Source organism: Phyllobates terribilis, unplaced genomic scaffold (assembly GCF_046119375.1).
Source record: "Phyllobates terribilis strain yellow unplaced genomic scaffold, ASM4611937v1 Scaffold_9__5_contigs__length_417890890, whole genome shotgun sequence".
NCBI classification, from domain to species: Eukaryota; Metazoa; Chordata; class Amphibia; order Anura; family Dendrobatidae; genus Phyllobates; species Phyllobates terribilis.
In genome coordinates, this window is record NW_027362769.1 from 183,926,344 (window position 1) to 183,998,432 (window position 72,089).

The window sequence follows — 72,089 nt, forward strand, 5'->3', positions numbered from 1 at the left end:
ACCAGAATCTCCTCAGCAGCCTCCCCTCACCACCAGAATCTCCTCAGCTGCCTCCCCTCACCACCAGAATCTCCTCAACAGCCTCCCCTCACCACCAGAATCTCCTCAGCAGCCTCCCCTCACCACCAGAATCTCCTCAGCAGCCTCCCCTCACTACCAGAATCTCCTCAGCAGCCTCCCCTCACCGCCAGAATCTCCTTAGCTGCCTCCCCTCACCACCAGAATCTCCTCAGCTGCCTCCCCTCACCACCAGAATCTCCTCAGCAGCCTCCCCTCACTACCAGAATCTCCTCAGCAGCCTACCCTCACTACCAGAATCTCCTCAGCAGCCTCCCCTCACCACCAGAATCTCCTCAGCTGCCTCCCCTCACCACCAGAATCTCCTCAACAGCCTCCCCTCACCACCAGAATCTCCTCAGCAGCCTCCCCTCACCACCAGAATCTCCTCAGCAGCCTCCCCTCACCACCAGAATCTCCTCAGCAGCCTCCCCTCACCACCAGAATCTCCTCAGCAGCCTCCCCTCACCACCAGAATCTCCTCAGCAGCCTCCCTCACCAGAAATTCCTCAGCAGCCTCCCCTCACCACCAGAATCTCCTCAGCAACCTCCCCTCACCACCAGAATCTCCTCAGCTGCCTCCCCTCACCGCCAGAATCTCCTCAGCAGCCTCCCCTCACCACCAGAATCTCCTCAACAGCCTCCCATCACCAGAATCTCCTCAGCAGCCTCCCCTCACCACCAGAATCTCCTCAGCAGCCTCCCCTCACCACCAGAATCTCCTCAGCAGCCTCCCCTCACCACCAGAAACCCCTCAACAGCCTCCCCTCACCGCCAGAATCTCCTCAACAGCCTCCCCTCACCACCAGAATCTCCTCAACAGCCTCCCCTCACCGCCAGAATCTCCTCAACAGCCTCCCCTCATCGCCAGAATCTCCTCAGCAGCGTCCCCTCACCACCAGAATCTCCTCAGCAGCCTCCCCTCACCACCAGAATCTCCTCAGCAGCCTCCCCTCACCGCCAGAATCTCCTCAGCAGCCTCCCCTCACCACCAGAATCTCCTCAGCAGCCTCCCCTCACCATCAGAATCTCCTCAGCAGCCTCCCCCCACCACCAGAATCTCCTCAACAGCCTCCCCTCACCACCAGAATCTCCTCAGCAGCCTCCCCTCACCAGAATCTCCTCAGCAGCCTCCCCTCACTACCAGAATCTCCTCAGCAGCCTCCCCTCACCAGAAATCCCTCAGCAGCCTCCCCTCACCACCAGAATCTCCTCAGCAGCCTCCCCTCACCACCAGAAACCCCTCAGCAGCCTCTCCTCACCAGAATCTCCTCAGCAGCCTCCCCTCACCACCAGAATCTCCTCAGCAGCCTCCCCTCACCAGAAATCCCTCAGCAGCCTCACCTCACCACCAGAATCTCCTCAGCAGCTTCCCCTCACCACCAGAAATCCCTCAGCAGCCTCCCCTCACCACCAGAATCTCTTCAGCAGCCTCCCCTCACCACCAGAAACCCCTCAGCAGCCTCCCCTCACCGCCAGAATCTCCTCAGCAGCCTCCCTTCACCACCAGAATCTCCTCAGCAGCCTCCCCTCATCACCAGAATCTCCTCAGCAGCCTCCCCTCACCACCAGAATCTCCTCAACAGCCTCCCCTCACCACCAGAATCTCCTCAGCAGCCTCCCCTCACCACCAGAAACCCCTCAGCAGCCTCCCCTCACCACCAGAATCTTCTCAGCAGCCTCCCCTCACCAGAATCTCCTCAGCAGCCTCCCCTCACCACCAGAATCTCCTCAGCAGCTTCCCCTCACCACCAGAATCTCCTCAGCAGCCTCCCCTCACCACCAGAATCTCCTCAGCAGCCTCCCCTCACCACCAGAATCTCCTCAACAGCCTCCCCTCACCGCCAGAATCTCCTCAACAGCCTCCCCTCATCGCCAGAATCTCCTCAGCAGCCTCCCCTCAACACCAGAATCTCCTCAGCAGCCTCCCCTCACCACCAGAATCTCCTCAGCAGCCTCCCCTCACTGCCAGAATCTCCTCAGCAGCCTCCCCTCACCACCAGAATCTCCTCAGCAGCCTCCCCTCACCACCAGAATCTCCTCAGCTGCCTCCCCTCACCACCAGAATCTCAACAGCCTCCCCTCACCACCAGAATCTCCTCAGCAGCCTCCCCTCACCACCAGAATCTCCTCAGCAGCCTCCCCTCACTACCAGAATCTCCTCAGCAGCCTCCCCTCACCGCCAGAATCTCCTTAGCTGCCTCCCCTCACCACCAGAATCTCCTCAGCTGCCTCCCCTCACCACCAGAATCTCCTCAGCAGCCTCCCCTCACTACCAGAATCTCCTCAGCAGCCTCCCCTCACTACCAGAATCTCCTCAGCAGCCTCCCCTCACCACCAGAATCTCCTCAGCTGCCTCCCCTCACCACCAGAATCTCCTCAACAGCCTCCCCTCACCACCAGAATCTCCTCAGCAGCCTCCCCTCACCACCAGAATCTCCTCAGCAGCCTCCCCTCACCACCAGAATCTCCTCAGCAGCCTCCCCTCACCACCAGAATCTCCTCAGCAGCCTCCCCTCACCACCAGAATCTCCTCAGCAGCCTCCCCTCACCAGAAATTCCTCAGCAGCCTCCCCTCACCACCAGAATCTCCTCAGCAACCTCCCCTCACCACCAGAATCTCCTCAGCTGCCTCCCCTCACCGCCAGAATCTCCTCAGCAGCCTCCCCTCACCACCAGAATCTCCTCAGCAGCCTCCCCTCACTACCAGAATCTCCTCAGCAGCCTCCCCTCACCACCAGAACTCCTCAGCAGCCTCCCCTCACCACCAGAATCTCCTCAGCAGCCTCCCCTCACCAGAAATTCCTCAGCAGCCTCCCCTCACCACCAGAATCTCCTCAGCAGCCTCCCCTCACCACCAGAAACCCCTCAGCTGCCTCCCCCCACCACCAGAATCTCTTCAGCAGCCTCCCCTCACCACCAGAAACCTCTCAGCAGCCTCCCCTCACCGCCAGGATCTCCTCAGCAGCCTCCCCTCACCACCAGAATCTCCTCAGCAGCCTCCCCTCACCACCAGAATCTCCTCAGCAGCCTCCCCTCACTACCAGAAACTCCTCAGCAGCCTCCCCTCACCACCAGAATCTCCTCAGCTGCCTCCCCTCACCACCAGAATCTCCTCAGCTGCCTCCCCTCACCACCAGAATCTCCTCAGCTGCCTCCCCTCACCACCAGAATCTCCTCAACAGCCTCCCCTCACCACCAGAAACCCCTCAGCAGCCTCCCCTCACCACCAGAATCTCCTCAGCAGCCTCCCCTCACCACCAGAATCTCCTCAGCAGCCTCCCCTCACCACCAGAATCTCCTCAGCTGCCTCCCCTCACCACCAGAATCTCCTCAACAGCCTCCCCTCACCACCAGAAACCCCTCAGCAGCCTCCCCTCACCACCAGAATCTCCTCAGCAGCCTCCCCTCACCACCAGAATCTCCTCAGCAGCCTCCCCTCACCACCAGAATCTCCTCAGCAGCCTCCCCTCACCAGAAATTCCTCAGCAGCCTCCCCTCACCACCAGAATCTCCTCAGCAGCCTCCCCTCACCACCAGAATCTCCTCAGCTGCCTCCCCTCACCACCAGAATCTCCTCAGCAGCCTCCCCTCACCACCAGAATCTCCTCAGCAGCCTCCCCTCACTACCAGAATCTCCTCAGCAGCCTCCCCTCACCACCAGAATCTCCTCAGCAGCCTCCCCTCACCACCAGAATCTCCTCAGCAGCCTCCCCTCATCAGAAATTCCTCAGCAGCCTCCCCTCACCACCAGAATCTCCTCAGCAGCCTCCCCTCACCACCAGAAACCCCTCAGCTGCCTCCCCCCACCACCAGAATCTCTTCAGCAGCCTCCCCTCACCGCCAGAATCACCTCAGCAGCCTCCCCTCACCGCCAGAATCTCCTCAGCAGCCTCCCCTCACCACCAGAAACCCCTCAGCTGCCTCCCCCCACCACCAGAATCTCTTCAGCAGCCTCCCCTCACCACCAGAAACCCCTCAGCAGCCTCCCCTCACCGCCAGAATCTCCTCAGCAGCCTCCCCTCACCACCAGAATCGCCTCAGCAGCCTCCCCTCACCAGAAATCCCTCAGCAGCCTCTCCTCACCACCAGAATCTCCTCAGCAGCCTCCCCTCACCACCAGAATCTCCTCAGCAGCCTCCCCTCATCGCCAGAATCTCCTCAGCAGCCTCCCCTCACCACCAGAAACCCCTCAGCAGCCTCCCCTCACCACCAGAATCTTCTCAGCAGCCTCCCCTCACCACCAGAATCTTCTCAGCAGCCTCCCCTCACCACTAGAATCTCCTCAGCAGCCTCCTCTCACCACCAGAAACCGCTCAGCAGCCTCCCCTCACCACCAGAAACCCCTCAGCAGCCTCCCCTCACAACCAGAAACCCCTCAGCAGCCTCCTCTCACCACCAGAAACCCCTCAGCAGCCTCCCCTGCCCTCACCAAAAACCCCTCAGCCTAGTCCCCCGTTCCTCATACACTGCCCGCTACCGCTGCCTCCTCCTCACTGTGTAACACACACACACTGCCTGCTGCTGCCTAAGCCTGACTGTCCAGTCCCGGGTCCCAATCCACGTGTGGCACGCACGCTGTTCTGCTCTGGAATCAAAATGAGCACGTAGCGCGTTAAGTGACTGGAGTCAGCACCACGATGCACCCGGCCACGGTTTAAAGGTATAGCGCTCATTTCTGGCCCCGGGTGCATTATGTTCCTAAATGTTGCCCCTGACTCCCTTAGGCCCGGTGAGTAGAAGCAGAGAGGGGGGCCCAGGATGGACGGGGATATGGGGCCCCGGACTGGTTGGGTCCCCCCTTTTTGCTTCTGTTCACCGGGCCCCATGCAGTAGTAAGGGCAGTAATGCCCTGATGGCGGCCCTGCAGTAGGCTGGTGCTGGGTGGGGAATTTGGAGTGAAGACCGGAGAGATGGAAGTGCTTTGTCACGACCCAAAGCACTTGCAACTCATTTTCAGATAACTTCATCATCAGATTTCTCAGCGATGGCAGAGCAGACTTCTACACCAAAAGCATCAATTTACTGAGTGTGAGAGCAACTATACAGCAGTAGCTTAAGGTAGAAATTCCTCCCGAGAGGTTCCCGTTAAATACACCGAACAGGAGGGAGGTGTCTCTACCGGCATCTTAGACGCTTCACAATCGGAGGGAGGTGTCTCTACCAGTCTACTGAGACCACGAGATGCGGTCACAGGGTGTGTGTATGAGGCATATGGGGCCCCACCTTACATCTATCACAAAGATGAAATACAAATATTGCACATACAAATAATGTTTTCATATACAGTACAATGAAATATTTCCATATATTGGCTATATAAATATATAACTACCAGCAGGTGATGTACCAACAATGAACCATATACAGTGGTGTGAAAAAGTGTTCGCCCCCTTCCTGATTTCTTATTCTTTTGCATGTTTGTCACTTAAATGTTTCAGATCACAAAACAAAGATAACACAAGTAACCACAAAATGCAGGTTTTAAATAAAGGCCTTTATTATTAAGGGACAAAGAAATCCAAACCTTCAGGGCCCTGTGTGATAGTGATTGCCCCCTAAACCTAATATCTGGTTGGTTCCTTAGCAGCAACAACTGCAATCCAGCGTTTGCTATAAATGGCAATGAGTCTTTACAACGCTAGGGAGGAATTTTAGCCGCTCATCTTTGCAAAATTGTTGTAATTCAGTTTGAGAACTGTTTGTGCGGGGCGAGGACTCGCCGTCTGAACGGGGCAAGAACTCGCTGTCTGTGCAGGACGAGGACTTGCTATCTGTGCGGGGCGAGAACTTGCTGTCTGTGCGGAGTGAGGACTCGCTGTCTGTGCGGGGCGAGAACTTGCTGTCTGTGCGGAGTGAGGTCTTGCTATCTGTGCGGGGCGAGAACTTGCTGTCTGTGCGGAGTGAGGACTCGCTGTCTGTGCGGGGCGAGAACTTGCTGTCTGTGCGGAGTGAGGTCTTGCTGTGTGTGCTGGGCGAGGACTCGCTGTGTGTGCTGGGTGAGGACTCGGTATTTGTGCGGGGCGAGGACTCGCTGTCTGTACTGGGCGAGAACTTGATGTCTGTACGGGGCGAGGACTCGCTGTCGGTGCGGGGCGAGGACTCGCTATCGGTGCGAGGACTCGCTGTCGGTGCGGGGCTAGGGCTTGCTGTCTGTGCGGAGTGAGGACTCGCTGGCTGTGTGGGACGAGGACTCGCTGTCAGTGCTTGGCGAGGACTCACTGTCTGTGTGGGGCGAGGACTTGCTAGCTGTGTTGGGTGAGGGCTTGCTGTGTGTGCGGAGTGAGGACTCGCTGGCTGTGCGGGGTGAGGACTCGATGTCAGTGCTGGGTGAGGACTCGCTGTCAGTGCTGGGCGAGGAGTCGCTGGCTGTGCGGGGCGAGGACTCGCTGTCAGTGCTGGGCGAGGACTTGCTAGCTATGCGGGGTGAGGGCTTGCTGTCTGTGTGGGGCGAGGGCTTGCTGTCTGTGCGGAGTGAGGACTCGCTGGCTGTGCGGGGCGAGGACTCGATGTCAGTGCTGGATGAGGACTCGCTGTCAGTGCTGGGCGAGGAGTCGCTGGCTGTGCGGGGCGAGGACTCGCTGTCAGTGCTGGGCGAGGACTTGCTAGCTATGCGGGGTGAGGGTTTGCTGTCTGTGTGGGGCGAGGGCTTGCTGTGTTCATCGCTTTTTCTTTTTTTAGGATGATGCGGTGACCAAAAAATGGCAATTTTGACCGGACGATCGGTTTTATTTTGTAAAAAGCGGCGCATTCTACTTTGTAAGACATTTTTTCTTCTAATCTTTACCCTTTTACAGCCACCCCTCGGTTCTTCACCGGGCAAATGTTTAGTGTTTCCACGGACCAGTGTGACACGTACCGGTGCCTGGGAATCAGCCCGAGCAGGGGACAATGGTGAGAGTTGTATTCTGCCCCCGCTGTCTACATAGAGTGGAAAAATAAGAATAAAATAAAAAACACATTACACTCACCTAACACCTAATCCCCTGAAGCCATTGTCCCCTGTAAACAACCCTAAAATAAAAAACCACAATATCCCTCACCTGTCCGAAGATAAAATTATCCAGTGTCCCACGCCGTGATCCATCTGACAGACATTTGCTCATCACCATGAGTGGTGGCTTGAGACAACCGAAGCTGCTGAGCTCACTGAGTGATAGGACACAGCTCAGTGAGTTCAGCGCAGGTCAGGGATCCGCTCGCTGAAGTCTCCTCTGCTCCTCAGCGGGTGCGGTCGTCTCAAGCCACCACTGATGGTGATGAGCAGATGTCGGTCAGATGGATCACGGCGTGGGACACTGGATAATTTCATCTTCGGACAGGTGAGGGATATTGTGCTTTTTTGATTCTTATTTTTACACTTGATGTATTCAGTGGGGGCAAGGACAATTATGAGGGAAGGGGACGATGATGAGGGAAGGGGACGATGATGAGGGAAGGGGACGATGATGAGGGAAGGGGACGATGATGAGGGAAGGGGACAATGATGAGGGAAGGGGACGATGAGGGAAGAGGACAATGATGAGGGAAGGGGACGATGATGAGGGAAGGGGACGATGATGAGGGAAGGGGACGATGATGAGGGAAGGGGACGATGATGAGGGAAAGGGACAATGATGAGGGAAGGGGACGATGAGGGAAGAGGACAATGATGAGGGAAGGGGACGATGATGAGGGAAGGGGACGATGATGAGGGAAGGGGACGATGATGAGGGAAGGGGACGATGATGAGGGAAGGGGACGATGACGAGGGAAGGGGACGATGACGAGGGAAAGGGACGATGACGAGGGAAGGGGACGATGATGAGGGAAGGGGACGATGACGAGGGAAGGGGACGATGATGAGGGAAAGGGACGATGACGAGGGAAGGGGACGATGGTGAGGGAAGGGGACAATGATGAGGGAAGGGGACGATGATGAGGGAAGGGGACGATGATGAGGGAAGGAGACGATGATGAGGGAAGGGGACGATGATGAGGGAAGGGGACGATGATGAGGGAAGGGGACGATGACGAGGGAAGGGGACGATGATGAGGGAAGGGGACGATGATGAGGGAAGGAGACGATGATGAGGGAAGGGGACGATGATGAGGGAAGGGGACGATGATGAGGGAAGGGGACGATGATGAGGGAAGGGGACGATGATGAGGGAAGGGGACGATGATGAGGGCAGTGTTCAGCACCCTGCGCCTGGGAGCAGCGAGTACTGCACACGGGCGGCACATGGACACGGACATCTCCGGTTCTGGTTCTTCCGGTACTGGAGATATCAGGACGCCTAATGCTGGTGTGAGGTCAGCGGCCGAAAGTCATTTAACCCTTTCAATCAGGCCCTTCACTGCCCACTTTGATGCCCATTTTTGTGCCAGTTTTCTGCCTTTTGTAGCTGCTTTTCAGGGTATTCCCATCAGGGTTCCTCTCTCCAGTGTATTTTATCATTGTGATTTTTTTTTATTTTTGTCGTTAAACCTGTAAAAAACATAAAAAAAGAAATTGTCGAATAAGAAACCAACTTCAGCATCGTCAGAACATGCGCCAAATGTGTCACTGCGCCAGCAAAAGACCAACATCGGCGGTATAAAGGCGCAGAGGAGCCGCCTCCCCCGAGATCCCGGAGCTGCTCGATGAGCTCCCAGCAGCAAAATTCGCATCAGCCTCTGCTGTCTCACTGCGCATGTGCGCGCAGCACCGCGTTCAGGCGACAGATGAGTTTTGTCCCATTAGACGCTCCGTAGCTACGACTTGTGCAGAAGTGTCCCATCCGGGGAACTGTAGCGGCTGCAGGAAGCGGAGCCGCGCCCGGAGAGCAGGAGACTGAGGGACCGGGGAGCGGCGGAGCAGACACCGGAGGTGAGAGCCGGACCCCGAGATAACACGGATCTACCCCGACACGTCCTGTGTACCGGCCCCCTCCATCATCCCCGGCGTCTGTACCGGCCCCTTCCAGCATCCCCGGCGTCTGTACCGGCCCCCTCCATCATCCCCGGCGTCTGTACCGGCCCCCTCCATCATCCCCGGCGTCTGTACCGGCCCCCTCCATCATCCCCGGCGTCTGTACCGGCCTCCTCCATCATCCCCGGCGTCTGTACCGGCCTCCTCCATCATCCCCGGCGTCTGTACCGGCCTCCTCCATCATCCCCGGCGTCTGTACCGGCCTCCTCCATCATCCCCAGTCCTCTGTACCGGCCTCCTCCATCATCCCCAGTCCTCTGTACCGGCCTCCTCCATCATCCCCAGTCCTCTGTACCGGCCTCCTCCATCATCCCCAGTCCTCTGTACCGGCCCCCTCCATCATCCCCAGTCCTCTGTACCGGCCCCCTCCATCATCCCCAGTCCTCTGTACCGGCCCCCTCCATCATCCCCAGTCCTCTGTACCGGCCCCCTCCATCATCCCCAGTCCTCTGTACCGGCCCCCTCCATCATCCCCAGTCCTCTGTACCGGCCCCCTCCATCATCCCCAGTCCTCTGTACCGGCCCCCTCCATCATCCCCAGTCCTCTGTACCGGCCCCCTCCATCATCCCCAGTCCTCTGTACCGGCCCCCTCCATCATCCCCAGTCCTCTGTACCGGCCCCCTCCATCATCCCCAGTCCTCTGTACCGGCCCCCTCCATCATCCCCAGTCCTCTGTACCGGCCTCCTCCATCATCCCCAGTCCTCTGTACCGGCCTCCTCCATCATCCCCAGTCCTCTGTACCGGCCTCCTCCATCATCCCCAGTCCTCTGTACCGGCCTCCTCCATCATCCCCAGTCCTCTGTACCGGCCTCCTCCATCATCCCCAGTCCTCTGTACCGGCCTCCTCCATCATCCCCAGTCCTCTGTACCGGCCTCCTCCATCATCCCCAGTCCTCTGTACCGGCCTCCTCCATCATCCCCAGTCCTCTGTACCGGCCTCCTCCATCATCCCCAGTCCTCTGTACCGGCCTCCTCCATCATCCCCAGTCCTCTGTACCGGCCTCCTCCATCATCCCCAGTCCTCTGTACCGGCCTCCTCCATCATCCCCAGTCCTCTGTACCGGCCTCCTCCATCATCCCCAGTCCTCTGTACCGGCCTCCTCCATCATCCCCAGTCCTCTGTACCGGCCTCCGCCATCATCCCCAGTCCTCTGTACCGGCCTCCGCCATCATCCCCAGTCCTCTGTACCGGCCTCCGCCATCATCCCCAGTCCTCTGTACCGGCCTCCGCCATCATCCCCAGTCCTCTGTACCGGCCTCCGCCATCATCCCCAGTCCTCTGTACCGGCCTCCGCCATCATCCCCAGTCCTCTGCACCGGCCTCCGCCATCATCCCCAGTCCTCTGCACCGGCCTCCGCCATCATCCCCAGTCCTCTGCACCGGCCTCCGCCATCATCCCCAGTCCTCTGCACCGGCCTCCGCCATCATCCCCAGTCCTCTGCACCGGCCTCCGCCATCATCCCCAGTCCTCTGCACCGGCCTCCGCCATCATCCCCAGTCCTCTGCACCGGCCTCCGCCATCATCCCCAGTCCTCTGCACCGGCCTCCGCCATCATCCCCAGTCCTCTGCACCGGCCTCCGCCATCATCCCCAGTCCTCTGCACCGGCCTCCGCCATCATCCCCAGTCCTCTGCACCGGCCTCCGCCATCATCCCCAGTCCTCTGCACCGGCCTCCGCCATCATCCCCAGTCCTCTGCACCGGCCTCCGCCATCATCCCCAGTCCTCTGCACCGGCCTCCGCCATCATCCCCAGTCCTCTGCACCGGCCTCCGCCATCATCCCCAGTCCTCTGCACCGGCCTCCGCCATCATCCCCAGTCCTCTGCACCGGCCTCCGCCATCATCCCCAGTCCTCTGCACCGGCCTCCGCCATCATCCCCAGTCCTCTGCACCGGCCTCCGCCATCATCCCCAGTCCTCTGCACCGGCCTCCGCCATCATCCCCAGTCCTCTGCACCGGCCTCCGCCATCATCCCCAGTCCTCTGCACCGGCCTCCGCCATCATCCCCAGTCCTCTGCACCGGCCTCCGCCATCATCCCCAGTCCTCTGCACCGGCCTCCGCCATCATCCCCAGTCCTCTGCACCGGCCTCCGCCATCATCCCCAGTCCTCTGCACCGGCCTCCGCCATCATCCCCAGTCCTCTGCACCGGCCTCCGCCATCATCCCCAGTCCTCTGCACCGGCCTCCGCCATCATCCCCAGTCCTCTGCACCGGCCTCCGCCATCATCCCCAGTCCTCTGCACCGGCCTCCGCCATCATCCCCAGTCCTCTGCACCGGCCTCCGCCATCATCCCCAGTCCTCTGCACCGGCCTCCGCCATCATCCCCAGTCCTCTGCACCGGCCTCCGCCATCATCCCCAGTCCTCTGCACCGGCCTCCGCCATCATCCCCAGTCCTCTGCACCGGCCTCCGCCATCATCCCCAGTCCTCTGCACCGGCCTCCGCCATCATCCCCAGTCCTCTGCACCGGCCTCCGCCATCATCCCCAGTCCTCTGCACCGGCCTCCGCCATCATCCCCAGTCCTCTGCACCGGCCTCCGCCATCATCCCCAGTCCTCTGCACCGGCCTCCGCCATCATCCCCAGTCCTCTGCACCGGCCTCCGCCATCATCCCCAGTCCTCTGCACCGGCCTCCGCCATCATCCCCAGTCCTCTGCACCGGCCTCCGCCATCATCCCCAGTCCTCTGCACCGGCCTCCGCCATCATCCCCAGTCCTCTGCACCGGCCTCCGCCATCATCCCCAGTCCTCTGCACCGGCCTCCGCCATCATCCCCAGTCCTCTGCACCGGCCTCCGCCATCATCCCCAGTCCTCTGCACCGGCCTCCGCCATCATCCCCAGTCCTCTGCACCGGCCTCCGCCATCATCCCCAGTCCTCTGCACCGGCCTCCGCCATCATCCCCAGTCCTCTGCACCGGCCTCCGCCATCATCCCCAGTCCTCTGCACCGGCCTCCGCCATCATCCCCAGTCCTCTGCACCGGCCTCCGCCATCATCCCCAGTCCTCTGCACCGGCCTCCGCCATCATCCCCAGTCCTCTGCACCGGCCTCCGCCATCATCCCCAGTCCTCTGCACCGGCCTCCGCCATCATCCCCAGTCCTCTGCACCGGCCTCCGCCATCATCCCCAGTCCTCTGCACCGGCCTCCGCCATCATCCCCAGTCCTCTGCACCGGCCTCCGCCATCATCCCCAGTCCTCTGCACCGGCCTCCGCCATCATCCCCAGTCCTCTGCACCGGCCTCCGCCATCATCCCCAGTCCTCTGCACCGGCCTCCGCCATCATCCCCAGTCCTCTGCACCGGCCTCCGCCATCATCCCCAGTCCTCTGCACCGGCCTCCGCCATCATCCCCAGTCCTCTGCACCGGCCTCCGCCATCATCCCCAGTCCTCTGCACCGGCCTCCGCCATCATCCCCAGTCCTCTGCACCGGCCTCCGCCATCATCCCAGTCCTCTGCACCGGCCTCCGCCATCATCCCCAGTCCTCTGCACCGGCCTCCGCCATCATCCCCAGTCCTCTGCACCGGCCTCCGCCATCATCCCCAGTCCTCTGCACCGGCCTCCGCCATCATCCCCAGTCCTCTGCACCGGCCTCCGCCATCATCCCAGTCCTCTGCACCGGCCTCCGCCATCATCCCCAGTCCTCTGCACCGGCCTCCGCCATCATCCCCAGTCCCTCTGCACCGGCCTCCGCCATCATCCCCAGTCCTCTGCACCGGCCTCCGCCATCATCCCCAGTCCTCTGCACCGGCCTCCGCCATCATCCCCAGTCCTCTGCACCGGCCTCCGCCATCATCCCCAGTCCTCTGCACCGGCCTCCGCATCATCCCCAGTCCTCTGCACCGGCCTCCGCCATCATCCCCAGTCCTCTGCACCGGCCTCCGCCATCATCCCCAGTCCTCTGCACCGGCCTCCGCCATCATCCCCAGTCCTCTGCACCGGCCTCCGCCATCATCCCCAGTCCTCTGCACCGGCCTCCGCCATCATCCCCAGTCCTCTGCACCGGCCTCCGCCATCATCCCCAGTCCTCTGCACCGGCCTCCGCCATCATCCCCAGTCCTCTGCACCGGCCTCCGCCATCATCCCCAGTCCTCTGCACCGGCCTCCCGCCATCATCCCCAGTCCTCTGCACCGGCCTCCGCTGCACCGGCCTCCGCCATCATCCCCAGTCCTCTGCACCGGCCTCCGCCATCATCCCCAGTCCTCTGCACCGGCCTCCGCCATCATCCCCAGTCCTCTGCACCGGCCTCCGCCATCATCCCCAGTCCTCTGCACCGGCCTCCGCCATCATCCCCAGTCCTCTGCACCGGCCTCCGCCATCATCCCCAGTCTCTGCACCGCCTCCGCCATCATCCCCAGTCCTCTGCACCGGCCTCCGCCATCATCCCCAGTCCTCTGCACCGGCCTCCGCCATCATCCCCAGTCCTCTGCACGGCCTCCGCCATCATCCCCAGTCCTCTGCACCGGCCTCCGCCATCATCCCCAGTCCTCTGCACCGGCCTCCGCCATCATCCCCAGTCCTCTGCACCGGCCTCCGCCATCATCCCCAGTCCTCTGCACCGGCCTCCGCCATCATCCCCAGTCCTCTGCACCGGCCTCCGCCATCATCCCCAGTCCTCTGCACCGGCCTCCGCATCATCCCAGCCTCTGCACCGGCCTCCGCCATCATCCCCAGTCCTCTGCACCGGCCTCCGCCATCATCCCCAGTCCTCTGCACCGGCCTCCGCCATCATCCCCAGTCCTCTGCACCGGCCTCCGCCATCATCCGTCCTCTGCACCGGCCTCCGCCATCATCCCCAGTCCTCTGCACCGGCCTCCGCCATCATCCCCAGTCCTCTGCACCGGCCTCCGCCATCATCCCCAGTCCTCTGCACCGGCCTCCGCCATCATCCCCAGTCCTCTGCACCGGGCCTCCGCCATCATCCCAGTCCTCTGCACCGGCCTCCGCCATCATCCCCAGTCCTCTGCACCGGCCTCCGCCATCATCCCCAGTCCTCTGCACCGGCCTCCGCCATCATCCCCAGTCCTCTGCACCGGCCTCCGCCATCATCCCCAGTCCTCTGCACCGGCCTCCGCCATCATCCCAGTCCTCTGCACCCGGCCTCCGCCATCATCCCCAGTCCTCTGCACCCGGCCTCCGCCATCATCCCCAGTCCTCTGCACCGGCCTCCGCCATCATCCCCAGTCCTCTGCACCGGCCTCCGCCATCATCCCCAGTCCTCTGCACCGGCCTCCGCCATCATCCCCAGTCCTCTGCACCGGCCTCCGCCATCATCCCCAGTCCTCTGCACCGGCCTCCGCCATCATCCCCAGTCCTCTGCACCGGCCTCCGCCATCATCCCCAGCTCCTCTGCACCGGCCTCCGCCATCATCCCCAGTCCTCTGCACCGGCCTCCGCCATCATCCCCAGTCCTCTGCACCGGCCTCCGCCATCATCCCCAGTCCTCTGCACCGGCCTCCGCCATCATCCCCAGTCCTCTGCACCGGCCTCCGCCATCATCCCCAGTCCTCTGCACCGGCCTCCGCCATCATCCCCAGTCCTCTGCACCGGCCTCCGCCATCATCCCCAGTCCTCTGCACCGGCCTCCGCCATCATCCCCAGTCCTCTGCACCGGCCTCCGCCATCAGCACCGCCTCCGCCATCATCCCCAGTCCTCTGCACCGGGCCTCCGCCATCATCCCAGTCCTCTGCCACCGGCCTCCGCCATCATCCCCAGTCCTCTGCACCGGCCTCCGCCATCATCCCCAGTCCTCTGCACCGGCCTCCGCCATCATCCCCAGTCCTCTGCACCGGCCTCCGCCATCATCCCCAGTCCTCTGCACCGGCCTCCGCCATCATCCCCAGTCCTCTGCACCGGCCTCCGCCATCATCCCCAGTCCTCTGCACCGGCCTCCGCCATCATCCCCAGTCCTCTGCACCGGCCTCCGCCATCATCCCCAGTCCTCTGCACCGGCCTCCGCCATCATCCCCAGTCCTCTGCACCGGCCTCCGCCATCATCCCCAGTCCTCTGCACCGGCCTCGCCATCATCCCCAGTCCTCTGCACCGGCCTCCGCCATCATCCCCAGTCCTCTGCACCGGCCTCCGCCATCATCCCCAGTCCTCTGCACCGGCCTCCGCCATCATCCCCAGTCCTCTGCACCGGCCTCCGCCATCATCCCCAGTCTCTGCACCGGCCTCCGCCATCATCCCCAGTCCTCTGCACCGGCCTCCGCCATCATCCCCAGTCCTCTGCACCGGCCTCCGCCATCATCCCCAGTCCTCTGCACCGCCTCCGCCATCATCCCCAGTCCTCTGCACCGGCCTCCGCCATCATCCCCAGTCCTCTGCACGGCCTCCGCCATCATCCCCAGTCTCTGCACCGGCCTCCGCCATCATCCCAGTCCTCTGCACGGCCTCCGCCATCATCCCCAGTCCTCTGCACCGGCCTCCGCCATCATCCCCAGTCCTCTGCACCGGCCTCCGCCATCATCCCCAGTCCTCTGCACCGGCCTCCGCCATCATCCCCAGTCCTCTGCACCGGCCTCCGCCATCATCCCCAGTCCTCTGCACCGGCCTCCGCCATCATCCCCAGTCCTCTGCACCGGCCTCCGCCATCATCCCCAGTCCTCTGCACCGGCCTCCGCCATCATCCCCAGTCCTCTGCACCGGCCTCCGCATCATCCCCAGTCCTCTGCACCGGCCTCCGCCATCATCCCCAGTCCTCTGCACCGGCCTCCGCCATCATCCCCAGTCCTCTGCACCGGCCTCCGCCATCATCCCCAGTCTCTGCACCGGCCTCCGCCATCATCCCCAGTCCTCTGCACCGGCCTCCGCCATCATCCCCAGTCCTCTGCACCGGCCTCCGCCATCATCCCAGTCCTCTGCACCGGCCTCCGCCATCATCCCCAGTCCTCTGCACCGGCCTCCGCCATCATCCCCAGTCCTCTGCACCGGCCTCGCCATCATCCCCAGTCCTCTGCACCGGCCTCCGCCATCATCCCCAGTCCTCTGCACCGGCCTCCGCCATCATCCCCAGTCCTCTGCACCGGCCTCCGCCATCATCCCCAGTCTCTGCACCGGCCTCCGCCATCATCCCCAGTCTCTGCACCGGCCTCCGCCATCATCCCCAGTCTCTGCACCGGCCTCCGCCATCATCCCCAGTCCTCTGCACCGGCCTCCGCCATCATCCCCAGTCCTCTGCACCGGCCTCCCGCCATCATCCCCAGTCCTCTGCACCGGCCTCCGCCATCATCCCCAGTCCTCTGCACCGGCCTCCGCCATCATCCCCAGTCTCTGCACGGCCTCCGCCATCATCCCCAGTCCTCTGCACCGGCCTCCGCCATCATCCCCAGTCCTCTGCACCGGCCTCCGCCATCATCCCCAGTCCTCTGCACCGGCCTCCGCCATCATCCCCAGTCCCTCTGCACCGGCCTCCGCCATCATCCCCAGTCCTCTGCACCGGCCTCCGCCATCATCCCAGTCCTCTGCACCGGCCTCCGCCATCATCCCCAGTCCTCTGCACCGGCCTCCGCCATCATCCCCAGTCCTCTGCACCGGCCTCCGCCATCATCCCCAGTCCTCTGCACCGGCCTCCGCCATCATCCCAGTCCTCTGCAACCGGCCTCCGCCATCATCCCCAGTCCTCTGCACCGGCCTCCGCCATCATCCCAGTCCTCTGCACCGGCCTCCGCCATCATCCCCAGTCCTCTGCACCGGCCTCCGCCATCATCCCCAGTCCTCTGCACCGGCCTCCGCCATCATCCCCAGTCCTCTGCACCGGCCTCCGCCATCATCCCCAGTCCTCTGCACCGGCCTCCGCCATCATCCCCAGTCCTCTGCACCGGCCTCCGCCATCATCCCCAGTCCTCTGCACCGGCCTCCGCCATCATCCCCAGTCCTCTGCACCGGCCTCCGCCATCATCCCCAGTCCTCTGCACCGGCCTCCGCCATCATCCCCAGTCCTCTGCACCGGCCTCCGCCATCATCCCCAGTCCTCTGCACCGGCCTCCGCCATCATCCCCAGTCTCTGCACCGGCCTCCGCCATCATCCCCAGTCTCTGCACCGGCCTCCGCCATCATCCCCAGTCCTCTGCACCGGCCTCCGCCATCATCCCCAGTCCTCTGCACCGGCCTCCGCCATCATCCCCAGTCCTCTGCACCGGCCTCCCGCCATCATCCCCAGTCCTCTGCACCGGCCTCCGCCATCATCCCCAGTCCTCTGCACCGGCCTCCGCCATCATCCCCAGTCCTCTGCACCGGCCTCCGCCATCATCCCCAGTCCTCTGCACCGGCCTCCGCCATCATCCCCAGTCCTCTGCACCGGCCTCCGCCATCATCCCCAGTCCTCTGCACCGGCCTCCGCCATCATCCCCAGTCCTCTGCACCGGCCTCCGCCATCATCCCCAGTCCTCTGCACCGGCCTCCGCCATCATCCCCAGTCCTCTGCACCGGCCTCCGCCATCATCCCCAGTCCTCTGCACCGGCCTCCGCCATCATCCCCAGTCCTCTGCACCGGCCTCCGCCATCATCCCCAGTCCTCTGCACCGGCCTCCGCCATCATCCCCAGTCCTCTGCACGGCCTCCGCCATCATCCCCAGTCCTCTGCACCGGCCTCCGCCATCATCCCCAGTCCTCTGCACCGGCCTCCGCCATCATCCCCAGTCCTCTGCACCGGCCTCCGCCATCATCCCCAGTCCTCTGCACCGGCCTCCGCCATCATCCCCAGTCCTCTGCACCGGCCTCCGCCATCATCCCCAGTCCTCTGCACCGGCCTCCGCCATCATCCCCAGTCCTCTGCACCGGCCTCCGCCATCATCCCCAGTCCTCTGCACCGCCTCCGCCATCATCCCCAGTCCTCTGCACCGGCCTCCGCCATCATCCCCAGTCCTCTGCACCGGCCTCCGCCATCATCCCCAGTCCTCTGCACCGGCCTCCGCCATCATCCCCAGTCCTCTGCACCGGCCTCCGCCATCATCCCAGTCCTCTGCACCGGCCTCCGCCATCATCCCCAGTCCTCTGCACCGGCCTCCGCCATCATCCCCAGTCCTCTGCACCGGCCTCCGCCATCATCCCCAGTCCTCTGCACCGGCCTCCGCCATCATCCCCAGTCCTCTGCACCGGCCTCCGCCATCATCCCCAGTCCTCTGCACCGGCCTCCGCCATCATCCCCAGTCCTCTGCACCGGCCCTCCGCCATCATCCCCAGTCCTCTGCACCGGCCTCCGCCATCATCCCCAGTCCTCTGCACCGGCCTCCGCCATCATCCCCAGTCCTCTGCACCGGCCTCCGCCATCATCCCCAGTCCTCTGCACCGGCCTCCGCCATCATCCCCAGTCCTCTGCACCGGCCTCCGCCATCATCCCCAGTCCTCTGCACCGGCCTCCGCCATCATCCCCAGTCCTCTGCACCGGCCTCCGCCATCATCCCCAGTCCTCTGCACCGGCCTCCGCCATCATCCCCAGTCCTCTGCACCGGCCTCCGCCATCATCCCCAGTCCTCTGCACCGGCCTCCGCCATCATCCCCAGTCCTCTGCACCGGCCTCCGCCATCATCCCCAGTCCTCTGCACCGGCCTCCGCCATCATCCCCAGTCCTCTGCACCGGCCTCCGCCATCATCCCCAGTCCTCTGCACCGGCCTCCGCCATCATCCCCAGTCCTCTGCACGGCCCTCCGCCATCATCCCCAGTCCTCTGCACCGGCCTCCGCCATCATCCCCAGTCCTCTGCACCGGCCTCCGGCATCATCCCCAGTCCTCTGCACCGGCCTCCGCCATCATCCCCAGTCCTCTGCACCGGCCTCCGCCATCATCCCAGTCCTCTGCACCGGCCTCCGCCATCATCCCCAGTCCTCTGCACCGGCCTCCGCCATCATCCCCCAGTCCTCTGCACGCCTCCGCCATCCCATCCCTCCGCATCATCCCAGTCCTCTGCACCGGCCTCCGCCATCATCCCCAGTCCTCTGCACCGGCCTCCGCCATCATCCCCAGTCCTCTGCACCGGCCTCCGCCATCATCCCCAGTCCTCTGCACCGGCCTCCGCCATCATCCCCAGTCCTCTGCACCGGCCTCCGCCATCATCCCCAGTCCTCTGCACCGGCCTCCGCCATCATCCCCAGTCCTCTGCACCGGCCTCCGCCATCATCCCCAGTCCTCTGCACCGGCCTCCGCCATCATCCCCAGTCTCTGCACCGGCCTCCGCCATCATCCCCAGTCCTCTGCACCGGCCTCCGCCATCATCCCCAGTCCTCTGCACCGGCCTCCGCCATCATCCCCAGTCCTCTGCACCGGCCTCCGCCATCATCCCCAGTCCTCTGCACCGGCCTCCGCCATCATCCCCAGTCCTCTGCACCGGCCTCCGCCATCATCCCCAGTCCTCTGCACCGGCCTCCGCCATCATCCCCAGTCCTCTGCACCGGCCTCCGCCATCATCCCCAGTCCTCTGCACCGGCCTCCGCCATCATCCCCAGTCCTCTGCACCGGCCTCCGCCATCATCCCCAGTCCTCTGCACCGGCCTCCGCCATCATCCCCAGTCCTCTGCACCGGCCTCCGCCATCATCCCCAGTCCTCTGCACCGGCCTCCGCCATCATCCCCAGTCCTCTGCACCGGCCTCCGCCATCATCCCCAGTCCTCTGCACCGGCCTCCGCCATCATCCCCAGTCCTCTGCACCGGCCTCCGCCATCATCCCCAGTCCTCTGCACCGGCCTCCGCCATCATCCCCAGTCCTCTGCACCGGCCTCCGCCATCATCCCCAGTCCTCTGCACCGGCCTCCCGCCATCATCCCCAGTCCTCTGCACCGGCCTCCGCCATCATCCCCAGTCCCTCTGCACCGGCCTCCGCCATCATCCCCAGTCCTCTGCACCGGCCTCCGCCATCATCCCCAGTCCTCTGCACCGGCCTCCGCCATCATCCCCAGTCCTCTGCACCGGCCTCCGCCATCATCCCCAGTCCTCTGCACCGGCCTCCGCCATCATCCCCAGTCTCTGCACCGGCCTCCGCCATCATCCCCAGTCCTCTGCACCGGCCTCCGCCATCATCCCCAGTCCTCTGCACCGGCCTCCGCCATCATCCCCAGTCCTCTGCACCGGCCTCCGCCATCATCCCCAGTCCTCTGCACCGGCCTCCGCCATCATCCCCAGTCCTCTGCACCGGCCTCCGCCATCATCCCCAGTCCTCTGCACCGGCCTCCGCCATCATCCCCAGTCCTCTGCACCGGCCTCCGCCATCATCCCCAGTCCTCTGCACCGGCCTCCGCCATCATCCCCAGTCCTCTGCACCGGCCTCCGCCATCATCCCCAGTCCTCTGCACCGGCCTCCGCCATCATCCCCAGTCCTCTGCACCGCCTCCGCCATCATCCCCAGTCCTCTGCACCGGCCTCCGCCATCATCCCCAGTCCTCTGCACCGGCCTCCGCCATCATCCCCAGTCCTCTGCACCGGCCTCCGCCATCATCCCCAGTCCTCTGCACCGGCCTCCGCCATCATCCCCAGTCCTCTGCACCGGCCCTCCGCCATCATCCCCAGTCCTCTGCACCGGCCCTCCCGCCATCATCCCCAGTCCTCTGCACCGGCCTCCGCCATCATCCCCAGTCCTCTGCACCGGCCTCCGCCATCATCCCCAGTCCTCTGCACCGGCCTCCGCCATCATCCCCCAGTCCTCTGCACCGGCCTCCGCCATCATCCCCAGTCCTCTGCACCGGCCTCCGCCATCATCCCCAGTCCTCTGCACCGGCCTCCGCCATCATCCCCAGTCCTCTGCACCGGCCTCCGCCATCATCCCCAGTCCTCTGCACCGGCCTCCGCCATCATCCCCAGTCCTCTGCACCGGCCTCCGCCATCATCCCCAGTCCTCTGCACCGGCCTCCGCCATCATCCCCAGTCCTCTGCACCGGCCTCCGCCATCATCCCCAGTCCTCTGCACCGGCCTCCGCCATCATCCCCAGTCCTCTGCACCGGCCTCCGCCATCATCCCCAGTCCTCTGCACCGGCCTCCGCCATCATCCCCAGTCCTCTGCACCGGCCTCCGCCATCATCCCCAGTCCTCTGCACCGGCCTCCGCCATCATCCCCAGTCCTCTGCACCGGCCTCCGCCATCATCCCCAGTCCTCTGCACCGGCCTCCGCCATCATCCCCAGTCCTCTGCACCGGCCTCCCGCCATCATCCCCAGTCCTCTGCACCGGCCTCCGCCATCATCCCCAGTCCTCTGCACCGGCCTCCGCCATCATCCCCAGTCCTCTGCACCGGCCTCCGCCATCATCCCCAGTCCTCTGCACCGGCCTCCGCCATCATCCCCAGTCCTCTGCACCGGCCTCCGCCATCATCCCCAGTCCTCTGCACCGGCCTCCGCCATCATCCCCAGTCCTCTGCACCGGCCTCCGCCATCATCCCCAGTCCTCTGCACCGGCCTCCGCCATCATCCCCAGTCCTCTGACCGGCCTCCGCCATCATCCCCAGTCCTCTGCACCGGCCTCCGCCATCATCCCCCAGTCCTCTGCACCGGCCTCCGCCATCATCCCCAGTCCTCTGCACCGGCCTCCGCCATCATCCCCAGTCCTCTGCACCGGCCTCCGCCATCATCCCCAGTCCTCTGCACCGGCCTCCGCCATCATCCCCAGTCCCTCTGCACCGGCCTCCGCCATCATCCCCAGTCCTCTGCACCGGCCTCCGCCATCATCCCCAGTCCTCTGCACCGGCCTCCGCCATCATCCCCAGTCCTCTGCACCGGCCTCCGCCATCATCCCCAGTCCTCTGCACCGGCCTCCGCCATCATCCCCAGTCCTCTGCACCGGCCTCCGCCATCATCCCCAGTCCTCTGCACCGGCCTCCGCCATCATCCCCAGTCCTCTGCACCGGCCTCCGCCATCATCCCCAGTCCTCTGCACCGGCCCTCCGCCATCATCCCCAGTCCTCTGCACCGGCCTCCGCCATCATCCCCAGTCTCTGCACCCGGCCTCCGCCATCATCCCCAGTCCTCTGCACCGGCCTCCGCCATCATCCCCAGTCCTCTGCACCGGCCTCCGCCATCATCCCCAGTCCTCTGCACCGGCCTCCGCCATCATCCCCAGTCCTCTGCACCGGCCTCCGCCATCATCCCCAGTCCTCTGCACCGGCCTCCGCCATCATCCCCAGTCCTCTGCACCGGCCTCCGCCATCATCCCCAGTCCTCTGCACCGGCCTCCGCCATCATCCCCAGTCCTCTGCACCGGCCTCCGCCATCATCCCCAGTCCTCTGCACCGGCCTCCGCCATCATCCCCAGTCCTCTGCACCGGCCTCCGCCATCATCCCCAGTCCTCTGCACCGGCCTCCGCCATCATCCCCAGTCCTCTGCACCGGCCTCCGCCATCATCCCCAGTCCTCTGCACCGGCCTCCGCCATCATCCCCAGTCCTCTGCACCCGGCCTCCGCCATCATCCCCAGTCCTCTGCACCGGCCTCCGCCATCATCCCCAGTCCTCTGCACCGGCCTCCGCCATCATCCCCAGTCCTCTGCACCGGCCTCCGCCATCATCCCCAGTCCTCTGCACCGGCCTCCGCCATCATCCCCAGTCCTCTGCACCGGCCTCCGCCATCATCCCCAGTCCTCTGCACCGGCCTCCGCCATCATCCCCAGTCCTCTGCACCGGCCTCCGCCATCATCCCCAGTCCTCTGCACCGGCCTCCGCCATCATCCCCAGTCCTCTGCACCGGCCTCCGCCATCATCCCCAGTCCTCTGCACCGGCCTCCGCCATCATCCCCAGTCCTCTGCACCGGCCTCCGCCATCATCCCCAGTCCTCTGCACCGGCCTCCCGCCATCATCCCCAGTCCTCTGCACCGGCCTCCGCCATCATCCCCAGTCCTCTGCACCGGCCTCCGCCATCATCCCCAGTCCTCTGCACCGGCCTCCGCCATCATCCCCAGTCCTCTGCACCGGCCTCCGCCATCATCCCCAGTCCTCTGCACCGGCCTCCGCCATCATCCCCAGTCCTCTGCACCGGCCTCCGCCATCATCCCCAGTCCTCTGCACCGGCCTCCGCCATCATCCCCAGTCCTCTGCACCGGCCTCCGCCATCATCCCCAGTCCTCTGCACCGGCCTCCGCCATCATCCCCAGTCCTCTGCACCGGCCTCCGCCATCATCCCCAGTCCTCTGCACCGGCCTCCGCCATCATCCCCACCGGCCTCACGCCATCATCCCCAGCCTCTTCATGCACCTGGGCCTCGCCATCATCCCCATCCCCAGTCCTCTGCACCGGCCTCCGCCATCATCCCCAGTCCTCTGCACCGGCCTCCGCCATCATCCCCAGTCCTCTGCACCGGCCTCCGCCATCCATCCCCAGTCCTCAGCACCGGCCTCCGCCATCATCCCCAGTCCTCTGCACCGGCCTCCGCCATCATCCCCAGTCCTCTGCACCGGCCTCCGCCATCATCCCCAGTCCTCTGCACCGGCCTCCGCCATCATCCCCAGTCCTCTGCACCGGCCTCCGCCATCATCCCCAGTCCTCTGCACCGGCCTCCGCCATCATCCCCAGTCCTCTGCACCGGCCTCCGCCATCATCCCCAGTCCTCTGCACCGGCCTCCGCCATCATCCCCAGTCCTCTGCACCGGCCTCCGCCATCATCCCCAGTCCTCTGCACCGGCCTCCGCCATCATCCCCAGTCCTCTGCACCGGCCTCCGCCATCATCCCCAGTCCTCTGCACCGGCCTCCGCCATCATCCCCAGTCCTCTGCACCGGCCTCCGCCATCATCCCCAGTCCTCTGCACCGGCCTCCGCCATCATCCCCAGTCCTCTGCACCGGCCTCCGCCATCATCCCCAGTCCTCTGCACCGGCCTCCGCCATCATCCCCAGTCCTCTGCACCGGCCTCCGCCATCATCCCCAGTCCTCTGCACCGGCCTCCGCCATCATCCCCAGTCCTCTGCACCGGCCTCCGCCATCATCCCCAGTCCTCTGCACCGGCCTCCGCCATCATCCCCAGTCCTCTGCACCGGCCTCCGCCATCATCCCCAGTCCTCTGCACCGGCCTCCGCCATCATCCCCAGTCCTCTGCACCGGCCTCCGCCATCATCCCCAGTCCTCTGCACCGGCCTCCGCCATCATCCCCAGTCCTCTGCACCGGCCTCCGCCATCATCCCCAGTCCTCTGCACCGGCCTCCGCCATCATCCCCAGTCCTCTGCACCGGCCTCCGCCATCATCCCCAGTCCTCTGCACCGGCCTCCGCCATCATCCCCAGTCCTCTGCACCGGCCTCCGCCATCATCCCCAGTCCTCTGCACCGGCCTCCGCCATCATCCCCAGTCCTCTGCACCGGCCTCCGCCATCATCCCCAGTCCTCTGCACCGGCCTCCGCCATCATCCCCAGTCCTCTGCACCGGCCTCCGCCATCATCCCCAGTCCTCTGCACCGGCCTCCGCCATCATCCCCAGTCCTCTGCACCGGCCTCCGCCATCATCCCCAGTCCTCTGCACCGGCCTCCGCCATCATCCCCAGTCCTCTGCACCGGCCTCCGCCATCATCCCCAGTCCTCTGCACCGGCCTCGTCCTCCTCCTCCTCCTCCTCTGTCCGTCCCCTGCCTCTGCACCGTCCATCCTTCTCCATCCATCCCCCGTCTCTGCACTTTGTGTTCCATCGTCTCTTCCTACCTCCAGACTATAGCATTTTGCATCTAGTTGGGGGCTTCTTGCTGGGGTTGGGGTCCGGCGCTGAGCCTCCTGATTCCATGTATTTCTGGAGCAGTTTGGGTGCATTTACTCCTCAGTCCCCAGATCTTTACAGACCATCACAATCTCCATGTGACCTGATGTTCTGGGATGGTCTGCAACACTTGTGTGCTGGTCGTCAGCTGTGGAGACCCCAATCTATGAAGCTCTTGCCAGGGGTAGATATAGTGAGGTGGGGGTCAATCTCCTGCCCTGTTCCTTTCCTTCGTTTTGGCACTTCACATACCGACAGGCGGGTGGGTCATGTGGGCTGGCGAGTCTCGGGGGCTGACTGGCGGAGCATAGGACAAACCAACATCCTAATCGGGTATCCAAATACTGACCTGAGGAAAATGTATCTGTGGTGGTTAACCTTCACTCTGGCCGTGTACAAGGTTTCCCATTCACTGACAGCTTGCAGAAATATTTAAAAAAAAAAAAAAAAAGTGAAAAATTAAAATACAAAACTTGATCGAAAGTTACCAGACTTTTCCACCTTATGATAATATTTATTTACAGTGTGATAATGCTGTAATATGTCATGAGCTCCGCGCCGCGCTCCACCCACACAGCCCTACAGATGGCTAAAGATAGCGTATTAATAATATGGGGGCACTCCCTGCTGCCGCCCTGGCCTATTCCTGGAGAGCCCGGCCCTCTGTGTGGAGCTCGTATGCATATATCGGTGAGCTGGAAATCCACGATATGGGGGGCATTGATTGCCTTATGGGTTCAAGCCCCCTGCTCATATAAGATATGGCTGAGGGGGGGGGGGGGGGAGAGATAACTTCTCCAATCTGTCAGTGCTCAGAATTCTGACTGCACTCAGATGTCATCCAAGTGCAGCCCGATGTTTTGTTATCTCAAACATAAAATATGGTCTTCTGCACGAGTCCTTGCTACGAAATGATTTAATGAGGGATTATCACTAAGGCCTCATTCAGACATCTGTATTTTTCATGTATGCAAAAAAAAAAAAAACTACCGGTGCCATGAGTGTTTGGTCGGTGTGTCCGTTTTTACCATCAGTCATCAGTGTTTTTCACGTATGGATAAATGTATGACGAAGCTTCTCCGATCCTTTCCAATGTTCTGTATGTACACGCCTGGACTGCTCTGGTGCCGCCCGCGTGCTCTACGTGTTTTTTCACCCATAGACTTGTATTTGGCCATTTTTCATCTGTAATACCGTAAAAAAAATAAAAATGGATGTGTCTCCGTGAGTTTTGTACAAACACACGGTCTATAGAAAAATATGGACATGTGAACTGCCCCATAGACTATAGTGGGTACATTATATCTGTGAAAAGACTGATCGGCCTCATTCACATATTGGGTGACAAGTTTGTTTTTGCACGATTTTTCAATCAGATCTGCATGAATCTGGGGTCTCACAGTGAAGCCCCCCTCATTCTGCTGTATATCTTGCTGCTGTCTAGTGACGCAGGTTGTGCTCCAGAAGTCACCTAGGGTCTTGTGAAAGTACCAAGCCCCCTGCTATTCCCCAGGACACAGAGCGGCCCCCCGCCTCCCTGCCAGCGCTCTCATGGTTGGGGGTATCTGTGGCCGATGAAAGCTCCTAAATATAATCTACAGATTTTACAAAACCAGCATCTGCCGGCACCGATACTTTGTTGGACTTGTGCTGCAGGAGTTTATTTTACTAACACAATTAATCCACACTGGAAATATTGTAACAAACCCTCAGCTGTGAGAAGTCTATTCAATTCCACTGATGACAAACACGATGTTGATCAATTTAGATGCAAAGTTTATTCAATGTTTGTAAAAACTTTCACAATGTCACTTTGTTGCAATGTACCCAGAGCAAACAATCAGTGCGAGCCAAATCCTGCAGCAGCCTGCCGTCTAATTGAGGATTTGCTACAATGTATCATCGCAGGATAAAGCAAAATAATTTTATAGCTCACAGGTTACCAAGACTGATCATCTCCATTGTGTTAAAGTCCTGTCTGACCTGACATGTTCCCACTGACAGCAAGCAGAGATTATTTATATAGCTCCATTGATTCCATGGCGCTGTACATGAGAAGGGGTTACATACCAAATACAGATATCACTTACAGTACAGAACTAACAATGATAGACGGGTACAGAGGGAGGAGGACCCTGCCCCTGCGGGCTTACATTCTACAGATACATTGTATATTATTATTATTTATATAGCGCCATTGATTCCATGGCGCTGTACATGAGAAGGGGTTACATACCAGATACAGATATCACTTACAGTAAACTAACAATGATAGACTGGTACAGAGGGAGGAGGACCCTGCCCCTGCGGGCTTACATTCTACAGATACATTGTATATTATTATTATTTATATAGCGCCATTGATTCCATGGCGCTGTACATGAGAAGGGGTTACATACCAGATACAGATATCACTTACAGTAACTAACAATGATAGACGGGTACAGAGGGAGGAGGACCCTGCCCCTGGGGGGCTTAAATTCTACAGGAGACCGAACAACAATAAAGGCGAAGCCCACACCTATAATATAGCGTACTGGAGCTTTATAAGAGGCTGATATCGGTCACATATGGTGTAATGTCTGTGGGTTATATCAGTACTGGAGCTTTATAAGAGGCTGATATCAGTCACATATGGTGTAATGTCTGGAGGTTATATCAGTACTGGAGCGTTATAAGAGGCTGATATCAGTCACATATGATGTAATGTCTGGAGGTTATATCAGTACTGGAGTGTTATAAGAGGGGCTGATATCAGTCACATATGGTGTAATGTCTAGAGGTTATATCAGTACTGGAGCGTTATAAGAGGGGCTGATATCAGTCACATATGATGTAATGTCTGGAGGTTATATCAGTACTGGACCATTATAAGAGGGGCTGATATCAGTCACATATGATGGAAATGTGTTGTCTTTAGGCCTTATTCAGACATGAGTGATTTTTCTCAGGCACAGTTCTGCTTGTCATGGTCCGTGCGTCCGTTTCTCCCATCAGTGACGTCACTACTCGGTTACACAGCATCTGGATTGTACACTGATGGTATCAGTTGCTGTCAGTGACTTATTATTATTTATATGGGTAAATGTGCAATGGAACATGAAGATGTGAATGAGGCCTTAGTCGGCTGTGGCAGTGTCATCCGTTGTAGCCGCTCGGTGATGCCGTCTCCTCCGGGCACCGGTCTGTGATGTGAGTGATATTATGGGAGTAGTCATTGATGATGTGCTGACTGCGGGGGACGTTCACATTCTGGCTGCCACCACGGATTATGTGGAGATGTAGCAGGCGCCGGTGCTGGACTCGTGGTGCTGGGGGGCGACTTCCTGCCTAATATCATTTATCCCCCTGTCACACACAGAGCGGGGGCTGGGTACACGTCTCTGCTGGACCCCCTGTTATACAGCTGGCTCTGCTCTCCTCCTTTCTTATAAACTCTGTGACGTCCACAGATGCCAGCGAGCCTAATAGTTTATAATTCCAGCCATTTATATCCATATCCAAATATATTAATTTTTCTTGTCGTGGCTCCGTGCCAGGAACACGCTGTTCTTAGGAGCTCAGGCCGGCTCCAGAATCCATGAAATACACCTCGCCAGGCCGAGGGTCCGGGAGGCCGCCTGCCGGAGGCCGAGGGTCCGGGAGGCCGCCTGCCGGAGGCCGAGGGTCCGGGAGGCCGCCTGCCGGAGGCCGAGGGTCCGGGAGGCCGCCTGCCGGAGGCCGAGGGTCCGGGAGGCCGCCTGCCGGAGGCCGAGGGTCCGGGAGGCCGCCTGCCGGAGGCCGAGGGTCCGGGAGGCCGCCTGCCGGAGGCCGAGGGTCCGGGAGGCCGCCTGCCGGAGGCCGAGGGTCCGGGAGGCCGCCTGCTGTCATAGTACCACTACAATCAGCCCTTATCCTGGTTCTGCAGATGTGTTGGAGGCCCCTGCGGTGGTCCTGGTGTCTTCAGGTCTGGTTGTCATTGGCTTGTAGACTTCGATAATGTTTTGCCGGGCTGCCATATTGTCTCTTACCGCAATATCTCACTTTTGTTACTAACCTACTTCTTCAGTGTTTTCCTCTCAGGTTTTATAAAGGGTTAATCTTCTGTCAGAGTCCCATGATGTCACAACGCCCTCCACATTATCACCGCACTTGTACATTTTCCCCTCTGATGTGATTAGGGAAGTTTCCCCGGTGACTTCATTATACTTGTTCTGCTTTTTGTTTGTGGAGCTCCAGACGTTCGACCCACAGAGAACCGCAAATGGTATCCTGTCATAGGGAATGGGCAAGAAACAGTCTCCTCATATATGCTGTACTGTATCATACTCCAGAGCTGCACTCACTATTCTGCTGGTGCAGTCACTGTGTACATACATTACATTACTGATCCTGAGTTACATCCTGTATTATACTCCAAAGCTGCACTCACTATTCTGCTGGTGCAGTCACTGTGTACATACATTACATTACTGATCCTGAGTTACCTCCTGTATTATACTCCAGAGCTGCACTCACTATTCTGCTGGTGCAGTCACTGTGTACATACATTACATTACTGATCCTGAGTTACATCCTGTATTATACCCCAGAGCTTCACTCACTATTCTGCTGGTGCAGTCACTGTGTACATACATTACTGATCCTGAGTTACATCCTGTATTATACTCCAGAGCTGCACTCACTATTCTGCTGGTGCAGTCACTGTGTACATACATTACATTACTGATCCTGAGTTACATCCTGTATTATTCTCTATCAAGATTTTTTTCCATGGTATTTAATTCCTCCATGTGTGTTTTTTTTTTTTTTTTTCTTTTTTCTCCTGTTTCTATTTCACTGTTTTATGGCCTCTTTGTTTAACATTGGGTGTTTACCCTGTATAGCATTGCCTTCTCTGGCCTTGTGCTAATTGACTAATTACTCAGTATGACCATCTGGTGCTGGATTCTAGTAGACATTTCATTTCATATATATTCAGCTCTGGCTCGGGATAGCACGCGTGACCCAGATAGCATGTGTGCTGGGTCAAGCTTGCAATAGATTTTAAGTGCAATAGTTAAAAGTGCAGTTATACAATGGCAGTTGGGCAGGAGACAGGTAGGGTGCATAAGATATTCATACAAACATGCTTCTCGGTCAGTCATACTGCATTATGCATTAGTCATATCAATCTGCTTTTTATTTGTTTTCACTTCTGCTTTCTCACAACTCGCCCTCCCTTTAACACATTCTGTGCACTCTCTCCATATTCACCCCTCCCTTCTCCCCTCTCCCCTCTCCCATGTTTAACTCTGAGGCTCTACTGACATTCCTCACCCACTGCAAACTATCCTCTACCTCCACACCGCACTCAAAACGTTCATACAAATCATTGCACCACCTGCTCTCTCTCCCCCCAACCCTGGGCTTCCTTCCACTAGCATACACCACTCTCCTCCAGCTGCATATAGAAACCTTGCTAATCTTATTAACGTTCAGTGCATGCTCTCTCCGATCGATTTCCATTTTGCTCTCTGGAACGCACGGTCTGTGTGTAACAAACTAACATACATCCACGATTTTTTCCTCTCTTATTCCCTTAACCTTCTGGCTATCACAGAAACCTGGATTCAGCAGCCAGACACCACCGCTGCTGCTGCTCTCTCGTTTGGTGGGCTGAAATTGTCACATACCGCCAGACCTGGCAACAGACAGGGTGGAGGTGTTGGTCTGCTCCTTTCCTCACAATGTGCTTTCCAGGTCATCCCCCCTGTTCCCTCACTTATGTTTCCTTCCTTTGAAGTCCACACCGTCAGACTCTTTAAACCCTTCTCCCTGCGAGTGGCGGTTGTGTATCGCCCTCCAGACTCCCCCATCAGTTTCTGGATCACTTTGCCACCTGGCTTCCTCACTTTCTATCCCCACCATCATCATGGGCGACTTTAACATCCCCATCGATGATCCCCTCTCCTAATCTGCCTCTCATCTACTTTCTCTAACCTCTTCATTCCGTCTCTCACAGTTTACTAATTCTCCTACCCATGAAGATGGGAACACTCTGGACCTGGTCTTCTCCCGTCTCTGCTCGCTGCATGACTTTACTAACTTCCCTCTCCCGCTCTCGGACCATAACCTTCTTTCCTTCTCTGTCAAGAATTGTCTCCTCACCAGGGACACCCCCACTTACCACACTTATAGGAACACACGTGCCATTAATACCCAGCAGCTTATAGACAATCTCCACACATCTTTAGCCCCCATCTCCTCCCTCTCCTGTCCAGACTTGGCATTGTCACACTACAATAATACACTGAAGAGCGCCCTAGATGAAGCCGCTCCTTCTACTCGCAGAAAGATCCGACACAGACAATGGCAGCCCTGGCACACGATGCAAACACGCTTTCTTCAGCGTTGCTCTAGGTGTGCTGAGCGTCAGTGGAGAAAATCTCTTTTAGCAGAGGACTTCATCCACTATAAATTCATGCTCAAAACCTATAACTCTGCCCTTCATCTGGCCAAACAATCCTACTTCACCACCCTCATCACTTCAATGTCCAACAATCCAAAACCTTAAACTCCCTCCTGAAACCTAAAGCGCAGGCCCCCACCACCAACCTCAGCGGGGAGGATCTGGCCACTTATTTCTCTGAAAAAAATCAACCACATCCATCAGGACATCTCAGCCCAATCTCCTCAGTGGCTGGATCCCCTTCCCGGCCGCACTTCAAGCTCACTAGCCATCTTTGAGCCTGTTACAGAAGAAGTTACCCAGCTCCTCACTTCTTCTCGGCCTACAACCTGCAGCAGTAACCCCATTCCTTCACATCTCCTGCAGTCCCTCTCACCGGTGGTCACCACTCACCTGACTAAAATCCTCTTTTTCTTCCGGTATCTTTCCCTCCTCATTTAAACATGCCATCATAACCCCTTTACTTAAAAAGCCATCCCTGGACCAGAACTGCGCTGCTAACTACAGACCGGTCTCTAATCTTCCCTTCATCTCTAAACTCCTGGAACGCCTGGTCCACTCCCGTCTAATCCGCTATCTCTCAGATAACTCTCTCCTCGACCCTCTACAATCTGGTTTCCGCTCCTTACACTCCACTGAAACTGCCCTCACGAAAGTCTCTAATGATCTACTAACAGCTAAATCCAAAGGTCTCTGCTCCCTGCTGATTCTCCTGGATCTCTGCAGAATCTGACACCGTGGATCACCAGCTCCTCCTCACCATGCTCCGCTCTATAGGCCTCAAGGACACTGTTCTCTCCTGGTTCTCCTCCTACCTCTCTGACCGCTCCTTCACTGTATCTTTTGCCGGCTCCTCTTCCCCTCCTCATCCCCTTACTATCGGGGTCCGCAGGGCTCAGTCCTAGGCCCCCTCCTCTTCTCTCTATACACCGCCCCTATTGGATAAACAATCAGCAGATTTGGGTTCCAGTATCATCTCTATGCTGACGACACCCAATTATACACCTCTTCCCCTGACATCACCCCTACCCTAATACAAAATACCAAGGATTGTCTGTCAGCTGTCTCTAACATCATGTCCTCCCTATATCTTAAACTGAATCTCTCCAAAACTGAACTTCTTGTTTCCCCCCTCTACTAACCTAACTCTACCTGACATCGAAATTACCTTGGAGGGTTCAACCATAACTCCCAGCAGCACGCCCGCTGCCTTGGGGTCATATTCGACACTAACCTTTCCTTTACTCCCTATATCCGATCACTCACTCGCTCCTGTCACCTGCATCTTCAAAACATCTCCAGAATCTGATCTTTTCTCACTTTTGAAACTGCTAAAACTCTTACTGTAGCTCTTATTCATTCTCGTCTGGACTACTGCAACTCTCTTCTGATCGGTCTCCCTCTTACCAAAATTTCCCCTCTCCAATCTGTCCTGAATGCGGCAGCCAGGGTCGTATTTCTGTCCAGCCACTTCACCGATGCCTCCACCTTCTGCCAGTCATTACACTGGTTACCCATTCGCTACAGGGTCCAATATAAACTCATCACTCTCACCCACAAAGCTCTCTACAGTTCTGCACCACCTTATATCTCCTCTCTCATCTCTGTTTATCGCCCTACACTTGCCCTCCGTTCTACACATGACCTAAGACTAACATCCCCCATAATCCGAACCTCACACCTCCGTCTCCAAGACTTCTCTCGTGCTGTGCCAGTTCTCTGGAATGCTCTACCCCAGACGATCCGATTGATGCCTAGCCCCCATGTCTTCAAGCGCGCTTTAAAAACCCATCTCTTTAAACAAGCCTACCACCTCAACTACTCAGGAAACTAACTTTCCCCTGTTCCCTCCTTCTAAGTATCATTCAGAATCTGTTCCCTACTCTTCATCTGTCTCCACACCCTCCATGCACACGATAACTGCACTCGGTAATTGAGTATTGCACTTATACATACAGGCTGATGACCGGATCATACAGCTTTATATGAAAATCCCGACTTATTATAATTGCCTGACCTGAAATAACAAGCACTTTGCACCTACTGTGTCCCCCCATTGCCTTGTAGATTGTAAGCAGCGAGCAGCCAGACCCTCACTCCTAATGTAACTGTTTAAACTGTCTTACTTTGTATTGAATTTATTGTCTGTACATGTCCTTGCTTAATTGTAAAGTGCTGCGGAATATGTTGGCGCTATATAAATAAAAATTATTATACTCCAGAGCTGCACTCACTATTCTGCTGGTGCAGTCACTGTGTACATACATTACATTACTGATCCTGAGTTACATCCTGTATTATACTCCAGAGCTGCACTCACTATTCTGCTGGTGCAGTCACTGTGTACATACATTACTGATCCTGAGTTACATCCTGTATTATACCCCAGAGCTGCACTCACTATTCTGCTGGTGCAGTCACTGTGTACATACATTACATTACTGATCCGGAGTTACATCCTGTATTATACTCCAGAGCTGCACTCACTATTCTGCTGGTGCAGTCACTACATTGGGAGTCACGGGGAAGGGTTTATGGTGAGGATTCTGCTTTGTCTGGATCATCCCTGAAAGAATTCTGGTTCCTGGTTATGAATCGCTCTTTTATCAGCCACGTTCTGCCCTTTGATGTATTGGTTTACCTTCGATGTGTTTTTTAGAACTTTTGGCTTTTACGCTGCTGATGAGGGCGGACCACCGTAACTACTAATGAGCCCCCTGTGCGCTGTGTATATGAGATGCGATCCCTGGAATAAGATGGAGGGGATGTCTATGGTTGTGTTATAGTCTTCACTGAGGGTGGTGACCCTTCGTGCTAAATTCTGCGTATTCATCTCACCGGATACATGGACGGGAAGTTTACACTAGATGTCCATGAAGGGAGAACAATGGCAGGAAGCGCGGCCCCTCCTGTGCAGAGTATTAAAGGGACAGTGTTCAAAATGTGATCTGTTTATATCAGTACTGGAGCGTTATAAGAGGAGCAAATATCAGTCACATATGATGTAATGTCTGGAGGTCATATCAGTACTGGAGCGTTATAAGAGGAGCAAATATCAGTCACATATGATGTAATGTCTGGAGGTTATATCAGTACTGGAGCGTTATAAGAGGGGCTGATGCCAGTCACATATGATGTAATGTCTGGAGGTCATATCAGTACTGGAGCGTTATAAGAGGAGCTGATATCAGTCACATATGGTGTAATGTCTGGAGGTTATATCAGTACTGGAGCGTTATAAGAGGAGCTGATATCAGTCACATATGGTGTAATGTCTGGAGGTGATATCAGTACTGGAGCGTTATAAGGGGCTGATATCAGTCACATATGGTGTAATGTCTGGAGGTGATATCAGTGCTGGAGCGTTATAAGGGGCTGATATCAGTCACATATGGTGTAATGTCTGGAGGTGATATCAGTGCTGGAGCGTTGCAGATCACACCCCGCACGGAGTTGCGGCTGGTGACTGCCCTTCGGCCGCGGTGATGGAGGATTTGTTTTCCTCCCTGTGACTTCTATATTTTCCTTTGGTGGAAAGTCTCCGGGTTGTTAATAGGAAGTAGAGCTGAATCATTAGTATGCTGTGACCTGCGGGTGGCGCTGCGGTGAATGCCGTGATCCGGTCCCGGGGTTTTTGGAGTAAATATGGAAAGTTTTGTGCAGGAGTTTGTCTTCTGACATCAGATATGACGATTCTCCTCTGTAACGCCTGCGGTGCACTGAGGGGCCCGGACGGTGCAGCTCCTCGTCACCCACCTCCCCGGACTCCCTGCAGGCTCCTCCTTGCTGACTGCCTCCGGGTCATCACTTCTTTCTTTGTGTTTTGCAGTTATTGGGATTACGTGCGCCGCCCATTGGTGCATGACTGCAGCCCCAAGATTCATCCGAAATGGCAGCTAACAAAAACAAAACCCAGAGCTCTCTGGTCCTGCACAAGGTGATCATGGTCGGCAGTGGAGGAGTGGGCAAGTCTGCGCTCACCCTGCAGTTCATGTACGACGAGGTGAGTGATGGCGCCACACTGTCAGCGCGCGGTCATACCTACTCTGCCGCGCTCGCGTCTTCCAGGCCAATGCGGCTGAGAAATTCGTCACTGGGTTCTTGGGGCTCGGAGACGACTCTGATCCTGGCAGCTCAACCACAAAGTTGCTTTGGTGAATAATGACCCTGACTACTAAGGAGTTTGACTGTGGTGGGATGGAGTTATGGAGCGTGGGTGGGTGACTGTGACAGCGGGGGGTTAATTCTAACAAGGCATAAAGGGGGCCGGGATGGTCCTGCCACTGACAGTATGGAGCCGGCTGTGCTCGGCTGCCCACTTCTAAGAGAGACAGCGACGAAAGCCCCTCAAATGTAACAACCAGGGTCCTCTGTACTATGAGCAAAACAATGTAGAAAGGTAAAATGTATCCAACACTATCAAGGCTCAGGTAATAACATGGTTACATTAAAAGGTAGTAAAACAATGTATCACTTTTGTTTTTTTTCTTAAGTTGGATGACAGTGAAAAAAAAGAGCCAAAAGGCAAATACTACCGCCCTGCGTGTCATGCCTGTACACTAGGGAGTGTAGTAATGCAAATAATGTGCTCTAGGCTGCAAGTAGACGGCTAATAACCTGTTTACACCGGCTGACCGCACTACTGTGTGCACAGAACAACCCGTAATACAGTTGCTATAATTATTGTCTGCCTAAAACATCATGGTTCTCGGCAGCACATGTCCTGGTTACATGGGGCAATGCGCTGCCGAGAATGATGCATTATGAGCAAGCTTACAAATCATTTGCCTCTCGATGTGTTTCTTCTGATTAGACGGACACTTAGCAAAATGCTAAGAAAAGTAGAAACGTTATTAAAATACCGTATTTTTCAGACTATAAGACGCACCGCACCATAAGACGCACCTAGGTTTTAGAGGAGGAAAATAAAAAAATAAAAATTTAAGCAAAAAATGTGGTCATGATGCACTTTTAAGGGGTGCGGGGGTCTTCTGCTGACACTAGTATAGGGGTAATTTCCCCAATTCTGACAATATCCCCCATCCTGGTATATATGCCGCCCCCCTTTCTTCTATATGTGGTCCCCATCCCCATCCTGGTATGCATGGCACCCCTCATCCCTGTCCTGGGTATGCATGGCACCCCTCATCCCTGTCCTGGGTATGCATGGCACCCCTCATCCCCATCATGCTGAACATTAAAAAAAAATAAATAAACACTCCCACTCACCTCTCTTCTCTCCTCCAGCGCTGCATCCGGTCTGCCCGCACTGATCTCTCCATGTGAGCCGTGCATGACGTCACTGCCACGCGCGGCTCACAAAGAGAGATCAGCTGCCGGAAGTCACTGCTCCCCATTTTCTTTAGCAGCGGGGACAGTGTAGGCTGCAGTATTGCGGCTGCTGCCTCCTGTGCCCCGCTCCTCCACCGATATCGCTCCCCCCACACCACACATAAATATACACCCCCCCAACATTCGGACCATAAGACGCTCCCCCCATTTTCCTCCAAAATTTTGGAGGAAAAAAGTGCGTCTTATGGTCCGAAAAATATGGTAATTACTCCTGACCCTCCCGCTCTCCCCTCCTACACTTTTTATTTTATAGAAAACTAAAATACCTATATGGTGTCTGTGGTGTCAGTCCGGGGGGCCAGGCAGCATCTTTACCTGCAGATTAACCCCTTATCTGCAGGGAAATGGCATTTTCCAGGGTGACCGATTCCTTTTAGGGTCCCGATGCGTGTGGGGGAGGGGAGGAGGTGACAAATGATTCTCCAGTAAAAGCCACAATTGTAGCCAGTACAGGAGAGGAGGACAGAGAAGGCCGAGCTTTATTGCTTCTATGAAAAAGTAATAAAAGTACAGCAGACAAATCACAACTTATTCCGTAAAGACGAGTCAGACAAGCCGGAAATCACTCTACTCGTCCACTGTGACGATCCTGCAGCTGTGAAGGGTGGACATGAGCCCCCTGGATTTTCAGACTCTGGATGGGAACCAGAACGTTTCCATTCAGCAGCAGCAGCAGCAAATCTCTGAACTGTGAGCGGATACATTGTAACAAACACCTCAGCGACTGAGTGCGACCGGCCTCTATTCACTGACAGCAAGCGGCTGCTGGGCAAAGGAGGAACATGGAAGCCATTACTGCGGACTGGTGCTAGCGATGGCATGATCCTTGGCACCGCTCCAACACGCCGCCCCTCCCCCGCCACCGATCCATTGATCACTGTGATCTATAGGGATCGGTTGTGGGATTATGGAGGATGTTACCTTTTTTCTTCTCTCGCTCTCAGTTTGTGGAGGATTATGAGCCCACGAAGGCCGACAGCTACAGGAAGAAGGTGGTGCTGGACGGGGAGGAGGTGCAGATAGACATCCTGGACACCGCCGGCCAGGAGGACTACGCAGCCATCCGCGACAACTACTTCCGCAGCGGAGAGGGATTCCTCCTGGTGTTCTCCATCACAGAGCAGGAATCCTTCACAGCCACCAGCGAGTTCAGGTCAGAATAACTACAAATCCCAGCACAACCCCACAGTAATACTACTACACCTAAATATACAGCTGAGTCACGGTGTATAGACGTGACTGTGCGCCACCAGCAGAATAGTGAGCGCAGCTCTGGAGTATAATACAGGATATAACTCAGGATCAGTAATGTAATGTATGTACACAGTGACTGCACCAGCAGAATAGTGAGTGCAGCTCTGGAGTATAATACAGGAGGTAACTCAGGATCAGTAATGTAATCTATGTACACAGTGACTGCACCAGCAGAATAGTGAGTGCAGCTCTGGAGTATAATACAGGATGTAACTCAGGATCAGTAATGTAATGTATGTACACAGTGACTGCACCAGCAGAATAGTGAGTGCAGCTCTGGAGTATAATACAGGATGTAACTCAGGATCAGTAATGTAATGTATGTACACAGTGACTGCACCAGCAGAATAGTGAGTGCAGCTCTGGAGTATAATACAGGAGGTAACTCAGGATCAGTAATGTAATGTATGTACACAGTGACTGCACCAGCAGAATAGTGAGTGCAGCTCTGGAGTATAATACAGGATGTAACTCAGGGTCAGTAATGTAATGTATGTACACAGTGACTGCACCAGCAGAATAGTCAGTGCAGCTCTGGTGTATAATTCAGCCAACCACTGCAAATCAAACAGACATTTTGTATAGTAAATTGGGTAATTGCTAGTTGAGCATTCTTTAGTGCGTATGTAAAGTGACTCTATACATTGCTTGATTTGCACTTCTTACTTTTCTTGTGATCTTTATAGCAGAGGTTTGGTGGCGGCGCTCTTTGGACAGGCAGAGTTTCAGTTTCGGAAAGCTTTTTGCTGATTTGCGCCGTTCTCCTGTCGTCTTCTCCTCTGTTTTCGGCTCCGGTGTTTTTGGTTTTTTTTTTTTCCTGCTTTTGAGGAATTTAGTTTTCTCTGAGGACAAGAACAGACAGGAGCTGGAGACCAGGCGCCATGATGCACTGACCCGGAACGTGCCGCAGCCTGCAGCGCCGGGGCTTCGCCTCCTGTTAAGCGACGTGTAACCTCGTGAGGGATAAATTAACAAAATATAGCAAGTTGTGACTGGTGGAGAGAGGGCAGACCCCAGTGAAAGGGACACAGAGCAGATCAGAGTGGGGGGGATCAGCCTATATGGCGAGGCATTGAGTCCTAATGTCCCGTCCCATTGTGCAGAGATCACGTCTGAGTAATTATCTACCGATGGTCTCAGGCAGGATCCCAACGGCAAAGGATCCAGCATTCACTTATAACGTGGCAGTATTATGGGGCGGGGGTCCACAAGTGATCGCCAGAAAATCTGCTCACCCCAAAAAGCCTATTAATCACCGTCCTGCTGGTTTTCCCCCTACAGGGAGCAGATCCTTCGCGTCAAGGCAGAAGAAGACAAGATCCCTCTGCTGGTCGTGGGTAACAAGTCTGACCTGGAGGACAGGAGACAGGTCGCTGTGGACATCGCCCGGAGCAAGGCCGAGGAGTGGGGCGTACAGTACGTGGAGACGTCCGCCAAAACCAGAGCCAATGTAGACAAGGTGAGGGCTCCGTCCCCCCCCGGTGTGTCAGGAGGACCCCGCACTCTGCTGGCTGCAGCTTCTCTAGCATGCGACAGTTCAGACTGCGCCCCAGAGCTCTGTGCAGATTATATTGACTAATGCGCTTTTTTTTCCCTTCGTTTTTCAGGTTTTCTTTGACCTCATGCGAGAAATCCGGGCTAAGAAAATGTCCGAGAACAAGGACAAGAATGGGAAGAAAAGCGGCAAAAGCAAGAAGAGCTTCAAACAGCGCTGCTGTCTACTGTGACCGCGGCGGCGGACGACGCCACCTGTGAAGGGCTGCAGCGAGCGGCGCCCCTGCTCCACACCCGACTCGCATATATTTTTGATTTTTTTTTTTCTAATGCAGCATTTTAGTATTTAATTGATTCAGTGCTATAAAGACTAAGCAGCGCGGCCGGCGCCGGACCCCGCCACGTAAAGGGGAAAGAGCCGACGCGCGTCATCCCCTCCATTTATAACTGAGGTTTCACTTTCTTTTCCTGTTTGCCAAAAAGGAACAAAAATGTTTTCTGTGACAAAGTAAAAAAAAAAAAAATAAATAAACAGCCGGTGGTTCGCACAGAAAACCGTGGCTGATCCAGCGTAGCGATGCCGGGATCCAGAGAACGGGTAGTTAGTGAGGGGGCGTGAGTTACCAGGAAAGTGTTCAGCCCCACGAGACCACTGGGCGAGGACTAAAACTCCTATCATCCATAGGGTAATTGTATTTAGTTGTATTGTTCGTTTTTCGCTTCCGTTGCCAAATTTCCTCTTGGTGCAATTTTCTCCGCACTTTACTCATTGCAAAACTTTGTGGTTTTTAGTAAAGTTTTTCAGATTTCGAGGCGCGGGGAGACGTCTTTTAGATTTCTCAGACGCCATGTTGTTTATGAAATCTGGCGTTAATACTGCGCCGATCCTGGCTTACGTTGTGTCTTCTACTCCAGTCACACCCAGAGCTGCATTCACAATTCTGCGGAGTTATTGCACAAACCTGCAGTAGTCCTTACCTGACGGAGGACGTGAAATCCACTTTTTTTTTTCCTTTTTCTTGGTTGCAATGCAACTTGTAATCGGCACGTGCAGCAGTTCTAGAGTTAATTTCAATACTTAATTGCAGTTATTACCAGAATGCTCCTGCATTGCATTGTGGGAAATGTTTTTTTTTTTTTTTCCCGTCTTCCACACACACTTCTGCAAAGTATTATGGCGAGGAACGTCCTACAGAATTCTGTATGCAGCTCTGGATGTGACTGGAGCAGAAGACCTACGTCCATATAGGAAAAAAAAAACAAAACTTTTTGCTAAATTGCTAAGCTGTGGCCGGGCGTGGGTTATATTCAGAGTAACCTTTGACCCTAGAGTCAATAACACAGGGTGTATATAGCAGGTAGGCTGCGGAGATTTCCTTTTGGATCATCTTTCGGGCTTTTTGGATTTTTTTTTTTCACCCCCGTCGTCAGATTTCCGATACCAGTGCCGTCATTACACGAGCCGAATGCTGCAACTTTCTGATGCTGTCAGTGATTAGTCGCCTCCAAAAGCTGAAATTTACGTCATGAGGTTCTCTCAGATGAGGATTTGTTACTATGTATCGGTCTAGACTGTCAGCTCTTCCGTGCTGATGGTTTGTTACATTGTATCAGTCTGGGGCTCTGTTCAGCTCACAGAGGAATTGTGTAGAGTGGATACAACTGTAACAAACACTCAGCTGTGGAAGGTATCCGGGTGGCTTTTCAGCATGCTGACAGCAAGCAGAGACGTTAAGGGGGAAAATAACCCTTAAACTGTTTGATGGCTTCTGGGTAACTTTGTGGGGTGCCGCAGCTTCTACAGGGGCGCACCACTTCTCAAACCATTAAGTAAACTTTCCGGGGCGTTAAGGCTCCAGATTTGGGATAATCGTCAGAACACTAATGTATAAGTAATGAGGGGCTCCCGGCGGTGGGGGAGCAGGCAACACGTGCCATTATACTAGTATTATGATCAGTATTACGCCCGTCTGTGCCACTGGCAGATCCTCCACTTTGTGCCAATCCCTATAGATTTCTTCTGATACCGTGTCGGGTATTTTTGATAGAGGTGAATGATATTGCGGCCGGGCCCCTGCTCTTGTCTGTGGCGGCCATCGTGACTCCGTACATGTGCCGCTATCGCTGACCCCAGGACTGGGCGCCGCTGTGAACGCTTCGGTTTCCTTCCCACAACCTGGCGGTCTGGGATTTTCTACATGTGCACGGGGCGGGGGTGGGGCGGGACGTTCCACTTATGTTTTCTTCCATGCTAATCGCACTGATTTGTATTTCTACTGTATAATAATAAATTGGTACATTTTACCCCCTGTCTCCTGGTCGTGTGCCGCTCCGACGCGCCACTCCCGCTGATGCAGAATATGCTGCTCCAACACGCCGCGCCCGCTGATGCAGAAAGTGGCGCTCCGCCGCGCCCGCTCATGCAGTGTGCCGCTCCGCTGCGCCCGCTCATGCAGTGTGCCGCTCCTGCTCACAGACCCGATGCGGAGGAGAGGCCCAATCCCAACGTACCCCAGAGTTACAATGTGGCCCCAGATCATCACTTTTTTTTTTTCTTTTTTTTTTAAATATATATATTTTTTTTCCTTTTGTGCCATTTTCCTCCAAACATTGAGGACGTTGTTTTCATTATCCAGAATCTTTTTCAGTTAATTCATCATTTACAATGTTTCAGAATTTTTGCAGCTACAAAGTCTATTCTACATATGTATATAGCACAGCTGTCCTCCAGCGTACCGCCATATAACATGTATATAGCACAGCTGTCCTCCAGCGTACCGCCATATAACTTATATATAGCACAGCTGTCCTCCAGCGTACCGCCATATAACATGTATATAGCACAGCTGTCCTCCAACGTACCGCCATATAACGTATATATAGCACAGCTGTCCTCCAGCGTACCGCCATATAACGTATATATAGCACAGCTGTCCTCCAGCGTACCGCCATATAACATGTATATAGCACAGCTGTCCTCCAGCGTACCGCCATATAACGTATATATAGCACAGCTGTCCTCCAGCGTACCGCCATATAACATGTATATAGCACAGCTGTCCTCCAGCGTACCGCCATATAACATGTATATAGCACAGCTGTCCTCCAGCGTACCGCCATATAACATGTATATAGCACAGCTGTCCTCCAGCGTACCGCCATATAACATGTATATAGCACAGCTGTCCTCCAGCGTACCGCCATATAACATGTGTATAGCACAGCTGTCCTCCAGCGTACCGCCATATAACATGTATATATAGCACAGCTGTCCTCCAGCGTACCGCCATATAACATGTATATAGCACAGCTGTCCTCCAGCGTACCGCCATCTAACGTGCATATAGCAGTGTACCGCCATCTAACGTGCATATAGCAGTGTACCGCCATCTAACGTGCATATAGCAGTGTACCGCCATATAACGTGTGCATATAGCAGTGTACCGCCATATAATGTGTATGTAGCAGTGTACCGCCATATAACGTGTGCGTGTAGCAGTGTACCGCCATATAACGTGTGCATATAGCAGTGTACCGCCATATAACGTGTGCATATAGCAGTGTACTGCCATATAACGTGTGCATATAGCAGTGTACCGCCATATGACGTGTGCATATAGCAGCGTACCGCCATATAACGTGTGCATAGAGCTGTGTACCGCCATATAACATGTGTGCATAGAGCAGTGTAGCGCCATATAACGTGTATGTAGCAGTGTACCGCCATATAACGTGTATGTAGCAGTGTACCGCCATATAACGTGTGCATAGAGCAGTGTACCGCCATATAACATGTGTGTATAGCAGTGTACCGCCATATAACGTGTATGGAGCAGTGTACCGCCATATAACGTGTATGGAGCAGTGTACCGCCATATAACGTGTGTATAGCAGTGTACCGCCATATAACGTGTGCATATAGCAGTGTACCGCCATATAACGTGTATGTAGCAGTGTACCGCCATATAACGTGTATGGAGCAGTGTAGCGCCATATAACGTGTATGGAGCAGTGTAGCGCCATATAGCGTGTGTGTAGCAGTGTACCGCCATATAACGTGTGTATAGCAGTGTACCGCCATGTAACGTGTATGTAGCAGTGTACCGCCATATAACGTGTATGTAGCAGTGTACCGCCATGTAACGTGTGTGTATAGCAGTGTACCGCCATGTAACGTGTATGTAGCAGTGTACCGCCATATAACGTGTATGTAGCAGTGTACCGCCATATAACGTGTATGTAGCAGTGTACCGCCATATAACGTGTATGTAGCAGTGTACCGCCATATAACGTGTATGTAGCAGTGTACCGCCATATAACGTGTATGTAGCAGTGTACCGCCATATAACGTGTATGTAGCAGTGTACCGCCATATAACGTGTATGTAGCAGTGTACCGCCATATAACGTGTGTGTGTAGCAGTGTAGCGCCATATAACGTGTATGTAGCAGTGTAGCGCCATGTAACGTGTATGGAGCAGTGTACCGCCATATAACGTGTGTATAGCAGTGTACCGCCATATAACGTGTGTATAGCAGTGTACCGCCATGTAACGTGTGTAGCAGTGTACCGCCATATAACGTGTGTGTATAGCAGTGTACCGCCATGTAACGTGTGTATAGCAGTGTACCGCCATATAACGTGTGTATATAGCAGTGTACCGCCATATAACGTGTGTATATAGCAGTGTACCGCCATGTAACGTGTGTATAGCAGTGTACCGCCATATAACGTGTGTGTAGCAGTGTACCGCCATATAACGTGTGTATAGCAGTGTAGCGCCATATAACGTGTGTAGCAGTGTACCGCCATATAACGTGTATGTAGCAGTGTACCGCCATATAACGTGTATGTAGCAGTGTACCGCCATATAACGTGTGTAGCAGTGTAGCGCCATATAACGTGTGTAGCAGTGTAGCGCCATATAACGTGTGTAGCAGTGTACCGCCATATAACGTGTGTATAGCAGTGTAGCGCCATATAACGTGTGTGTAGCAGTGTACCGCCATATAACGTGTGTAGCAGTGTACCGCCATATAACGTGTATGTAGCAGTGTACCGCCATATAGCGTGTATGTAGCAGTGTACCGCCATATAGCGTGTATGTAGCAGTGTACCGCCATATAACGTGTGTAGCAGTGTACCGCCATATAACGTGTATGTAGCAGTGTACCGCCATGTAACGTGTGCATAGAGCAGTGTACCGCCATATAACGTGTGTGTAGCAGTGTACCGCCATATAACGTGTGCATAGAGCAGTGTAGCGCCATATAACGTGTATGGAGCAGTGTAGCGCCATATAGCGTGTGTGTAGCAGTGTACCGCCATATAACGTGTGTATAGCAGTGTACCGCCATGTAACGTGTATGTAGCAGTGTACCGCCATATAGCGTGTATGTAGCAGTGTACCGCCATATAACGTGTGTGTATAGCAGTGTACCGCCATGTAATGTGTGTATAGCAGTGTACCGCCATATAACGTGTATGTATAGCAGTGTACCGCCATATAGCATGTATGTAGCAGTGTACCGCCATATAACGTGTATGTAGCAGTGTACCGCCATATAGCGTGTGTGTAGCAGTGTAGCGCCATATAACGTGTATGGAGCAGTGTAGCGCCATATAACGTGTGCATAGAGCAGTGTACCGCCATGTAACGTGTATGGAGCAGTGTACCGCCATGTAACGTGTATGGAGCAGTGTACCGCCATGTAACGTGTATGGAGCAGTGTACCGCCATGTAACGTGTATGGAGCAGTGTACCGCCATGTAACGTGTATGGAGCAGTGTACCGCCATGTAACGTGTATGGAGCAGTGTACCGCCATGTAACGTGTATGGAGCAGTGTACCGCCATGTAACGTGTATGGAGCAGTGTACCGCCATGTAACGTGTATGGAGCAGTGTACCGCCATGTAACGTGTATGGAGCAGTGTACCGCCATGTAACGTGTATGGAGCAGTGTACCGCCATGTAACGTGTATGGAGCAGTGTACCGCCATATAACGTGTATGGAGCAGTGTACCGCCATATAACGTGTATGGAGCAGTGTACCGCCATATAACGTGTATGGAGCAGTGTACCGCCATATAACGTGTATGGAGCAGTGTACCGCCATATAACGTGTATGGAGCAGTGTACCGCCATGTAACGTGTGTGGAGCAGTGTACCGCCATGTAACGTGTGTGGAGCAGTGTACCGCCATGTAACGTGTGTGGAGCAGTGTACCGCCATGTAACGTGTGTGGAGCAGTGTACCGCCATGTAACGTGTGTGGAGCAGTGTACCGCCATGTAACGTGTGTGGAGCAGTGTACCGCCATGTAACGTGTGTGGAGCAGTGTACCGCCATGTAACGTGTGTGGAGCAGTGTACCGCCATGTAACGTGTGTGGAGCAGTGTACCGCCATGTAACGTGTGTGGAGCAGTGTACCGCCATGTAACGTGTGTGGAGCAGTGTACCGCCATGTAACGTGTGTGGAGCAGTGTACCGCCATGTAACGTGTGTGGAGCAGTGTACCGCCATGTAACGTGTGTGGAGCAGTGTACCGCCATGTAACGTGTGTGGAGCAGTGTACCGCCATGTAACGTGTGTGGAGCAGTGTACCGCCATGTAACGTGTGTGGAGCAGTGTACCGCCATGTAACGTGTGTGGAGCAGTGTACCGCCATGTAACGTGTGTGGAGCAGTGTACCGCCATGTAACGTGTGTGGAGCAGTGTACCGCCATGTAACGTGTGTGGAGCAGTGTACCGCCATGTAACGTGTGTGGAGCAGTGTACCGCCATGTAACGTGTGTGGAGCAGTGTACCGCCATGTAACGTGTGTGGAGCAGTGTACCGCCATGTAACGTGTGTGGAGCAGTGTACCGCCATGTAACGTGTGTGGAGCAGTGTACCGCCATGTAACGTGTGTGGAGCAGTGTACCGCCATGTAACGTGTGTGGAGCAGTGTACCGCCATGTAACGTGTGTGGAGCAGTGTACCGCCATGTAACGTGTGTGGAGCAGTGTACCGCCATGTAACGTGTGTGGAGCAGTGTACCGCCATGTAACGTGTGTGGAGCAGTGTACCGCCATGTAACGTGTGTGGAGCAGTGTACCGCCATGTAACGTGTGTGGAGCAGTGTACCGCCATGTAACGTGTGTGGAGCAGTGTACCGCCATGTAACGTGTGTGGAGCAGTGTACCGCCATGTAACGTGTGTGGAGCAGTGTACCGCCATGTAACGTGTGTGGAGCAGTGTACCGCCATGTAACGTGTGTGGAGCAGTGTACCGCCATGTAACGTGTGTGGAGCAGTGTACCGCCATGTAACGTGTGTGGAGCAGTGTACCGCCATGTAACGTGTGTGGAGCAGTGTACCGCCATGTAACGTGTGTGGAGCAGTGTACCGCCATGTAACGTGTGTGGAGCAGTGTACCGCCATGTAACGTGTGTGGAGCAGTGTACCGCCATGTAACGTGTGTGGAGCAGTGTACCGCCATGTAACGTGTGTGGAGCAGTGTACCGCCATGTAACGTGTGTGGAGCAGTGTACCGCCATGTAACGTGTGTGGAGCAGTGTACCGCCATGTAACGTGTGTGGAGCAGTGTACCGCCATGTAACGTGTGTGGAGCAGTGTACCGCCATGTAACGTGTGTGGAGCAGTGTACCGCCATGTAACGTGTGTGGAGCAGTGTACCGCCATGTAACGTGTGTGGAGCAGTGTACCGCCATGTAACGTGTGTGGAGCAGTGTACCGCCATGTAGCGTGTGTGGAGCAGTGTACCGCCATGTAGCGTGTGTGGAGCAGTGTACCGCCATGTAGCGTGTGTGGAGCAGTGTACCGCCATGTAACGTGTATGGAGCAGTGTACCGCCATGTAGCGTGTATGGAGCAGTGTACCGCCATATAGCGTGTATACTGCACTGTCCTCCCCTGCATCCTGCAGTGCACATGCAGCCCTGCCTCTCCTGCGCCTCTCATCACTGGGTTCCCATCATTAATAATGGAGGCGCTCACGTCTCTGCCCGTCATCTCGGATTCTTTTTGAGGAGATCGCCTCCATTGATTTCCAGCAGAAGCCGAGTCCCCGGGACGCCGAGATCTGTAGGATCAGAACATAAAGGGGAACGTAGCGGATGAGTGGGAGGACGAGGCGCCACTCCAGGCGTCCTGTCAGCGGAGCCTTTTGAAGAGATTTCTATGAACGTCTCGCTCAGTTCTGGGTTCTGACGTGTTACAATATTGATACTAATTATCATTTTCTCTAGAGCAGACTCGTTAATTAGATTAACCCCTTCATTCCAGCCTCCCCTGAAGGAGGTCATGGTGAACAGTACCAGCTGCATCCATCAGGGTCTATCCGCCACATGGTGCACAATCTCTGCCCAAAGAAGACAGGTTGTTCTGGGGGGGAGGGTCCTGCAGAGGTTAGGGGGTCCCCAGCAGTCGCCACCACTCTCATTATCATCTCCCTGCATTATTACAGTCTTCATCCTATTGTTCTATTGTTTCATTCAAACTACTCTAATTCTTCTCACAGCTGGAGGTTTGTTACATTTGAACCTGGTCTAAATAATCCTCTGTGATCTGTAGAATCTGGATTTTGGACTGATACAGTTTTACCTGCTCTGACACATTGTAGCAAACTATCAGGACAGGAGCGATAATGTGCTGTGACTATGTTTATTTTACAGATAATTATCTAGAGTGGATACAATGTAACAGACCCCCAGCTGTTATTATTACAGGCCTGGATTGTTTAGATGTCCTCAGCTGTGAGCAATATACATATGGTTAGAGCCTCTGGATATTCCTATTCTCTGACTAACATAGAATCCTACAATGTTAGAGTTGGAGGGAACCTCCAGGGTCTTAGTGTCCAACCTCCGGCTCAATGCAGGAGTCACTAAACCATCTCAGACAGATGTCTGTCCAGCCGCTGTGTGAAGACGTCCATTGAAGGAGAACTCACCACCTCTCGTGGCAGCCTGTTCCACTCATTGATCACATCATTGTCAAAAAGTGTCTTCTAATATCTAATCTGTATCTTCTCCCTTTCAGTTTCATCCCATTGCTTCTTGTGTTTCCATCTGCAAATGAGAATAAAGATGATCCCTCTACAGTGTAACAGCCCTTCAGATATTTGTAGACAGCTATTAAGTCTCCTCTCACCCTTCTCTTTTGCAGCTAAACATTCCCAGATCCTCTAACCGTTCCTCCTAGGACATACAGGTGCATCTCACTACATTAGAATATCATCAAAAAGTTAATTTATTTCAGTTCTTCAATACAAAAAGTGAAGCTCCTATATTATATAGTCATTACACACAGAGGGATCTATTATATAGAGTCATTACATGCAGAGGGATCTATTATATAGAGTCATTACACGCAGAGGGATCTATTATATAGAGTCATTACACACCGAGGGATCTATTATATAGAGTCATTACACACAGAGGGATCTATTATATAGAGTCATTACACACCGAGGGATCTATTATATAGAGTCATTACACACAGAGGGGTCTATTATATAGTCATTACACACAGAGGGATCTATTATATAGAGTCATTACACACAGTGATCTATTATATAGAGCCATTACACACAGAGGGATCTATTATATAGAGTCATTACACACAGAGGGATCTATTATATAGTCATTACACGCAGTGATCTATTATATAGAGTCATTACACACAGAGTGATCTATTATATAGAGTCATTACACGCAGAGGGATCTATTATAAGGAGCCATTACACGCAGAGGGATCTATTATATAGAGTCATTACACACAGAGGGATCTATTATATAGAGTCATTACACACAGAGCGATCTATTATATAGAGTCATTACACACAGAGGGATCTATTATATAGAGTCATTACACGCAGAGGGATCTATTATATAGAGCCATTACACGCAGAGGGATCTATTATATAGAGTCATTACACACAGAGGGATCTATTCTATAGAGTCATTACACACAGAGTGATCTATTCTATAGAGTCATTACACACAGAGGGATCTATTCTATAGAGTCATTACACACAGAGGGATCTATTATATAGAGTCATTACACACAGAGTGATCTATTATATAGAGTCATTACACGCAGAGGGATCTATTATATGGAGCCATTACACGCAGAGGGATCTATTATATAGAGTCATTACACACAGAGGGATCTATTATATAGAGTCATTACACACAGAGGGATCTATTATATAGAGTCATTACACACAGAGCGATCTATTATATAGAGTCATTACACGCAGAGGGATCTATTATATAGAGCCATTACACGCAGAGGAATCTATTATATAGAGTCATTACAGAGGGATCTATTATATAGAGTCATTACACACAGAGTGATCTATTATATAGAGTCATTACACACAGAGGGATCTATTATATAGAGTCATTACACGCAGAGGGATCTATTATATGGAGCCATTACACGCAGAGGGATCTATTATATAGAGTCATTACACACAGAGCGATCTATTATATAGAGTCATTACACACAGAGGGATCTATTATATAGAGTCATTACACACAGAGGGATCTATTATATAGAGTCATTACACACAGAGCGATCTATTATATAGAGTCATTACACACAGAGGGATCTATTATATAGAGTCATTACACACAGAGCGATCTATTATATAGAGTCATTACACACAGAGCGATCTATTATATAGAGTCATTACACGCAGAGGGATCTATTATATAGAGTCATTACACGCAGAGGGATCTATTATATGGAGCCATTACACGCAGAGGGATCTATTATATAGAGTCATTACACACAGAGCGATCTATTATATAGAGTCATTACACACAGAGGGATCTATTATATAGAGTCATTACACGCAGAGGGATCTATTATATGGAGCCATTACATGCAGAGGGATCTATTATATAGAGTCATTACACACAGAGGGATCTATTATATAGAGTCATTACACGCAGAGGGATCTATTATATGGAGCCATTACATGCAGAGGGATCTATTATATAGAGCCATTACACGCAGAGGGGTCTATTATATGGAGCCATTACACGCAGAGGGGTCTATTATATGGAGCCATTACACGCAGAGGGATCTATTATATAGAGTCATTACACACAGAGGGATCTATTATATAGAGTCATTACACACAGAGGGATCTATTATATAGATTCATTACACACAGGGATCTATTATATAGAGTCATTACACACAGAGGGATCTATTCTATAGAGTCATTACACACAGAGCGATCTATTATATAGAGTCATTACACACAGAGGGATCTATTATATAGAGTCATTACACACAGAGGGATCTATTATATAGAGTCATTACACACAGAGGGATCGATTATATAGAGTCATTACACACAGAGGGATCTATTATATAGAGTCATTACACACATAGTGATCTATTTCAAGTGGTTATTTCTGTTAATGTTGATGATTATGGCTTACAGCCAATGAAAACACAAAAGTAATTATCTCAGTAAATTTTAATAAGCAACAAAAACACCTGCAAAGGCTTCCTAAGTGTTTAAAAAGGTCCCTTAGTCTGTTTCAGTAGGCTCCACAATCATGGGGAAGACTGCTGACTTGACAGATGTCCAGAAGGCAGTCACTGACACACTCCACAAGGTCCCAGAGTCTGGAGGAAGAGTGGAGAGGCCACAATCCAAGCTGCTGGAGGTCTAGTGTGAAGTCTCCACAATCAGTGATGGTTTGGGGGGCCATGTCATCTGCTGGTGGAGGTCCACTGGGTTTTATCAAGACCAAAGTCAGCGCAGCCGTCTACCAGGACATTTTACAGCACTTCATGCTTCCCCCTGCCGACAAGCTTTATGGAGATGGAAATGTCATTCTCCAGCAGGACTTGGCCCCTGTTCACACGGCCAAAAGTACCAACACCTGGTTTACACACAACAGGATCACTGTGCTTGATTGTCAGCAAACTCGCCTGACCTTAACCCCATAGAGAATCTATTATAGAGAATCTATGGGGTATTGTCAAGAGGAAGATGAGGGACACCAGACCCAACAATGCAGACGAGCTGAAGGCAGCTATCAAAGCCACCTGGGCTTCCATAACCCCTCAGCAGCCACAGGCTGATCCCTCCATGCCACAGGCTGATCCCTCCATGCCACAGGCTGATCCCTCCATGCCACAGGCTGATCCCTCCATACCACAGGCTGATCCCTCCATGCCACAGGCTGATCCCTCCATGCCACAGGCTGATCCCTCCATGCCACAGGCTGATCCCTCCATGCCACATTGCCGCATTGATGCAGTAATTGATGCACAAGGAGCCGACCAAGTATTGAGGCATTTACTGAACAGACATTTCAGGAGGACGACAAGCTGCTGTCATAAAGTATTCAAATTTACTGAGATAATGACTTTTGTATTTTCATTGGCTGTAAGCCATAATCATCAACATTAACAGAAATAAACACATGAAATAGATCCCTCTGTGTGTAATGACTCTATATAATAGATCCCTCTGTGTGTAATGACTCTATATAATAGATCCCTCTGTGTGTAATGACTCTATATAATAGATCCCTCTGCGTGTAATGTCTCTATATAATAGATCCCTCTGTGTGTAATGACTCTATATAATAGATCACTCTGCGTGTAATGACTCTATATAATAGATCCCTCTGTGTGAAATGACTCTATATAATAAATCCCTCTGTGTGTAATGACTCTATATAATAGATCCCTCTGTGTGTAATGACTATATAATAGATCCCTCTGTGTGTAATGACTCTATATAAAAGATCCCTCAGCGTGTAATGACTCTAATAGATCCCTCTGTGTGTAATGACTCTATATAATAGATCCCTCTGCGTGTAATGTCTCTATATAATAGATCCCTCTGTGTGTAATGACTCTATATAATAGATCCCTCTGTGTGTAATGACTCTATATAATAGATCCCTCTGTGTGTAATGACTCTATATAATAGATCCCTCTGCGTGTAATGTCTCTATATAATAGATCCCTCTGTGTGTAATGACTCTATATAATAGATCACTCTGCGTGTAATGACTCTATATAATAGATCCCTCTGTGTGAAATGACTCTATATAATAAATCCCTCTGTGTGTAATGACTCTATATAATAGATCCCTCTGTGTGTAATGACTATATAATAGATCCCTCTGTGTGTAATGACTCTATATAAAAGATCCCTCAGCGTGTAATGACTCTAATAGATCCCTCTGTGTGTAATGACTCTATATAATAGATCCCTCTGCGTGTAATGTCTCTATATAATAGATCCCTCTGTGTGTAATGACTCTATATAATAGATCCCTCTGTGTGTAATGACTCTATATAATAGATCACTATGCGTGCAATGACTCTATATAATAGATCCCTCTGTGTGTAATGACTCTATATAATAAATCCCTCTGTGTGTAATGACTCTATATAATAGATCACTCTGCGTGTAATGACTCTATACAATAGATTCCTCTGCGTGTAATGACTCTATACAATAGATCCCTCTGTGTGTAATGACTCTATATAATAGATCCCTCTGCGTGTAATGACTATATAATAGATCCCTCTGTGTGTAATGACTCTATATAATAGATCCCTCTGCGTGTAATGACTCTATATAATAATAGATCCCTCTGTGTGTAATGACTCTATATAATAGATCCCTCTGTGTGTAATGACTCTATATAATAGATCACTCTGTGTGTAATGACTCTATATAATAGATCCCTCTGTGTGTAATGACTCCATATAATAGATCCCTCTGCGTGTAATGACTATATAATAGATCCCTCTGTGTGTAATGACTCTATATAATAGATCGCTCTGTGTGTAATGACTCTATATAATAGATCCCTCTGTGTGTAATGACTCTATATAATAGATCGCTCTATGTGTAATGACTCTATAATAGATCGCTCTGTGTGTAATGACTCTATATAATAGATCCCTCTGTGTGTAATGTCTCTATATAATAGATCCCTCTGTGTGTAACGATTCTATATAATAGATCCCTCTGTGTGTAATGTCTCTATATAATAGATCCCTCTGTGTGTAATGATTCTATATAATAGATCCCTCTGTGTGTAATGACTCTATATAATAGATCACTCTGCGTGTCATGACTCTATAGAATAGATCCCTCTGCGTGTAATGACTCTATATAATAGATCCCTCTGTGTGTAATGACTCTATATAATAGATCCCTCTGTGTGTAATGACTCTATATAATAGATCCCTCTGTGTGTAATGACTCTATATAATAGATCGCTCTGTGTGTAATGACTTTATATAATAGATCCCTCTGTGTGTAATGACTCTATATAATAGATCCCTCTGTGTGTAATGACTCTATATAATAGATCCCTCTGTGTGTAATGACTCTATATAATAGATCCCTCTGTGTGTAATGATTCTATATAATAGATCCCTCTGTGTGTAACGACTCTATATAATAGATCCCTCTGCGTGTAATGACTCTGTCAGGCAAAAGGTATTTTTGCCCGAGTTTTAAAAAATGAGAGATGTTTTAAAAAAGAAAAAAAACCCACCCCCTATCTGTTTGTAAGTGAAGACATAGAACTCACTTTTGCTTTTCCCAAAACCAGGAATTTTTATGACCCGCCATAAAACCTCAGTCCAGGGCAAGCACTGGAACAAACCGGAAAATCCCTCCAAAAAATCCCATTGTTTAATTGTACAAACGTTTTATGCCAATTTTAATCACGCACAGGTCTGACAGAAACATCGGAACCACGTTTTTTGAATGCTTACCTTTTTCCCATTACAATAGTATAACTTGCATAACTGAGGAAGGACCGGGAACTGAGATAATGGATTCTGAGCTTCTGAGCGTCATAGAGGTTTAATATTTAATATCTATCTTCATGAATATTGGTGACGGTCAAGATGATATCTCCCTCTTGGATGTGGGACCCCCCCACACCAAGATATGGAATCTGAAGGATTTTTTAGGTCTTCTGCAGCTGGGTGGGCTCGCAAAGCCGAGCCCCCCTTGTAAGGTAAATAAGGGGTGTTCCCCAGAGTTTTGGCTGCTTACTAAAAAGCAAATCGGCCATTTTCAGGTCATTCTTCTCAGGGACGTCGAACGCACGCACTTCACGCGGCGTAAGAAGAATCACCTCTAATTTCCGGGGAGCCGTCCCTCCCACAGAATCTGAGACCATCACCTTGTGAAGCAGGTTTTGCTATTACTTATCCCTTTTATTTTAATAACTGTTTATGCATACATGTAAATTGTCTCCTTTATAATATCTTGTATATATTTTGTAAACACTGCCCACCTTTTGGGAGTAAATCATTAATTATTTACCAGCTTCGTTCTTCTTGTCCTATGTCGAGCAAACACGTTCCTCACCCGCTAATTCACGTTACCTACCAGGTACCCGATCCACCTGTTAAGCGATCGGTGGTGGCAGTATACCAGTATTTATGTGATATTGTGGTTTGAGGGTGGCTGGTCGGAGGTATATATACGTTCCTGGAAGGAACTGGTGGTATATATACGTCCTGTCACATCACGTGCCGCAATAGTCGACATAAATGAGAGCAGCGGCACCCATGCTTATCCTCTGTCAATACCGTGTTTGACCAGCAGGATAAGGGGGCGCCAGAGAGTTGCAAGGTCTGACCCAAGAGTGGGTGTTGTTTTCATGACAAATTGGTGGCAGCGGTGGGATCATAGGACATTAGTGATCGGGTTTGAGCAATCATTCCTCTCACTAAAAACTTGCACAAAAGTTTTGAAGATCGAACTCAGTGTTTATTAGATCTGAGACAATACTGTATGTGTAGCAGTTACCCCTACCCTTCTTCGCTTTTTCTTTTCTATTTTTATTTTGGTGATCATGGTCGTAGTTGGGGAGTCCTGGTATCACCAGCAGAAAAAGGACACTCTTACTGGAATATGTATAATCAAAGGCATTGACCCCCACGGCAAAAGCAAAGAACAAATGATTTCTGAACTGTTACAAGATGCTGCGGAGCCCGTCCGACAGCAGAGCCCTGATGAGGGGGCGGCCAGCCAGGGCCCGGATGGCGCTGCTGCCGGGGTCCAACCGGTGATTGCCAGCCATACCCGCAACCAGGGTAGTGTGGACCCCCTCCTGCAGATGGCCTTGGAGGAGCTCGCCACAGACAATCATGATGGACGACTGGAGCTGATCCTGAAATTCCAGGAGCGGGCTGAGCGACAAGCTGACCGAGAGGCTGCTGAGCGACAAGCCCAAGCTGACCGAGAGGCTGCTGAGCGACAAGCCCAAGCTGACCGAGAGGCTGCTGAGCGACAAGCTGACCGAGAGACTGCTGAGCGACAAGCTGACCGACAACACCAGCTGGAGCTAGCCCGGATTCAGAAGGAGTCGCCCTCTACGCAGACCCGTGAGTCCAACAGTGCCAGCTGCTTTAAACCTCGTCCTGAGCACTTCCCTGTGATGGAAAAGGATGGGGACTTGGACACATTTCTGCGAGGCTTTGAAAAGGCCTGCAGGCAGTATCAGCTGCCCATGGACCAATGGGCAAGATATTTGACTCCAGGGCTCAGAGGAAAAGCTTTGGAGGTGTTTGCTTCCCTCCCTCGAGAGCAGGATGGAGACTATGAGGCCGTCAAGCAGGCCCTGATAAAAAAGTACCAGCTGACTCCGGAGGTTTACCGGAAAAAATTCAGAACCCTCCAACGTGGACCACAGGACACCTACCGTGATGTGGTAGACGGGCTCGGAACAAACTTTGAGCAGTGGATCCAAGGACTGTCAGCGACCACCTTTGAGCAGCTAAAGGACCTGATGGTGAAAGACCAGTTCCTGCATCTGTGTCCGACTGAGGTACGGCAGTTCGTGATGGATCGGGAGCCACCTGATGCCAATAAAGCAGCGCAGATCGCAGACACCTACGAGGCTAACCGGAGACCAGAGGTGCGGAAGCCGGTCGTCGCCAGCTGGAAAGGGGGTAAGCCATCAACCACCATCCCTGCCCCTGCCAGCCGACCTTCCGGAGGCCTTTTTCCCGTTGCCAAGGCCCTGCCTGCATCCGATGCCCGCAGGTGTTATTCCTGCAACCAGACTGGTCATCTCAGCACCACTTGCCCAGAGAAGCAGAGGAAGAACCCCCCATCCAAGGCCCCAGGGCCTAATGCCTCAGTTCTTTTGGTGGGTGGGCCGGTTGGGAGGGCCTGTGAAAACTTTCAGTCTGTCAGGGTGGGGAACACTCTCACTGTAGGCCTCAAGGACACTGGGGCCGAACGAACCCTCATCCGACCCGAACTGGTGTCCCCTGAAGCGCTTATTCCAGGAAAGACCCTGACTGTCACTGGGATTGGGGGCGTCCGATGCCCCTTGCCCATGGCCCGGGTTTTTATTGATTGGGGTGCGGGGAGTGGGGTGAAGGAAGTGGGAGTATCCAAAAACCTACCTGCAAATGTTTTGTTGGGAACTGATTTGGGGAGGATGTTTGCTTATTATGTCCCTGACACCCCTCCCCGATCTGATACGGTTGGTAAGGTTAATGCTAATAATGTGAATGTCAATGCTTTACATGATGATGGTGATGATGATGATGATGATGATGATGATGATGATGTTGTTGTATTGGAAGGTGCAGGAGAACTCAGCCATGTCACTCTGCGGGGTGATGTTGCTGAGGATCCCCTAGCAGGAGCAAATGTCAGTGCCAAGGGTAATGGGGAGAGGCACGAGGACCATCAAGCAGGTGGTGCTGTGCCAGTGACCAGTGTCACAACAGAAGGTGACCTGGCTGATGGTAGCTGCCGCATACGTAGCACTGTGCCTGAGGTAATGGAGGATGATGGAGAAGTAGTTCTCATGGCCTCTCAGGCTAATGAGACGGTGTTATTCCCCGGGGAGACGGCCTATATAGCCGCTGTTACCCGCAGTCAGAGTGCCCAGAATGCAAGTAACGCCCTGCCTTCTGGACCCTCCTCGGACAGAGGAATAACAGGATCAGGTATGGACCCAGAGCCGGTCCCAGAGGGTCCTAGTGAGGACGTGGCCTTAACCTCACTTCTGGCTTCCTCCAGCCAGGAGTTTCAGGCAGCTCTGCACTCAGATGCTAGCCTGGAGACGTTAAGGAGCCTCGCTGAGAAGCCCACCTCCGAGTCTGATAAGGAGAGGGTATTCTGGGACCAAGGGAGGTTGTACCGGGAGACAGTTCCCTGTACACCCCAACAGGAGTGGCTGAGGGAAAGACAGCTGGTCGTCCCCTACCAATTCAGGGACGAGTTGTTGCGGATCGCCCATGAAATTCCACTCGCTGGACACTTGGGGGTCAGCAAAACCAAGGCCCGGCTGTCTCATCACTTTTATTGGCCCAAAATGAGGACAGATGTGGTGAACTACTGTCGCTCCTGTACCACGTGTCAAAGAGTGGGAAAGTCAGGGCCGGCCCCCAAAGCCCCCCTGATCTCTTTGCCAGTGATAGAGGAGCCTTTCCAGAGGATTGCTGTGGACATTGTGGGACCACTGGCCACACCCAGCAGCTCTGGAAAACATTTCATCCTTACCGTGGTAGACTATGCTACCCGGTATCCGGAGGCAGTAGCCCTGTCCTCAATTAGGGCGGATAAGGTGGCGGACGCCCTCTTGGCCATCTTTTCGCGAGTAGGATTTCCCAGGGAGATGCTTACCGACCAGGGGACTCAGTTCATGTCACGCTTAATGGAGGCCCTATGTAAGAAAATGCAGGTGCAGCATCTGGTATCGAGTGCGTATCACCCACAGACCAATGGTTTGTGTGAGCGATTCAACAGTACCCTCAAACAGATGTTAAAAATGCTGGTTGAGACCCAGGGTCGCGACTGGGAGCGTTACCTCCCACACCTGCTATTTGCTTACAGAGAGGTTCCACAGGCCTCGACGGGGTTCTCCCCCTTTGAGCTCCTGTATGGCAGGCGTGTCCGAGGACCCCTTGGGTTGATAAGGGAATTCTGGGAAGAAGAGCCGAGCTCCCCAGGAGTGTCCATCGTGGAGTATGTCATGCGCTTCCGTGACAAGATGCAGACCTTGACGCAGTTGGTGCATGACAACATGGCGCAAGCCCAGGCTGACCAGAAGCATTGGTACGACCAGAACGCCCGAGAACGGACCTACCAGGTGGGTCAGAAGGTGTGGGTGCTGGTCCCCGTACCAAAGGACAAGCTTCAGGCGCCCTGGGAAGGCCCGTACGTCATTCACCAACAGCTCAACCCGGTCACCTACGTGATCACACTTGACCACGAGCGGGGTAGGCGGAAGGCGTTTCACGTTAATATGATGAAGGCTCATCAAGAACGTGGAACCTGCGTCCTACCGGTCTGCAACCTGCCCGAGGATGGGGAGGATGACCCCCTCTTGGACATGCTCGCCCAAGCGAAGGCCAGCGGGTCCCTAGAGGATGTAGAGCTAAGCGACTTGCTAACCGCAGACCAGAGGTCTCAGATGCAAGCAGTGCTGAAACCCTTCCAAGCAGTGTTCACCAACCTGCCTGGCAGGACTGAAGTGGCGGTCCATGAAGTGGACACCGGGAATCATGCCCCACTCCGGCGGACAGCCTATCGAATCTCCGACGAGGTGCAGCATGTCATGCGCCAGGAGGTCGAGGAGATGCTGCAGTTGGGGGTGATTAAGCGGTCCAAGAGCGCGTGGGCCTCACCTGTAGTCCTGGTGCCTAAGAAGGACCGGACCACCCGGTTCTGTGTGGACTACAGGGGGCTCAACGCTATCACCGCCTCTGACGCACAACCAATGCCACGCATTGAGGAGCTGCTGGAGCGGTTAGCCAGCGCGAGCTATCTCTCCATTATGGATTTGAGTCGGGGATATTGGCAGATTCCCTTGAGCCCCGGGGCCCAGGAGAAGTCCGCCTTTATCACCCCCTTCGGATTGTATGAATCCACGGTCATGCCCTTCGGCATGAAAAATGCCCCTGCCACGTTCCAGCGAATGGTCAACCACCTGCTCCAGGGACTGGAGAGGTACGCAGTAGCGTACCTGGATGACATTGCCATCTTCAGTCCCACCTGGGAGGATCACCTCGAGCATCTGCAGCAGGTGCTCGGGCGCATTCACCAGGCGGGCTTGACCATCAAGCCGGGAAAGTGCCAGATGGGCATGAACGAGGTCCACTACCTGGGGCACCGGGTAGGTGGGGTACTCTGAAGCCAGAGCCTGGGAAGGTGGACGCTATCGTGTCCTGGCCCACCCCCAGGACCAAGAAGCAGGTGCAGTCCTTCTTGGGCACCGCAGGGTACTATAGACGCTTTGTGCAGGACTATAGTAGCCTTGCGAAGCCCTTGACAGACCTCACCAGGAAGAGCCTACCCCATTCCGTCAAATGGACGGATGAATGCGAGGTGGCCTTTAGGGCTTTGAAGACTGCCCTGAGCAGCTCTCCTGTACTAAAGGCGGTCGACGGCACACGGCCACTCTTAGTACAGACCGACGCCAGTGAATTTGGCCTCGGTGCTGTACTCAGCCAGGTCGACTCGGGGAACCAAGAACACCCCGTGTTGTACCTAAGCCGGAAACTGCTGCCGAGGGAAGTGGCCTATTCCACCATAGAGAAGGAGTGCCTGGCCATTGTATGGGCCCTCAACCGCTTACAGCCTTACTTGTACGGGCGCCCCTTCACTGTCGTGACTGACCACAACCCCCTGAGTTGGCTGCACACCATGTCAGGTGCCAACGGAAGGTTGTTACGCTGGAGCCTCACCCTCCAGCAGTACGACTTTACCGTTCAACACTGCAGGGGCAGCGAGCATGGCAATGCCGATGGGTTGTCCCGGCGAGGGGAGCCTCCAGACATACGCTTGGAGGAGTACCAGAAGGTCCTACCTCCATAGCGCAGTCAAAAAGGGGGAGGTGTCAGGCAAAAGGTATTTTTGCCCGAGTTTTAAAAAATGAGAGATGTTTTAAAAAAGAAAAAAAAACCCACCCCCTATCTGTTTGTAAGTGAAGACATAGAACTCACTTTTGCTTTTCCCCAAACCAGGAATTTTTATGACCCGCCATAAAACCTCAGTCCAGGGCAAGCACTGGAACAAACCGGAAAATCCCTCCAAAAAATCCCATTGTTTAATTGTACAAACGTTTTATGCCAATTTTAATCACGCACAGGTCTGACAGAAACATCGGAACCACGTTTTTTGAATGCTTACCTTTTTCCCATTACAATAGTATAACTTGCATAACTGAGGAATGACCGGGAACTGAGATAATGGATTCTGAGCTTCTGAGCGTCATAGAGGTTTCATATTTAATATCTATCTTCATGAATATTGCTGACGGTCAAGATGATGTCTCCCTCTTGGATGTGGGACCCCCCCACACCAAGATATGGAATCTGAAGGATTTTTTAGGTCTTCTGCAGCTGGGTGGGCTCGCAAAGCCGAGCCCCCCTTGTAAGGTAAATAAGGGGTGTTCCCCAGAGTTTTGGCTGCTTACTAAAAAGCAAATCGGCCATTTTCAGGTCATTCTTCTCAGGGACGTCGAACGCACGCACATCACGCGGCGTAAGAAGAATCACCTCTAATTTCCGGGGAGCCGTCCCCCCCACAGAATCTGAGACCATCACCTTGTGAAGCAGGTTTTGCTATTACTTATCCCTTTTATTTTAATAACTGTTTATGCATACATGTAAATTGTCTCCTTTATAATATCTTGTATATATTTTGTAAACACTGCCCACCTTTTGGGAGTAAATCATTAATTATTTACCAGTTTCGTTCTTCTTGTCCTATGTCGAGCAAACACGTTCCTCACCCGCTAATTCACGTTACCTACCAGGTACCCGATCCACCTGTTAAGCGATCGGTGGTGGCAGTATACCAGTATTTATGTGATATTGTGGTTTGAGGGTGGCTGGTCGGAGGTATATATACGTTCCTGGAAGGAACTGGTGGTATATATACGTCCTGTCACATCACGTGCCGCAATAGTCGACATAAATGAGAGCAGCGGCACCCATGCTTATCCTCTGTCAATACCGTGTTTGACCAGCAGGATAAGGGGGCGCCAGAGAGTTGCAAGGCCTGACCCAAGAGTGGGTGTTGTTTTCATGACAGGCGATCCGCAACAACTCATCCCTGAATGGGTAGGGGACGACCAGCTGTCTTTCCCTCAGCCACTCCTGTTGGGGTGTACAGGGAACTGTCTCCCGGTACTACCTCCCTTGGTCCCAGAATACCCTCTCCTTATCCGACTCGGAGGTGGGTTTCTCCGCGAGGCTCCTTAACGTCTCCAGGCTATCATCTGAGTGCAGAGCTGCCTGAAACTCCTGGCTGGAGGAAGCCAGAAGTGAGGTTAAGGCCACGTCCTCACTGGGACCCTCTGGGACCGGCTCTGGGTCCATACCTGATCCTGTTATTCCTCTGTCCGAGGAGAGTCCAGAAGGCAGGGCGTTACTTGCATTCTGGGCACTCTGACTGCGGGTAACAGCGGCTATATAGGCCGTCTCCCCGGGGAATAACACCGTCTCATTAGCCTGAGAGGCCATGAGAACTACTTCTCCATCATCCTCCATTACCTCAGGCACAGTGCTACGTATGCGGCAGCTACCATCAGCCAGGTCACCTTCTGTTGTGACACTGGTCACTGGCACAGCACCACCTGCTTGATGGTCCTCGTGCCTCTCCCCATTACCCTTGGCACTGACATTTGCTCCTGCTAGGGGATCCTCAGCAACATCACCCCGCAGAGTGACATGGCTGAGTTCTCCTGCACCTTCCAATACAACAACATCATCATCATCATCATCATCATCATCATCATCACCATCATCATGTAAAGCATTGACATTCACATTATTAGCATTAACCTTACCAACCGTATCAGATCGGGGAGGGGTGTCAGGGACATAATAAGCAAACATCCTCCCCAAATCAGTTCCCAGCAAAACATTTGCAGGTAGGTTTTTGGATACTCCCACTTCCTTCACCCCACTCCCCGCACCCCAATCAATAAAAACCCGGGCCATGGGCAAGGGGCATCGGACGCCCCCAATCCCAGTGACAGTCAGGGTCTTTCCTGGAATAAGCGCTTCAGGGGACACCAGTTCGGGTCGGATGAGGGTTCGTTCGGCCCCAGTGTTCTTGAGGCCTACAGTGAGAGTGTTCCCCACCCTGACAGACTGAAAGTTTTCACAGGCCCTCCCAACCGGCCCACCCACCAAAAGAACTGAAGCATTAGGCCCTGGGGCCTTGGATGGGGGGTTCTTCCTCTGCTTCTCTGGGCAAGTGGCGCTGAGATGACCAGTCTGGTTGCAGGAATAACACCTGCGGGTATCGGATGCAGGCAGGGCCTTGGCAACGGGAAAAAGGCCTCCGGAAGGTCGGCTGGCAGGGGCAGGGATGGTGGTTGATGGCTTACCCCCTTTCCAGCTGGCGACGACCGGCTTCCGCACCTCTGGTCTCCGGTTGGCCTCGTAGGTGTCTGCGATCTGCGCTGCTTTATTGGCATCAGGTGGCTCCCGATCCATCACGAACTGCCGTACCTCAGTCGGACACAGATGCAGGAACTGGTCTTTCACCATCAGGTCCTTTAGCTGCTCAAAGGTGGTCGCTGACAGTCCTTGGATCCACTGCTCAAAGTTGATTCTGAGCCCGTCTACCACATCACGGTAGGTGTCCTGTGGTCCACGTTGGAGGGTTCTGAATTTTTTCCGGTAAACCTCCGGAGTCAACTGGTACTTTTTTATCAGGGCCTGCTTGACGGCCTCATAGTCTCCATCCTGCTCTCGAGGGAGGGAAGCAAACACCTCCAAAGCTTTTCCTCTGAGCCCTGGAGTCAAATATCTTGCCCATTGGTCCATGGGCAGCTGATACTGCCTGCAGGCCTTTTCAAAGCCTCGCAGAAATGTGTCCAAGTCCCCATCCTTTTCCATCACAGGGAAGTGCTCAGGACGAGGTTTAAAGCAGCTGGCACTGTTGGACTCACGGGTCTGCGTAGAGGGCGACTCCTTCTGAATCCGGGCTAGCTCCAGCTGGTGTTGTCGGTCAGCTTGTCGCTCAGCAGTCTCTCGGTCAGCTTGTCGCTCAGCAGCCTCTCGGTCAGCTTGGGCTTGTCGCTCAGCCCGCTCCTGGAATTTCAGGATCAGCTCCAGTCGTCCATCATGATTGTCTGTGGCGAGCTCCTCCAAGGCCATCTGCAGGTGGGGGTCCACACTACCCTGGTTGCGGGTATGGCTGGCAATCACCGGTTGGACCCCGGCAGCAACACCATCCGGGCCCTGGCTGGCCGCCCAATCATCAGGGCTCTGCTGTCGGACGGGCTCTGCAGCATCTTGTAACAGTTCAGAAATCATTTGTTCTTTGCTTTTGCCGTGGGGGTCAATGCCTTTGATTATACATATTCCAGTAAGAGTGTCCTTTTTCTGCTGGTGATACCAGGACTCCCCAACTACGACCATGATCACCAAAATAAAAATAGAAAAGAAAAAGCGAAGAAGGGTAGGGGTAACTGCTACACATACAGTATTGTCTCAGATCTAATAAACACTGAGTTCGATCTTCAAAACTTTTGTGCAAGTTTTTAGTGAGAGGAATGATTGCTCAAACCCGATCACTAATGTCCTATGATCCCACCGCTGCCACCAATTTGTCATGAAAACAACACCCACTCTTGGGTCAGACCTTGCAACTCTCTGGCGCCCCCTTATCCTGCTGGTCAAACACGGTATTGACAGAGGATAAGCATGGGTGCCGCTGCTCTCATTTATGTCGACTATTGCGGCACGTGATGTGACAGGACGTATATATACCACCAGTTCCTTCCAGGAACGTATATATACCTCCGACCAGCCACCCTCAAACCACAATATCACATAAATACTGGTATACTGCCACCACCGATCGCTTAACAGGTGGATCGGGTACCTGGTAGGTAACGTGAATTAGCGGGTGAGGAACGTGTTTGCTCGACATAGGACAAGAAGAACGAAACTGGTAAATAATTAATGATTTACTCCCAAAAGGGGGCAGTGTTTACAAAATATATACAAGATATTATAAAGGAGACAATTTACATGTATGCATAAACAGTTATTAAAATAAAAGGGATAAGTAATAGCAAAACCTGCTTCACAAGGTGATGGTCTCAGATTCTGTGGGGGGGACGGCTCCCCGGAAATTAGAGGTGATTCTTCTTACGCCGCGTGATGTGCGTGCGTTCGACGTCCCTGAGAAGAATGACCTGAAAATGGCCGATTTGCTTTTTAGTAAGCAGCCAAAACTCTGGGGAACACCCCTTATTTACCTTACAAGGGGGGCTCGGCTTTGCGAGCCCACCCAGCTGCAGAAGACCTAAAAAATCCTTCAGATTCCATATCTTGGTGTGGGGGGGTCCCACATCCAAGAGGGAGACATCATCTTGACCGTCAGCAATATTCATGAAGATAGATGTTAAATATGAAACCTCTATGACGCTCAGAAGCTCAGAATCCATTATCTCAGTTCCCGGTCATTCCTCAGTTATGCAAGTTATACTATTGTAATGGGAAAAAGGTAAGCATTCAAAAAACGTGGTTCCGATGTTTCTGTCAGACCTGTGCGTGATTAAAATTGGCATAAAACGTTTGTACAATTAAACAATGGGATTGTTTGGAGGGATTTTCCGGTTTGTTCCAGTGCTTGCCCTGGACTGAGGTTTTATGGCGGGTCATAAAAATTCCTGGTTTGGGGAAAAGCAAAAGTGAGTTCTATGTCTTCACTTACAAACAGGTAGGGGGTGTTTTTTTTTTTCTTTTTTAAAACATCTCTCATTTTTTAAAACTCGGGCAAAAATACCTTTTGCCTGACATCGCCCATGAAATTCCACTCGCTGGACACTTGGGGGTCAGCAAAACCAAGGCCCGGCTGTCTCATCACTTTTATTGGCCCAAAATGAGGACAGATGTGGTGAACTACTGTCGATCCTGTACCACGTGTCAAAGAGTGGGAAAGTCAGGGCCGGCCCCAAAGCCCCCCTGATCTCTTTGCCAGTGATAGAGGAGCCTTTCCAGAGGATTGCTGTGGACATTGTGGGACCACTGGCCATACCCAGCAGCTCTGGAAAACGATTCATCCTTACCGTGGTAGACTATGCTACCCGGTATCCGGAGGCAGTAGCCCTGTCCTCAATTAGGGCGGATAAGGTGGCGGACGCCCTCTTGGCCATCTTTTCGCGAGTAGGATTTCCCAGGGAGATGCTTACCGACCAGGGGACTCAGTTCATGTCACGCTTAATGGAGGCCCTATGTAAGAAAATGCAGGTGCAGCATCTGGTATCGAGTGCGTATGTGGCACCCCAGGGGTCTGGTTTTCCACAGTAATGTAATGTTATGTCTGAGAGCAGGTGGGAGGTCCTTTGGTCAGGGATCCTGTGCATGCCACACCTCCTGCCCAGTCTTGGGAGGGGAAGAGCTTCCCCTGTAAAAACCCGGGGCTGAGGCAGGGAGAGTCAGACAAGGAGAGTGGAGACAAGAAGCAGCATAGGAAACAGCAGAGTTCCAAGGAGTCAGGGGCTGGCAGCTGCAGCGCTCGCCCTGACTAAGAAGATTCTTTACCGGACCCGGAGTCCGAGGCTGTGGGGACTAACTTCTACCCAGCAGCAGAATCCGTCAGGCAGGGGATTTCAGGTCCTCTGGCCCAGAAGCCCGAAGGCACGGTCACACGCGTGGGACCAGCACCGCCATCGTGGAGCGGAAGCCATTAGAAGGCCCCGAGTCACCGGCCATACGGGTGAGCACCACACGGTACACTCAGGGACGTGGGCTACTTACATCAGCTTCTAGCAAGGTAGCCAGAAGAGTACAGTCAGTTTGTGAGGCCTACAACTACGCCTGGCCAGGGGAGATCCCATCTGCTCAAAGACTGACCAGGCCCCGTTTGCTAGCAAGTACTCCGGGAGGGTCTATCGTTGTTACCAGTAAAGACCCTGAACTACACCGTACCGTCTCTGAGTGGTTCCTGCTACCCCCATCATCCACGTCAGCTGCCCTGAGGCCATACCCCTCCCGTTGGGGGTTATACTATCACGCTGCACAATCCTACCACCGGCCTCAGCGGTCTGCCCTGCAGCAGCAGCTCCCTGGCTGCACTCAACGGGTGGCGTAGTCATCAACTATTTACTACTAATAGACTGCCGTCTAGTTTGACTCCCTGGGCACGGACCGGGTCACCGCCACGAGACTACAACCCTCCACTGATCCGGCTCCGGGTAGGCTCCCGCATGCGCAACGCAGCGCGACACAGGCCCAGGGGCGCGTCAACTTTGGCGTAGTCGGCAGGATTTCGTGCCCGCAACCACCGGGTACTGCGTGCCTGAAAAGCAAAGACTGTTCAAACTTACCAGTGGTGAAGGTTTCCCGCCATCCGGCGCCATCTTCTACCTTCTTCCTGCCATCTGCGAAGTTTTCCCGCCATCTTCGACCTTCTTCCCGCCATCCGTGGAGTTTTCCCGCCATTGGACGCCATCTTGAGGACGCCGCGCGGGAAGAAGAGGGGCGTGGACTCCGAAAGCGCGCGAGAACTGAAGCCCCGCCTCACGTCCGGACGTTGCGTAAGGTCCTGGAAGGAGCCCAGCAGACGCCGACGTCACAGGAGCGCGACGGAAGGTCCTCAACCCTGACGATCCACTGCGGAGCCGCGGCCTACGGAAGAGGATCATCGCAAGGTAGGCCACGGTCCACTAGGGGGGAGGAAGATGTCGGATACGGAGGAGAGCTTCACTGCCTCAACCCCCGCCAGCGCTACCGCTGCTGCAGTTATGCCCTTCACCATGCCCTATATCCCGGGAGCAGCTTGGCTACCCCAGTACTCAGGGGAGTCACATACCCTGCATGACTTTAGAGAAAAGCTGGATAGCCTCTTCCAGGTGTACCCCCTCACAGAAGAGCAAAAAGTGAGCATCCTGGTGGCCCAACTAACCGGGGCAGCCAAAAGGGAAGTAAAATCCTGGCCACCTGGGAGGAAGACTGTCGCAGGGATACTAACCCGGCTGAAGGACACCTTTGATACCCGCACCTCAGCCGAGATTAAGCTTAGATTCTACGGGTGCAAGCAGCGAGCGCATGAGAGTATAAGGGACTATGCACTAAACCTACAAGAGGCCCTGAGGGCCATAAAGCAGACCGACCCTGATGGGGTGGGAAACGAGGACAGGCTGTTGACTGAACAATTTATAGAGGGTTTATATTGCAATGCCCACCGAACCCAGTTGCGGGCAATGGCCTTACAGGATCCCCATCTGGACTTTGCACAGTTCAAGGACAGAGCCATCCGGGTGCTCCGAGAACCGGCACCAGGTGGCGTTGTGACCCACAGACGCCCCACTACCACTTACTACCAGGAGGCGGCGCCCTTGTCAGCAGGGCCTGTGGGAGCTGATGCGCAGGCTTTGGACAATGACCCGGCTCCAGACCTACACCATCAGGTCCAAGAGCTAGCTAAGAGCGTTGCTGCGCTAAACCGAACTGTGCAGTCTTTACAGGTTTCCACCCCAGGGAAGATCCAGCTGGCATCCGGACCGGAGGACATCCCGTGGCGTCGACCAAGGAGGACCCCACCGGCCAGAGGAAGACCCAGTGACCGATACAGTGAGGACGGACGACCCATCTGCCGCCGCTGCAATCAACCCGGACATATGGCAAGGTACTGTTCTTTAAACGGGCACAACCTGGGGTAGAGGGCCAACCCCCAGGAAAAAGATCACCAGGCCCATCGAACTGGCGCGATAGATATGTGGGAGGACGTCCAGTCTTGCCTGTGGTACTGGATGGCATTCCCATGAGTGCCCTACTGGACACCGGGTCACAGGTCACCACCATCCCGTACGTGCTCTTCAAGCAGTACTGGAATGACTCGGATATTACCCGCTACCCCGACGACGACTTGAGTATCATCGCCAGCAATGGTCAGCCCGTGCCACAGATCGGATTTAAAGAGGTGACCATCAAAATTGGTAGAGTCGAACTGGCCGCACAGGGACTGATCATTGTAGATATTGATAAACATGAGAGTCACCCAAAAATAACTCTAGGAACTAATGTAATTGAAAATTGTCTTGCAGAGGTGATTTTCCTTTTACAGCAGGTTGCCAAGAATGCCAGCTCCGGCGAGCAGTGGGTGCTCCAGAAAGAGATCCGGGCACTGATGCAACGGCAACAAGTGGAACTCTCCGGCGGTGAGATTGGTAGCGTAAGAATGTGTGACCCTTTTCCTATTGCCATGCCCCCAAAAAGTGAAATGATGATTTGGTGCCGGGCAGCTATTGGTCTGAGAGGTAGAGATTACCAGGCAATGGTAGAACCAGTTTACTCAGACAGTAGGCCCACCATTTTGACAGCACGGGGGGTCGTCAATGTACGCCATGGGAGGGTGCCCGTTCGCATAATAAATATCGGGGAGAGGGAAGTGTACCTGCCCCGGTATGCCACGCTAGCCAAATTATATATCACTAATCAAAATTCTATACAATCTGTGGAACCCTTGCCTCCATCTCACCCGGAGGAAGGTAACGGCTCTAAGAAAGACATGGAGGACTGGTGTCAGCAACTACATCTGGGTACTGACTCCACTCCCTCACATCAGAAACAAGGAGTCTATCGGGTGGTTCAAGAGTATGAGAGAGTGTTTAGTAAACACCCGTTAGACTTCGGGCGAGTCAAGGGGGTAGAACATCGCATCCCCACGGGAGATCATCCTCCCATAAAAGAGAGGTATCGACCCGTACCCCCTGCACATTACCAACACGCCAAGGGGATGCTTAGAGACATGAAGGAGGCTGGGGTAATCCGGGATAGTTGTAGCCCCTGGGCAGCCCCATTAGTTTTAGTCAAAAAGAAAGACAACACCATGAGGATGTGTGTAGATTACCGGAAAATCAACCGTATCACACACAAGGATGCGTACCCCTTACCAAGGATAGAGGAGTCATTGGCTGCTTTAAGATCTGCTAACTTCTTCTCTACCTTGGATCTCACTAGCGGGTACTGGCAGGTTCCTGTAGCAGAGGCGGACCGGGAGAAGACCGCATTCACCACCCCGATGGGACTTAGCGAGTTCACCTGCATGCCGTTCGGACTCTGCAACGCACCAGGAACCTTCCAACGCCTAATGGAGTGTTGTCTGGGCCACAGAAACTTCGAGACGGTCCTGCTGTACCTGGACGATGTCATCGTATATTCCAAGACGTATGAGGACCACCTGAAACACCTGGCGGAAGTGTTCGAGGCTCTGGCGAGTTACGGCCTAAAGGTGAAACCCTCCAAGTGTCACCTCCTGAAACCAAAGGTGCAGTACCTGGGACACGTGGTGAGCGCTGACGGAGTGGCTCCCGACCCCGATAAGATCACCGCAATTAAGGGATGGCCAAGCCCCTCCAGCGTAAAAGAAGTGCGGCAGTTCCTCGGGTTGGTAGGCTACTACCGAAGGTTTATTCCCGGTTTCACCAAAAAGGCAGCACCTATGCAGGACCTCCTGATAGGCCAGTCCCGGAAGGCCAAGAACCAGAAGCCGCCCTTCAAATGGGAAGAGCTGGAAGAAGAGTCCTTCCGCCAGCTGAAGATGGCCCTCACGGGGGACGAAATCCTGGCGTACCCGGATTATAGCCAGCCCTTTATCCTCTACACCGACGCCAGTAACATCGGGCTAGGAGCCGTACTGTCCCAGATCCAGCAGGGGAAGGAACGAGTAATCGCCTACGCCAGCCGAAAACTGCGACCCACCGAAAGGAACCCCGAGAATTACAGCTCATTTAAGTTAGAGTTCCTGGCCGTAGTATGGGCAATCACTGAGCGCTTTAAGCATTACCTCGCTTCTTCCCGGTTCACCGTGTACACGGATAACAACCCGCTGACACACCTGGACACGGCAAGACTCGGTGCCCTGGAGCAGAGGTGGATGGCCCGTCTGTCCAACTACGAGTTCACAATTAAATACCGGGCAGGACGCTCCAATACCAACGCGGACGCCCTGTCCAGGATGCCCAACCTGCCGGACGGAGGAGAAGATCCGGAGGGACTGGAAGAAGTTGAACTCCCTGCGTTCCACCGTCATGGGACTATTCAGTATTCCCACCGGGTAAGGAGTAAGCAGGCTGCTACGTTGAACCCCTTACCCCACTACAACTGGGCAGAAACGCAAGACAGCGACCCTGCCGTCCGACTGGTGAAGGAGATGCTGACTCGGCCGGAGGCTCGCCTTGAACCAGACGCTCCGGAGGAAGCCAAACAACTATGGGCAGAGAAGAGTCGACTGTTCCTTTACAAAGGGAAGTTGTGCCGCAGAATGGTTAACTCCCGGACGCATGAATTACTCTGGCAAGTAGTGGTGCCACGAAGAGACGCAGCCATGGTGATGGAGGCATACCACGACGGAGCTGGACACTTTGGGTGGAAAAAGCTGGAGTTCCTGCTGCGCGAGCGGTTCCACTGGGTAGGCATGAGGGGAACCATCGAGAAGTGGTGCAGAGATTGTGGCCCGTGCAACCTGAGAAGGAAGGACCGAGCCAGCCAGAAGACTCCCCTGCAGTCCATCGTCACCCGGCAACCGTTGGAACTGGTAGCCTTGGATCATGTAAAACTGACCCCAAGCAGAAGTGGCTACGTCTACGCGTTAACCATCGTGGATCATTACTCCCGGTTCTTGGTTGTCGTCCCCGTCAAGGACTTAACGGCTCAAACAGCAGCTAGAGCCTTCCAGCAGCACTTCTGCCGTCCACACGGGTACCCGGACCAAGTGCTGACGGACCAGGGACCTGCCTTTGAAGCGGAGGTCTTTCAGGAATTCTGCAATCTGTATGGCTGCCGGAAGATAAGGACGACACCCTACCATCCGCAGACTAATGGACTTTGTGAAAAAATGAACCAGGTGGTAATGGATCTTCTAAAAACGTTGCCCCTGGAAGAACGCAGTCTGTGGCCTGAAAAGTTGCCCGATCTGGTGGACCTATACAACCACATCCCGGTAGGTTCCACCAACTGTACCCCGGCTTACCTAATGAGGGCAAGACCTGGTAAGTTACCTGTTGACCTGGAAATGGGAGTCCTGACCCCCGAGGACACTTCACCAGAAACAGACTGGGACACAGAGAGGCAGCAGCAGTACCGGAGAGTACAGGAGAGCGTGGAGCGAAGTCTCTGTCAGGCTAGGGAAAGACAAGAGAAAACTTACAACTAGTATGCTCCCGCTGTTCCCCTGGTACCCGGAGAGCAGGTCTTGAAGAGGAAGAGACGGCTCCACAAGTTGGACGACCAGTGGGAGAAGGACCCGTACACCGTACTGCCCTCAAGCCACGAGAACCCGAAGGTCTGTACCATCAGTAAAGACGGAGGGGAAACCACAGCCATTGTATCCCGGGACCACCTGAAGAAGTGTCCCGAACAACTGAGGAACCCTGAAGAGGAACAAGAAGACCATCGACCCGTGGAAGAAAGGGAAGATATGGTTAGTACCGTGCTCGGGGACTTCCCTCAGTCTTGGACTCAAGTCAATGGTGCAGTTGTGGTACCCGTACTCACCTTCCTCCAACCATCATCCCAAGAACCTACGGAGCAACGGGTAGAGCTGGAAGAACAGCCGGTCCAGGAGGCAGAAGACTCCACACAAGCAGAACAGGAGAATCAACCCTCTGCTTATAGTGAGCCTGCCGTACCCGTAGTGAGACAAAGAGCCGGTAGACAGCTGCCCAGTTTACCCTTGACAGCTCCTACACCCTGTAGTTCAGGGCCAGACAGTCAGCTCCGTAGGTCCACTCGGGCCACTAGAGGCCAGTTACCCGCACGCTGGAGAATTTAAAGTGTATAAATTGTTTTATTTATGTTTTTCTGTGTATTGTTGCTTGTGAATAATTTTGTGTTTCCAGTTGTTTTTAGGAAACCTTGGTGGATTTACCGGGAATC

General features: G+C 54.1%; 1 protein-coding gene across 1 annotated transcript; it reads left to right on the forward strand.

Moving 5' to 3' along the window:
• The first annotated feature begins 8,753 nt into the window (after window positions 1–8,753).
• On the forward strand, window positions 8,754–40,348 carry RALB (RAS like proto-oncogene B). The gene is made up of 5 exons (XM_073647499.1): window positions 8,754–8,908; window positions 34,925–35,098; window positions 37,392–37,600; window positions 38,983–39,160; window positions 39,309–40,348. The coding sequence occupies exons 2-5, from the start codon at window positions 34,985–34,987 to the stop codon at window positions 39,426–39,428; spliced, it is 621 nt and encodes a 206-aa protein (XP_073503600.1). The 5' UTR covers window positions 8,754–8,908; window positions 34,925–34,984; the 3' UTR covers window positions 39,429–40,348.
• Window positions 40,349–72,089: the final 31,741 nt, after the last annotated feature.

What these genes read in the sequence shown, in the direction of transcription:
- RALB (XM_073647499.1), top strand. Translation starts at nt 34,985, where the DNA reads ATGGCAGCTAACAAAAACAAAACCCAGAGCTCTCTGGTCCTGCACAAG. An exon ending in ACAGCCACCAGCGAGTTCAG is followed by an intron (nt 37,601 to 38,982) that starts GTCAGAATAACT and finishes TTCCCCCTACAG; the next exon opens with GGAGCAGATCCTTCGCGTCA. An exon ending in CCAGAGCCAATGTAGACAAG is followed by an intron (nt 39,161 to 39,308) that starts GTGAGGGCTCCG and finishes TTCGTTTTTCAG; the next exon opens with GTTTTCTTTGACCTCATGCG.